The sequence below is a fragment of the Talpa europaea genome (assembly GCF_964194135.1).
Source record: "Talpa europaea genome assembly, chromosome: 12".
In the NCBI taxonomy this organism is placed as follows: domain Eukaryota; kingdom Metazoa; phylum Chordata; class Mammalia; order Eulipotyphla; family Talpidae; genus Talpa; species Talpa europaea.
In genome coordinates this window covers 77,740,189-77,810,615 of record NC_140079.1, presented here as the reverse complement: position 1 = coordinate 77,810,615, position 70,427 = coordinate 77,740,189, and the positions used below count along the sequence as shown (strand labels likewise).

At 52.0% G+C, this 70,427-nt stretch overlaps 2 protein-coding genes across 2 annotated transcripts in view; one reads left to right on the top strand and one right to left on the bottom strand.

The window, feature by feature from the left end:
• Positions 1–15,837, top strand: part of RCC1L (RCC1 like) — a gene marked incomplete at both ends in the record, with an annotated part of 20,642 nt that extends 4,805 nt beyond the window's left edge. The window contains 9 exons of the mRNA XM_084248771.1: positions 1,768–1,896; positions 2,728–2,794; positions 3,352–3,403; positions 4,934–5,018; positions 6,025–6,206; positions 8,634–8,721; positions 9,480–9,653; positions 12,595–12,680; positions 15,760–15,837. Of these exons, the coding sequence (XP_084104897.1) occupies positions 1,768–1,896; positions 2,728–2,794; positions 3,352–3,403; positions 4,934–5,018; positions 6,025–6,206; positions 8,634–8,721; positions 9,480–9,653; positions 12,595–12,680; positions 15,760–15,837 (941 nt within the window). The remainder of the gene's footprint in view (positions 1–1,767; positions 1,897–2,727; positions 2,795–3,351; positions 3,404–4,933; positions 5,019–6,024; positions 6,207–8,633; positions 8,722–9,479; positions 9,654–12,594; positions 12,681–15,759) is intronic.
• Positions 15,838–28,135: 12,298 nt separating this feature from the next.
• Positions 28,136–66,965, bottom strand: CASTOR2 (cytosolic arginine sensor for mTORC1 subunit 2; the record flags this gene model as incomplete). Its single annotated transcript, XM_084251033.1, has 9 exons — positions 28,136–28,201; positions 28,285–28,379; positions 30,254–30,336; positions 30,793–30,903; positions 31,629–31,752; positions 32,181–32,313; positions 32,796–32,989; positions 37,726–37,796; positions 66,853–66,965. 9 exons carry the CDS (start codon positions 66,963–66,965, stop codon positions 28,136–28,138), a joined length of 990 nt encoding a protein of 329 aa, XP_084107159.1.
• Between the last annotated feature and the right edge of the window lie 3,462 nt (positions 66,966–70,427).

The following is a 70,427-nucleotide window of genomic DNA, read 5'->3' as shown; positions in this document are numbered from 1 at the left end:
CATATTCCCTTTAAATGTTATGTACTTACTGCTTCCAGGCCTTTGGGAGTCTTTGTAGGTAGTAATGGGGAAAATAATTCACTTTTCAGTATTTTAAGGGGCTTTATATCTTCAGTAGGGCTGTATAAGCTAACAACATTGTCCATTTTCTTTGATTTTGCTAGAATCACATGGTCTCATTGTGATAAACCAGGCATTCCATGCTGATCAACAGGAATATCTGAAAATTATATCAGTCACTCTTGAATATAAATGGACAAATGTATTTTAATAGTAATGATGTGTTTATCTGCTAGACAAAATCTTTTTAGACATGAGGTTCCTAGGAGAAAACAGTGATCATTCAGTGGGGAGTAGGTTGAGGGCGAGTGCATTTTGCAGGTCTCCTTAATTCCAGCTTACATATTGGAGTTAATATTTGTTTTTTTTTTTTAAGATTTATTTATTTATTCATTTATTCATTTATTTATTTATTTATTTATTTATTTTTTTTTTTTTTTTTTTTTTTTTAATAGGGGCATGCTTTATTTATTTGTTTTGCTGGTTTGTTTGTTTGTTTTTGTTTATACATGCACTGGGTACAGTCAGAAGCGCGGGAGGGTGAGAGAATTCACCAGAGCCAGAGCGGGGAGCAGAGCAGGCAGAAGGACCGAAGTACACTGCTGAGGGGAGCAGCGGGCGGCAGGAGAGGTCTGCACGCCATGTGGGACCCTCCTCTGGTGGCCGGGGAGCAGCCGGGGATCGAACCGGCGCCGCAGAGGCCGCGCGCAGTTTCGCAACCCAGCGCTCAACCGCTGCGCCACCGGGGAGGCCCTATTTATTTATTTATGTATACAAGCACTGGATACAGTCAGAAGCGTGGGAGGGTGAGAGAATTCACCAGAGCCAGGGCGGGGAGCAGAGCAGGCAGAAGGACCGAAGTACACTGCTGAGGGGAGCAGCGGGCGGCAGGAGAGGTCTGCGCGCCATGTGGGACCCTCCTCTGATGGCCAGGGAGCCCCTGGGGATCGAACCGGTGCTACAGAGGCTGCAGGCAGCTTCGCAACCCAGTGCTCAACCGCTGCGCCACCGGGGAGGCCCGGAGTTAATATTTGAATACATATTCAAAGTCTTACTGTTTAAAACCTGCAAGAGTAAGTCCCTACATGGACTAATCTGGCTTCTCCAGTAGGATTGTAAAGAACAATAAGGTTCAAGTGACTTCTAAAACATTTCTCCTTTATTTGCTTATTTAAATATTAAAATTTCCTTTTTTGCACAGCTAATATATTTTTGTAGTTCTGGAGTGAGTCTGGTATCCATTTCTGTTCTCCCAGCCTCAGTTTTTCTCCCTGAAGACAACCTGTTAGCAGAGGGAGTTATCATATATGCAGGCAAATATACTTCTATATTCTTTTTGCCTCCTTTTAATAAAAGTGGGATCATACTATATATGTCGTTCTTTGCCTTACTGAGAAATTTAGTATATAATGCAGGAAGAAAATGCTTTCACTTTCCTTAAAGATTCAAGTTATGTAAAATCACATCTGAAGAGATCTAATGAGACTAAGTGTGCTCCTCGAGAATCTAATATATAGTGGTAACAGAGTACAATGGATTGGGAGGGGGACTAGGCCAAGCTGTGCCGCTGATTTATGTGCCTTGAATAAGTGATTCCAGTCCCAGAATGAGTAATGACATGGGGTTGGACAATATGATTTTTCTGTTAGAAATGCTGTGATTCTCAGTCAGGGTGATGTCCTGTGAACCTAGTTGTTTTTGTTTCAGGGAGGGGATATGAGTACGTGTTGGAACCCTCGCCCATCCCACTGCCTCTGGACAGACCTCAGGAGACACGGGTGCTGCAGGTCTCCTGTGGCAGAGCCCACTCTCTCGTCCTGACAGATAGCGAAGGAGGTAGGTGCCTATTCACTGTTGTTGGAGTGGGGGATCTCCTGACATGACTTGCTTGATTGAGCCACATCTAGTTGGTGAAGGTGTTGGCATTTCCCAGGTAAATCAGTAGGATTGCTTAGAGAGCTTTATTTGGTGTACTTTGCTGACTTTTTTATGCCCTCTGTAGTTTTCTGTAAATCTCAGATGTGTATACTGTGACAGGGCACACCAGCCAGCCTTACCAAGTGCCCCGCTCTGCTCCCTTTGCCCTGAAGTCGCTGAGGTGGCCTGTACGTGTAGAAGGCTTTTTTTGTTGTACTGAAGGAAACGTGTTTGCTAACAGTTCTCAAGTGGTGGGGGACTATCAGAATCCAGGGCCCTGGGTAACCCTGACATTTTCCAGAAGAGTGAATTCCAGGAAGGGCCTATTTGACTGACGTTTTCAAATTTAATTTTCTGGCTAAGTGTGCTCTAGAGGAAAAGGCGAAAGTGGGGTTGAGGAACTCTTTCAACAGGGCATTTGGCATCTAGGGCAACATGGTGACAGGGGATGGGGGTGCTGGGTCTTTTACTGGAGGTGCTCACCTCCTACCTTGGAAGTTCTGAGAGTTGGAACTAGGGCTGGAAGGGAAGGCAGAAAGAACAAGAAAGGCAGCCCAGGCTGTCAGGACTGGTCTAAACCCCAGCAGGCCTATGGTTGTGCCACAAAGCCTGGGAATGTTGGAGGAGGAAACCAAGTGGCACGAGGATGAGCCCTTAAACTATGGCCACTTTTGAGAACCCCTCTAGCCCTGACATGCTAAGAGTCTGTGAACCAGTAGCACTGATTTCCTTCATGGTGTTATTCTTTAGTCTTCAGCATGGGAAACAATTCTTATGGACAATGTGGAAGAAAAGTGGTTGAAAATGAGATTTACAGGTGAGTTCCCCAAAGGACTACCCCTTTCCCAAGTTGTATTACATGTTGAACATTTATTGAGCACTTACGCTGTGATAGACCCGGAGCAGTGAAAAGCAAGCTCCTCATCTTGAGTGGGAAATCATCAGAAAGCTATGGCGCTTCCATTGCAGGTTGAGTTCCACACATCAGCTTGGTGGGAGGGGAGGGGAGGTGAGCCCTCATTGATTGTGATGTGTGGCGCTTCCTGGGATTTTTTTATTTTCCCCATCAAATTGATTAACTTAAAAAAATTACTGTTTCAGTCCTATTCCTTTTATCTTTAAAAGAAAAACTCCCACTAGTTCCTCATATCATACTGGTGTGTCTAAGCATCACTCTCAGTACTAGCAGCATTTTAAGGATTTGCTTGGTTTGGTTTATTTTCACACCTGGGCTGAACCCTGTCTTGTATTTGATATTGAGGGTTTTTCTAACATTACTATGTGTGTCTCGGGGCTACCAGTTAGGGGTGACAGACTGTGCAGGGATTACACCACTGTATCTCTTGCTTCTCTCCAAATTGCTTCCTGCTGCAGTGAAAGTCACAAAATCCATAGAATGCAGGACTTCGATGGACAGGTGGTGCAGGTAAGAGACCTGGACGGAGAGCTGCTTGTCCTGTCCTCTGGGCTGACTTTGAAAGGGTGAAAGTTGGGTGGGGTGATAAAATTTGTTAGGGGGAGTTTTCTGAATTCCTAAATTATTTTGGTGAAAATCATAGCTCCCCACCTGTAGACTGAGATTTACACTAGACTGTGGGCGTACAAAAATGAGGTTTGCAGGAATAACACTGAGTGGGAAAGACAGTTTACAAACATGAACAGTGTCAGTGCATCGCAGCATGGTGTTCCGGACTGGGTTTGCTTTCCTTTGCTCACCATTTCATTCCCATTCCTGGTACAGTGATGGCACTTGGTAAGTACTTCTTAATCTTGAAATACGTAAATGAAAGTAGACAGAAAGTGCTATGAGAGCAACAGAAGGAGAATTGTGAAGTCTGCTGGGATGGAATGGAAGGGAGAGAAGGCAGCATGGAGGAGGTGGCAGAGGAATTTACCAGATAGACTGGACTGGGTGCTAGGGAAGGTTTTATGGCTGTCCAATGTTCTAAGCCTGGTGACTGACAGCCAAATTGTGATTTGTTCAAAAAGAGAATTGATCATGGTTTGGAGTAGACTTGGGGGAGGAGGTGATAAAGGATAGTTGGGAAGCCACAGGGAGGAGGAGAATGTAGGGAGGAGACCTGACTGGATTTGGAGCTTGACTGGATGGGCAGGGAGTGAGCTAGAGGGGTCAGGTGTGGCGCCAGCGTCAAATGATTGGAAGCTGATGTCTCTGGCCCAATGAGGAGTCATGAAGAATTGGCAGGCTTTAGGCGGAAGGGATGGAGAGCCAATGTGTGATGGAGAAAGAGTGAATTTGGCTTTGTGGTTGCAGTGGAGTGTAGTATTTCTTACATAAACTTGAAAGTCACAAAGGTGCAAATTCAAGTCCCTGCTTCTCCACATATTAACTAGGTGACCTAGGGCAATTCACCAAATTTCTGAAATTCAGTTTCTTACTAGGTGATTTTGGGTATTTGACTTAGCACAGTGCCTGGCATGCTAAGTGTTCAGTAAAGGGTGCTTTTCATGAGGTAGTTAGAAAAACAGGTCTGGAATTCTGTAGCACTGAGTAGTGGGTCTGAGAAAACAGCATGGAGTGTTGGTGAAAACTTTTGGAAGTGTGAAGAGTGACAGACCTTGGAGAAGGATTCCAGACCTGAAGGGCACAACGCAGATGCTGAGCACAAATGCTGAGCAAGTGACAACGATTGGCTGCTATTAGGGACAGCGGGGAGTGGGGAAGAGAACAGCTTATGGAGGACGGAGTGGGTCCTTGGAAGTGAAGCAGCATGAAGGAGCTCTAGGGTTTGCTCCTTCGGGGCCTGTCACCTAGCAAGAGCAGTTTTTGGGGAGTGGGAGAAAAGCCAGACTGTGGTGAAAGAGCAGAGGGATGCGTGGAGCCAGTGCTCTCAGGGTTTAGCAGTACTAGGGGGTGGCACGAGCTTGGGGTCCATCAACTCAATACTGGGCCTCTAAGCAGCACTTCTCATTGACCTCACCTCTGTGTCCATAGGTTGCCTGTGGGCAGGACCACAGTCTGTTCCTAACGAACAAAGGAGAAGTCTATTCTTGTGGATGGGGCGCAGACGGGCAAACAGGTGGTGTGCTTTTTGCCCTGAGGATATTGCACTATGGGCTGTGAGCTGTAGGGCTTTCTGGGCTAGAACCCACTTTCCTTAAATTGACTCTTAACCTTCCTTATCACTTTCTGGGGAATACTGTTTGTTGTGTCCCCTGCCCCCCAACCCCCTCCCCCCCCACCCCCATTGAAATGAACTGACACTGCATTGGAGGTAACTCCCACCACTCAGCAAAGAAGTTCTGAACCTGAACCTTTCTCAGACAGAGGGAGGAAACTTTGAACCTTTTAAAGAGGAAACATGCTACCCCCAAAGGAACTCCAGAATTAGGGACAAGCTCATATTTTATTGAATTGAAGTTGTGGAAACTCTAAGGGCATGAATTGGAGATGATTTCCACCAGGGAGGATTGGGATTGCTTTTGCCTGTTGCTAGGGGCGCTACCAGTCCCTGCCTTGGACCCTTTGAGAAAGCCTGCTTCAAAATGGAGCCCTGGCCCAGGATTACCCTCCTCATAATGCTAAGAGTAACAACTGTCCGTGCAATACTTTCTAGCTTTCCTCCACTTTCTGTTTATCCCTCTCGTTTTGCCAGTTTTGGTTTACTGTTTTTTGGGGGGGTGTGGAGAGGGATGTTGGGGTGAGATGGGCTTTTAGAGAGCTCCTTTATTTTCTAGCAAACCAAATAGCGCTTTAGAAATTGTTATATTTTATATGTGTATTCTGAAAGGTGTCTAATAGGTTGTGTAGTGATATTTCACCTTTCAAACGTTTCAGGAAATTTCAAAGATTTTAAAAATAATTATTGAAGGAGTGAAAAAAAATTAAGTAAACTGTTACTGTTTTTTTTTTTTTTTTTCATTTAAGAGAACAGGAGAAGGAAATTATGTAGTATGCAAAGGAACAGGGTAGGATTTCTGAATTGACATCTGTGAAATGCTTAAAACTGCATTGGGCACATAGTAGGTGTATGTGAGTTTCTTCAAAAATAAACAATTATAACTAAATATTTTTCATTGTGTTAGGTCTGGGCCACTACAATATCACCAGCGTACCTACCAAGCTGGGCGGGGACCTTGCTGGGGTGAACATCATCCAGGTGGCCACCTATGGTGACTGCTGCCTGGCTGTGTCGGCCGATGGAGGCCTCTTTGGTTGGGGGAACTCTGAGTACCTGCAGCTGGCTTCTGTCACGGACTCCACGCAGGTATGAGGCCACCTAAGTGTGGTGCTGGGAGGTTGGGAATAAGAAGTGTTAAGGACCTTGATTAGAGGTATGTGTGGTGTATTAAGTCCTGCTTAGGTCTTGTAAGACTGCCTTGAGGGTCTCCCCTGGTGGCGCAGAAGCACTGGGCTTCAAAGCTGCCCGCAGCCTCTGCAGCGCCGGTTCGATCCCTGGCCCCCAGCGAGGGTCCCACATGGCGTGCAGACCTCTCCTGCTGTGCCCGCTGCTCCCCTCAGCAGTATATTTCGTTGGTCTGCCTGCTCTGCTCCCCGCTCTGGCTCTGGTGAATTTTCTCACCCTCCCGTGCTTCTGACTGTACCCAGTGCTTGTATGTATAAATAAATAAATCTTTATGGGGGGGGGAAGACTGCCTCGAGGGACCGAGTTCTTGGCCATCTCATTGGAGCCTGGAAAGCAAGCTCAGGTTCAGAAGCCATCATGCTCACTGTTTCTGCGAGGTGGTACTGGTTTAGAGTAGCATTTTGGGTGTGTCTGTGTATCCTGTTTGTTTCAGAAGGGGTATGAAACTGTTGGTGTGAGTTCCCGTGGTGTCACAAAGTGCTTCTTGTAGCAGCGCCACACACATGCCTAGAGAGCACACAGATCATGGTGTTACAGCAGAATTCCATCAGGAAACCAGGCAGCACTCAGAGAGGAGGAGAGAAGTTCTTTATTAATGCCAGCGGGCTCAGAGGAGATCCTTCTCCAAAGTCTGAGCTCCGAACCATGAGGCAACAGGATATTTATTGCCTGTAGCAGGGGTACATTACCACTTTCAAGTCAGCTGGAATATAGAAGCAGGAGACTCCTAAGCGGTTTTCTGGGTGTGTGAGTCAGGTGTGTGGCCTTGAGAGCATTTATCAGTTGTTCCCTGGAACTTTCTAAAGCCTACAGTGAGGCTTTAGCCATTTCCACATTTTTAGACATTTTCTTTTTTTTTTAAAGTACTTTTTTTTTTAAGATTTATTTATTTATTTATACAGGCACTGGGTACAGTCAGAAGCGCGGGAGGGTGAGAGAATTCACCAGAGTCAGAGCGGGGAGCAGAGCAGGCAGAAGGACCGAAGTACACTGCTGAGGGGAGCAGTGGGCGGCAGGAGAGGTCTGCGCACCATGTGGGACCCTCCTCCAGCGGCCGGGGAGCAGCCGGGGATTGAACCGGCGCTGCAGAGGCTGCGGGCAGCTTCTCAACCCAGCGCTCAACCGCTGCGCCACTGGGGAGGCCCTAGACATTTTCCACCTAACCAGGTGGCAGCTCGATGAAGATCTCTGCATCAGCCCACCCAGGCCAAGCAGGAGAACACCTCAGCACTACAGAGCCTTGCCTGTGGCCTTTCCCCATCTCTGCCATTAGCAATACTATATGGCAGATTTTTACATTTTATTAGGGAAAATTTCACACATAAACAAGTAGAGCTCATAGCATAATTAGTTTCTGTGTATCCATCATCCGTGTTCAACAATTACCAACTAATGGCTTGTTTTTAAAGTAGAGCTATAATTCACTGCTTTTAAATACACAATTTAGTGGTTTTTAGTAGAGTCACAAGGTTGTGCAGCTGTCACCACTATCTAATTCTGGAACACTTCGTTACTCTCCCTTCTTCACCCCACCCCACCTCCCCAAAACCTCATGCTTCTAATGGCCGATTGTGTTGCATCTGTAATTCCATCTGCTTCTTTGCCCTGGATTATTTTCAAGCAAACCCTAGATATCATACTTTGTAAGAGTTTCAGTATTATTTCCAGATCAGGACTGTTTAATAACCTGCCACATTCTTTAATATCAGACTTCTGACAACATACAGAAAGTTTTAAATATATATTAATAGATAAATCTGCATAAAGGGAGAGCAGAGGTCAGCTCATTAAATGGATAATGCACAGTGGCTACAAGTGGCTGCGATTGTGTTCTGAGCGCTGGAGTAGCCAAAACAAAGAAGAAAACATGGTCGTTTAAATGATTTATTGAAATGATTCATTGTTTCAATTAGATAAACAGCAAATAAAGTGTTAAAGAAGAGGACTTTTCTTAGTGACAAGGTTGCTGGAAAAAAAACATCTCCCAGTGCCTTCCTGTCTTTCTTTTTTTTTTTTTAAGATTTATTTATTTTATTTATTTATACAAGCACTGGGTACAATCAGAAGCGCAGGAGGGTGAGAGGATTCGCCAGAGCGGGGAGCAGAGCAGGCAGAGGGACCGAAGCACACTGCTGAGGGGAGCAGCGGGCGGCAGGAGAGGTCTGCGCGCCATGTGGGACCCTCCTCCGGTGGCCGGGGAGCAGCCTGGGAACGAACCGGCGCTGCAGAGGCTGCGGGCAGCTTCGCAACCCAGCGCTCAACCGCTGCACCACTGGGGAGGCCCGCCTTCCTGTTTTTCTAACAGTATGAACCCTTCCTTTGACCCAGGTGAATGTCCCCCGGTGCTTACCCTTCTCAGGCGTGGGGAAGGTGGAACAGGCTGCGTGTGGTGGTACAGGCTGTGCTGTGCTAAATGGTGAGACTCTCTTGGAGGCAGTATGTTCCTGGGAGCTGCAGGTGGGTTGGACAGGGAAGGGTCATGTCCATTGGCTCCCCAGGTGGCAACCTCAGCCTGCAGAAGGGAACATGACTGTGGGAAGATATAGTTGGACTGAATTCTGCCATTAACGGGTGAGGGTGGTAATTCCATAGCAGATCTCTGGAGTAGAGAATGAACTGCATTATCCTCCTTGCTCCGCCTGGGCCAAAGACTCCAGCCCTGCCTTCTCTGGGGATGCTGCGCCAAGAAAGCAGAGGCAGATAGGGTTTGGATGCTGAGAGCCATACCCTTGGGATTAAACATCTGGCACCGCCAATGAGCATTAAACTTTCCATAACCTAAGAACTGTTTCTGAAAGTTTTAGGAATCTGGCCAGAGTCGTTTATGAAGTTGGCTTGCTCTTCTGATCAGTGCTAAACTTCAGGCTCTTAGTAGAAAAACTCTCCTTCCAAGGCTCCCCTGTGGCCTGGTCCCATGCAGGGTACCCTCAGTGTGGCAGGTTGGTGTTCTAAGATTGGTTAGCTGGCTAGCCGTGCACATCCTGCATCATAAGCAACGATTTCAAAGAGGAGAGAAGAAACGTTATTTTAAATGTCTGTTAGCATGTATGTTCTTGCCAAGCCAGGAAGAAAACAACCCATCTGGATGAGACACATTTTGGTGGCCAGCTAGAATTTAGTAAGGGAGGGCTGCAGTTGGTCCGACTTACTGACCGTGTTCTCACTGTAACATAGGAGAAGGCCGTGTTTTTGTCTGGGGTTATGGAATTCTTGGAAAAGGACCAAACCTCGTGGAAACGGCTCTTCCAGAAATGATTCCACCCACTCTCTTCGGCTTGACGGAGTTCAACCCTGAAGTCCAGGTGTCCCGCATTCGATGTGGACTCAGCCACTTTGCTGCCCTGACTGGTAAGTGACCAAGCCTGAATGCCCCAGCAACTGGCACAGCTCAGGTTAGGTTCAACCCCGAACTGTGGGCAGCTCTTAAATACCCACATCCAGCAGAGTGGTGTCCTGCTTCAGATAATTAAAGAGCGCCTGTTCCAGAAATTGTTTGGCTTGAGGTTGGATAATGTGTATCTCTTTTTCATCCTGGAGTTTTGCTTTGGCTCATTTGGTTTGTGGTTAGGCTAACTTTCAGTGATCTTCTCAAGAGGATATGGGTTGGTCGGAGGAGGAGGGGACCCTTGAGTGTGTCAGGGTACTAGAGGAAAACAGCAGAGCTTTGGCAAATGCACTGGGTAATTAGGAAATGAAAGTGTGGGGTTTAATCCCAGCCTCTGGCCAAGCAAACCCCCAGACCGACCAGGAGGTGGGGTGTGGCAGGAGGCACATTTGTTAGATTGTCCTGTGGTTGTATGGAGGTAAGTCTCTGATTTCTCCAAAGTGCAGGGGAGAGGATGATCAACGGGAAGGTTGAAGTGGAGGTTTTCTCATAGGTCTGCCAAATTGCAGAGCCCTAACATAGCCAGTGACTCCAGGCCTCTTGCCTGTGCACTTCTCCTGCCGGCCACTCAGCCTTCACATGGTGCCTCTCGGCTCAGGGTGCTGCTCTTTAGTGGACGTGAACAGTAAGGCAGTACTAAATTAATTTCATTTTGTGATTCCAAGTATATTTGCTTTTTCCTTGCAATTAAAAAATCTTTTTTAATCTCATACTAAGTAATTGTTTTCTTTTTAAACATCTCAGCCAACAGTCAGTTTGGTCCTCGTGTGTGTTCTCCAACCCCATCCTCAAGTGAGGACTTTTCTAGGGACTTCCTCCCCCATCCCCCGGCCAGTTTTATTGTGTATATCTCCAATTCGGGGGCCTCCAAATATCCACATAGAGGGTGTTTATGAGGGCCGGGTGGCAGCAATGTTGGAGGTGGGGAAGAGCCACTCCCCACCACACAGGCCTTCCAAAGCATCTAGGTCACATGTGTTTTTTTATTTTTTTATTTTTTTTTTATCACATGTGTTTTTAAAGCTATTTTGATTTGGCAAATAAGAGTCATTATGGGCTAATTCTGGAGGTAACAATAATCTGTTTTCCCAGATTGTTGTAAGATTTAAACTATGTGCAAAGACATACTTGGGAACACATATGAAGTGTTCCACTGGAGTACTAGACTATTTTCTTTTTTTTTTTTTAAAGATTTATTTATTTATGCATACAAGAACTGGGGTATAGGGCCTCCCCAGTGGCGCAGCGGTTGAGCGCTGGGTTGCGAAGCTGCCCGCGGCCTCTGCGGCGCCGGTTCGATCCCCGGCTGCTCCCCGGCCACCGGAGGAGGGTCCCACATGGCGCGCAGACTTCTCCTGCCGCCCACTGCTCCCCTCAGCAGTGTACTTCGGTCCTTCTGCCTGCTCTGTTCTCCGCTCTGGCTCTGGTGAATTCTCTCACCCTCCCACGCTTCTGACTGTACCCAGTGCTTGTATAAACAAAAACAAACAAATAAAGAAAGAAAGAAAGAAAACATGCCTCTATATATAAAAAAAAAAAAACAAACAAAAAACCTGGGGTATAGGCGAGAGGTGTGGGGGGTGAGAGGATTCACTAGAGACAGAGCGGGGAACAGAACAGGTAGCTTGACCGAAGCACACTGCTGAGGGGAGCAATGGGGCGAGTCAGGAGAGGTCTGTTGTGCAATGTGGGTTGCTCCCTGGCTGGCTCGGGGTGCTGCAGTGGCTGCGGAGAGCTTCATAGGTTGCATCTTAACCCCTTGCGCCACCAGGGAGGCCCCTAGACTATTTTCTGTTCGCTGTTATTGCCATGTCTATTTTGGATTACCCTGAAATGAAATCCTTATCTACATTTATCCCAAGTACCAACAGCCACCCTCCAGGTGCCAGTGAGTAGAGGGACATTACCGCTTGGCTTTCTCCCTCACCTTAGGGCCTGGCCCACTGGGAGGTGCCCCTGAGGTCTGCTGATGTTTCAGAGGGCTAGACTCAACTGCTCCGTTAAACATACACAATCTAAGTGTGGAAGACCAAGGAAGATGGTCAGACCAGAGGGGCCTGACAGCCTAACAAAAGGTTTCCTATTAATTAGCCGGGATTTGCTTAGTCCTGGCTTTTCTTCCACTTCTTGGGACCAAAGCGTTTTGCCAGATGGTGGATGGCAAAGCTGGGCTTCCATGCCAAGGAGTGTCTGAAGTGGATATGGATGAAGCCTGAGCTGAAAGCTGCCCCACCAGGCCTGGGGGGGGTCTATCCTGGAGGGAGGATTCACCAAGCCCCAGTGCAGATTCCCTCTCAGGGATGCTCCTAGTACCCTGTTCTTGTCCTTCCTGGCACTTTTCACATGCTTCTGTGTGGGTTTGGTCATTTGTTTGTTTCTCACTCTTTAGCTCCGGCCCCATGCAGACAGCAACCACACATGTGTACTCACTGTCCTATCCCAGCTCCTAGCACACAGACCTACACTTGGCCCACACAGGGGCCTGATCATCATGTGTCTGTCACTTGACTAAATGCTCCTGAGACTTGGAAAGCAGACAAGGAGCGACAGATCATCCTACTTCTCACACTGCAAGGATGTGGCAGGATTTGGGGATGCTCAGATTTCAGGATTTTCGGTTTGGTCAGACGTAACTGTCGGTGAGGGGCTGCGCCTTAGGTCAGCAGAGTGAGCTGTTGGTGCCCACCTGTGTGTCTGCTCTGCTCCTGTGATAATCAGTGTGAGTCTGGGCTGGACATGTTTTGGTATGGGGACAGTGCACTTCCTTCCAAAGAAAGTATTAACGCCTCGTGAAATCGAAGTTTAACATTAGGCTTTGTTCTACAAAGCCTCTTCTCATGACCCTTCTTGGAGACTTGCCCTTGGTCTTGCCCCACTCAAGCCACCATTTTCCTTTCTTTGCAGACAAAGGAGAGCTGTTTGTGTGGGGCAAGAACATCCGGGGCTGCCTGGGCATCGGTCGCCTGGAAGACCAGTATTTCCCATGGAGGGTAAGGCTGGGCTTGGTGGGCTTGAGGGCATTACCTGGTGTGTCAGCACCACCCAGCTGGGCCAACCCCAAGGAATGCTCCCTTTCCTGGTATAGTTGCTTCCTCCTCCCTGGCTACAGGTGAGGCAGTGGTGGTGAGGAGCCAAGCAAACGTGGGCTTGGCCTTTCAGCCTGCTCCTTCCTGGGGCGGGTGAGTGAGCGGAGGGAATGAATAGCCTCCCCGAGGTTTCTGGCCCCACATGCCCTGTAAGGAGCCTCATGGGTGGTGGTCCTTGGGGTGCAGAGCAGGCAAACAGGCACACGGTTCCTCAGAGGGGAGCCAAACTGCTGCCCTCGCTCTCGCACAATTGTGGGCACTAAAGGTGCATTTAGTTAACTTGGTCCTGGACACCTTTTGATTGGGGTTAGAGGATTGGGCAAAGGCCCGAGAGGATGGTGTTGATGTTTGCTTCCCGGCCCTGTCCTGCTCTGTGCAAGCTCAGAGATGTGGTGCAGCTCTGGAAGAGTGGAGGTGGCAGGAAGTAGGCTTTTTGATCAACTAGGTTGGATTCCTCAAAGATTAGATTAGTCTCCAGTCTGTTCTGTGGTACTTAGTTTAAAAAGAAATTACAGGTGATGTTTATTCTTTAAAAAAATGTATTTTCTAATTAATCTTCAATGGGGGATAGGTTACATCATTTAGGAAGTATTCCAGGAAAGAAACAAAAAAGAATAAAGCGTTCTTTGTTGCTCTGGGAATGTTCCTGACTAGTTTTATAGACTCACAGAACCTGGGCTTTTCTGATGGGCTGTGGTCCCAGGAAGTATCCCCTAAGCCACCCAAGCTTCTCCTTCTGGGGCATTCCAGGATGTCTTCCTGCTATGCAGTGACACTCAGAGCTTAGTTAGAGAGGGTCTGTGATTTCTTCAAGGTCACATGTCTAGTAAGCGGCAGAGGCAGAGAGTCAAGCTTAGGTCTGACTTTGAGACACTGCTCTCTTTGCCATTCCTACTGGCGACTCAGGGTCCATCGGTGGAGAGAAGGAAGCGTGCAGAGGCGGGTGGCCACTGACCCGGTATCATCTGGCCTTTGCAGGCCCCCTTGCCAAAACGGCAGCCCTGTGCTGGGAGCAGACTGCTGCTGGAAGTCCTTGAATGGCCTCACCCTTTCCACCCCTGGGAAGCACACTCGCTTTCAACAAACACGCAGCCTTTCCCAGAGGCAGCAGGGCTGTCTAGCACGCTGGGTGCTTTCTGTTCCTTCGCTCTCATTCTCAGAACCCCCTGTGAGGGGGGCGCTCCTCCGCAGACTGCACCTGCAGACGCCGACTGCAGGAGCCCTAGGGGCTGGCCAGCTGTCGGGCCCCTCGGCGAGTCGAGCTGTGATGTGGGCCTGGGACTGCTGCGGACGGAGCTGCCCTCCCCGCCTGCCTTCGGGTCAGGGCCAGGTTGAGTGTGGGAACACAAGCTGGGGAAACCTATGCCTTCAAGCCTGTCCTTCCGACCTCCTCAGTAACCACAGGCCCTGGGTGGTGCGGATGCCCCAGGAGAGAAGCAAGAAGGCACTTGTGGCAGAACTTTCTGCAGGCTGAGCTGTCTCTCTTTTCTCAGCCGGTGCCATGAAGGAAGTTTCAGGAGCAGCCAAGGGGGGGACGCAGGAGGTCCGGGCTCAGCCCCTGTCAGTGCTACCGCTCAGCCTCCCTGTCTGTCACCGGGTGGGCGTTGTAGGCACTAGTAATTGTGGAGAGAGGTTCCCAAGCTGATTCTGTTCGAACTCAGACTAAATATGCTTCTGGCTTTTAGAACTGTTTCCTTTGCAATAATGCTGTGAGTGTAAATTGGTTTAGAATAGAAACTCCTTTTAACCTTGATGAGGATAAAAATAAAACCTGGCCGAGGGCAGTCTTCTCTTGGACTCAGCTCAGAGGTGGTGAGAGGCTGAGGGACTGCTTCCTCAGGCGAGCTGCCTGCTGTGCCCCAGAGAGGGCGCCAGTGGCCTGGCCCGCACGTCTGCGGCCAGCCTCAACCAACACTGCTGTCTTGGCCAGTAATCCAAGACCAAGTGGTTTGCTCTACTTTGGGCTCTAATGGCCAGAGCACTCGGGGAGCAAGGCCGTAGGTGCTTAAGTGCAGCAGCTTAGCTACCGATAGATAAGGGAGGAGAGTGGCGTTTTCCCGGGGAAGGTCAATAAAAGGCACTCTAATGGCCAGGGGAGGTTGCTAAGAGTTCATCTGGGCCTGGTCACCACAGGGGCGTTGTGTTTTCTGCTTCCATGGTCAGCCTGGAACGCTTTCTGCATCTACGTGCCTTTTCCATGAACTGAGGCACTGCTTCTTGTTGGTTTAGTGATTTCTCTAACAGGGTTTTGCTAAAGACATTTGTTTAGGGAGGGAGAGGTAGGTAGGAAGCGTGACATGGTTACTAGCATCCATTTGCCTTATGACCAGGATCCTTAATGGACCTGTCCCCTCATGCCAAAGGCACCCAGCTTTGGCATTAGCGCTGCTGCCTCTTGGCTTTTGGGCCAGGTCATCTGGATTAGGCCTCCCCCCCACTTAAGCTCAGTAATTTTCGAAGGCAGTTACAGACCCCTCTGCAGCTACCATGCACCTGGCTGGGTGCTGCCCCTCCCAGCCCCCCAGGCAGGATGTTAGGACTCAGATTGGTCAGAACAGCAGGAGCCATGCGGGTCTGAGGAGGAGGTGCAGGTGCATGTCTTAAACATTCCACCCGAAAGCACATGGTACTTAACATTTGCTTCTCTATGTAGCAAGCACCTCTAGAAAGACTGAGTAACCCATTAAATGTGGTTTCTAGTTCAGAGGGATGGTGGGGAGTGGGGCAGGTGATGACAGGGGTGGGATTGAAAGGTGTTCCAGCTGTGTGAATGTGCTACCTACTCGGAATAATAGTCATAACAATTACTAGTAATGATCACGAAAGAGAAGAAAAAGTGTCCCTTTTTTGGAAAACGGGCATGGCCCTGGCTGTGGAAATCCTTGAGTCGTGGGTGAGCAGAGCAAGGTCAGGTCCAGGTTGGGCTGCTGCCACGCCTGTCTGCCAGCCATTTATCCTCGGTGTACTGGGTCTTGTTTTTCAGGTGACGATGCCAGGAGAGCCCGTAGATGTGGCGTGTGGCGTGGATCACATGGTTACTCTGGCCAGGTCATTCATCTGAATCTCCTTTGTGACCCTCTGGGCCGCTTGGACTCTTGGCAGAGGCACCAGCTGGGGCTCTTGAGAGGGGTGAGAGAGGATCAGGGCTCATGGTGACGTGTGATGCTCCCTTCTCAAGCCCTTTGCGGGTACACGTTGGAAGTCCTGGGGATGTGGCCCTTCTCCACCTAAGGATGAGGCCTGTTGGACTCAGCACAGGAGACTGCTGTTATCGGGCCAGTTCCAGCCCGCTGGTGTGCCGGGGCTGTTGTGGTCCAGCATGTGAGAACCATTAATTTGCACGTTTTGACTTTCTGGGTAATACATGAAGGTTTCTGGTGTCATGTCTGACCTGAGAAACTGGTCTTAGGAACGTTTGGCTTTCACACATGCCATTTAGTTTGATCTTAAGGTGCCTTGACAGAATACAGTGCTCCTAGGGGCTTCTGAACCCTTCTGATCTCAGTGGAGCTCTGGGCTGGTGTCTGGGCATCATGGTGAGTCCCAGCCTAGCTGAGGGAGCCTGGTTGGCTTCAGCCTGGGGTTTTCATCAGGTCCCTGCTGCCTACCCACCATTACCGGTCAGCTGCCTCATAGCCCAGCTGGGTGCTGGGACATAAGCTAAAATTCCTCAGAACAGGCCTGGAATCCTGTGGGCCTATGGCTGTCACCAGCCTTGTAACCATTCTCACTGCTTTGCTTGGAAAAGTGGAGGAAGAGGAAGTTGGAGGCCAAATTCTGGTGGGCCTAGGACTCAGAACAGTGCCCTGATGCCAGCCTTGGAGAAAAAAAGAGTCAGAAATTGTGAAAAACATTTAAGTTTGTAATGTAACTTATCTTTTTCTCCAAAAAAATCTCTTGAAAAATCTTTTGAAATAAAATCTGTTTTCTGCCTTTTACTTTTAAGAGCCAAAGAAGTTTTTTTTTTTTTTTTTTTTTTTTTTTTTTTTTACCTGATCATTGGAAGACAGGCTTTCAAAAACAAGGCTTTTCATAGAGGCAACCAGAATATAGTGAAAAAAAACTTTGGAGGCCGGTCTTACTTGAAAGATATTTTCTTTTTTTTTTTTTTTTGAAAGATATTTTCTGATCAGAGTCTACTCTCACAGTTCAATTGGGAGAAAATGACAAAGTTAAAAAATAACTGGTAATCAGATCACAGACTGGGGTCTCATTGCCAACAGCCCTTTTTTATTCATTCTTTCAGCAAACAGCTCTGTATGCCCCATAGTGCCAGGCACTGTTCATCATGCTGGGGTGATGAAAATCCCCATTGGTGCCTGGCGAAGCTTCAGTTCTGGGGGTGGCGGGCAGGGGTATCAGCAAACAAGCCACTAGAAAATATGTCAGATGGTGAAGTGGACTGTGGAGAAAATAAAGCGGGGGTGGGGGGTGGAGTGTGCTGTCAACTGGGCTGAGTGGAATGATTGCAGAGCAAGTGACCTACTGGGACCTGGGCAGTGGACGCAGCCAGTGGTGTCGAGGGCACCAGCCGGGACCTTTCATCTGGGCTTATGCTACCTCCGTTCCTATGTGGGGACACTTCTTATGTTTACTGTAGCAAAGCTTTTCCATAAACTTGCACTAGAAGCAGAACACCATCATCTTCCCGAAACTTCTGCTTGGACCACACAGCATGTCGCCCAGGGGTGAGCAGAAAACAACTATCTGCTCGCTTATACTGATTTCCAGCAGAACCCCCAGCAAGCAGGGACAGAGGGTGGTGGAGGTGGAGGGCCTCTAGCAGCTAAGAATGAATTTACCCCTCACCCAAGTGCTGGCAGCCAGGATTCAACCTGAGAACCAGGGTGGAATAGGGACGTCCTTGGATTTGCCCTACAGCCCAGTGTCTTCCAGCCGGCTTCATGGGCACTGCCACGTGGCGTGGCGCCACCGTCCCGTGTAGCAGGGCTTGTGTGAGTGCATGTGCCACCACCAGGCGCTACCCAGCCATCCTCCATGCTTGTGGCCCTTCCCAGCTTCTCAGAGCCTCCGAGCATTTAACACACAGACATGCAAACCTTTCTATACTATTAGCTTGCTTACTGTGGTTCATCATTTTGTTCCTGTGAGAAATTGGTGTTTGCAGACTGTTCTCTCACTTTGGCGAGTACATGTGTGCACCCTGAATGATGTGACGTGGCCAACTCCGGTATTGCTTTCTACACTGACTGTCCATTTGTGTGCATTGGGATCAGCCCCTGAGGCTGGTGCAGAGCCTGAGTAGAAGGCGTGACCCAGGGAGGGACAGGTGGCCACCCACCACCACTTAATGGACCGTCATTTTTTTTTTTTAAAGATTTGTTTATTTATGCATATAAGAACCGGGGTACAGGCCAGAGATGCGGGGTTGGGGGGTGGTAAGAGGATTCACCAGAGACAGAGTGGGGAACAGAACAGGCAAACTGACTGAAACACTGCTGAGGGGAGCAGTGGGTGAGTCAGGAGAGGTCTGCCACATCATGTGGATCCCCCTCCCCAGCTGGGATCGAACTTGTGCCTCAGTGGCTGCTGACAGCCTCATAGGTTGTGTCTTAACCCCTTGTGCCACCAGGGAGGCCCTGGACCGTCATTCTTGAGGTGTCTGGGTTGTTGCCTTGGGTTCCCTAAGGCACTTCAGACGTACAGGCCATCATTCCACAATGATTTTAGGGGCCTGGAGTGTGCAAAATCTTTAGTCAACTATGAAAGGCTGCCATTATTACTGGGTCAACCTCAGCCACTCTCAGTAGACTCTCTCATAACCATTCTTATTCTTGAATGTGGTTGGCTCTTGTTTTCATGATTTCAGGAAGCACTTCCCTATGCACTTCCATTGTGATGACAATTGTGAAAATTCCGCACCACTCTGTGTTACACCCAGGTCCAGCACCTGAAGGGGTCTGCCCACCTGACCAGCAATGTGAGTTCCTTGAACTGTTCCAAGGGCCTTCCCTCTGCAATTGTTGCATCAGAACTGATGGAGTGCCATGGCCTGTGTACCTGATCTGCCTCAAGCCCTTCAGACGGCCTTGGGATGGCACACAGCACTGGCAAGACTCAGCTAGAGAGGCAAACAAATGCCCCCGGCCTGGCCTGCCCGGCCTTTGTGCACCGGGAACCTCCTCCTTCCCTGAGGGCACCAACTTGCCTCTCCCCTCACAGCACATCACCCAGTTGAGATTTTTGATTAAGGAACCCCACTCCCTTTCTTTCACACACACGGTGACTATTGACTTGGGGCAGCAGCAGCCTGGGGCAAGCTTGATTTGGAGACTAGTGAGCTTTTCTCAGATCTGGGGCCACAGCGATGCAAATGCAGTCAAGTTTAACAGGATAAATCGACACTGGGGGCATCTTCAACCACGTGTCATGGCAAGCAGATGCGCTATAGCTGCAATGGGGTTGGCTGTGGAGGAGCAGGGAAAATTTTTTTTGAGTTCATCTGCTCCTTGTTTGCTAAACTGTTTTCCAGTTCTCATTAACAAGCCCACCTGCTCCTTGTTGGCTAACCTGCTCTTCCGGTTCTTGTTATCGAGCCCACCCGCGCCTTGTTGCTCAGGGAAACATTTTTGCTTTCACTGTGGTGGTAGCCGAAATATCAGGAGACCAGAGGGCAAGGCCTACAAAGCCATGACTTTCAGAAGATTGTCTTGCCTGAGTCCAGCCCTGAAGCTGGAAGACTGAACAGGCTCAGGTTCCTGGCCATGAGCTGTTCCTCAGTGGCAAGTGGTGACTGCAGTCCCCAGGTAGAGTGAAGATGAAGCCAAGGTTCCAGGGATGCTTCCTGACGCCAGACCTCTGGCTGCCTGCCGGGACCTGCCAGAGATGGAGGTGCAGTGGTGAGGACGTTCATGCCCACCTGTGCATCTCTGGGCACTCTGACCTCGCAATGGAGGAAGCCAAGGTGCGGCCACCTGCCCCAGAGCAGCTGAGGGAGACGGCAGACTCTACCCCTTAACCCTGGCCTTCTCAACCCTGGCTGGTTGACGGAATCCTCCAGGTAGGTGTTTTTATTAAGACATACCACAATTTTTTGTGGTCAGTTGCGGGACATCTGGGCTGGTTCCACTTTTTGGCTATTAGGAATAATGCCAAAATATTCATGTTCAAATTATACATGGGCCTAGCATTTTATTTCTGGAACATTCCATTATAGTTCTTGTGTAGACATGTTTTCTTGGGTATATACCTAGATGTAGGCTTGATTGCTGAGTCATGTGTTTAATATTTTAAGTCTGGACCCTGTCTCATGCATTCCACAGCACTCTGCCATCCCGAGTTCCAAGATACTGAGTATTTCTTTCCCTCAGTACAGCTTGGGCTGTTCCAGGCTGGTGAGAGGCTCTCGCCTGCTCTCCCTGGCTCCCTGCTTCCCTCCCCTGATAGGACCCTGTACATGTTCATCAGGGACAAGGCCGTGTGTGGCTAGCTGGGCCGTGGCTGTCGCTGGTGTAGCTTGGGCTCTGGGAAGAGTATCTCAATCAGGATGCCCCATTACTGACCTTGGCAAGGTGAAGCCCCCAGTCCCCCCTTTGTCTTACTCTTCCTGCTCCAGGCTCCCCTCCGCTCCATCCTTGGGAATTTTCCTCAGCCGCCAAGAGCTGTCAGAATAACTCACATCATTTCCTTCTTGGCTGTCCCTCATGCTGTGCATCCAGATCTGGGGCTTTTTCTACCATGAACCTTTTTTTTTTTTTTGACTTGAGACGTAAATCATGTAACACAAGACCACTTTAAAGCGTATAGTTCGGTGGCGGCAGCAAGCAGTCTCGGGTGCAGCCGTCAGCAAGGTCGCAGTGCCCATCCCTTTGGAGTGCTTCCTTTTCTTTTTTAAAAGATTTATGTATTTATGCATATAAGAACTAGGGTGTAGGCCAGAGGTGCCGGGGGTGAGAGGATTCACCAGAGACAGCGGGGAGCAGAACAGGCAGATTGACTGAAATCCACTGCTGAGGGGTGCAGTGGGTGAGGCAGGAGAGGTCTGTTGTGCCATGTGGGTCAGCAACCTGGCAGGTTGGGGATAGAACTCATGCTGCAGTGGCTGGTGATAACTTGATAGTGTTGTCTTTTTAAACCCTGCACCACCAGAGAGGCTGAGGGCTTCCTTTTCTCTAGCTTGCTTTACCATCATCAGACTCCCACCCCACCCTTGCCCCCTGGCTGAATTTCACATGAAAAAACCAGGGGAAGCAAAGTGACCCTGGATGATGCTCTTTCTCCTGCAGCCTTGTGTGGTTTTCATTACTTTTTGAGAGCAGGAGCAGGGGTAGGGGCTTTTCAACCTGTAATGAAGCCAAGATCCACTCTTTGGGGTGAAGTCCTGGAATGGACACCCCATCTCCAGAATCAAACGTGGGGTGAGACTGCCAAGAGGCAGCCAGCGCTGCTTTCCCTGCTTGGGAAGGGGCGCATTCATGGATCTGAGGGCCAGGGGACAGCAGCCAGCGTGCAATATTCACCACCACCCCCAACACCCAGACCCTGCTCTGAGCTAGCCAGGGTTGTCTCTCCTGAGAACTGAGGCCCTGGCCGCCTCTATGCTCCTCCAGTCAGCCATGTTCAAAAACCCAGGCCCTTTCAGAGGCCAGATGATTCACCACAGAAGTCCTAGCGGTTCCCCTGGCCTGCAGGAGAACAAGGCCCCTGGTGGTCTTGCATTTCAGCCTCATCCTGCATCAGTCCATTTCCTCCTATCCCCTTTCTGCGTTCTTCCAGCTGGTTACCTACAGGCCCCCTGAGCCCTTGATCTGCCCTCTGCTTGGATGTCCAAGCTCAACCCTAATGACTGCCTTCTTGCTCTTCCCCGGCGTGTGCAAATCCCCTAGCCCCTGGCACAGCACCCTCTTGTGGCCCAGCTGGGCACTGCGCTACCAGAATAGCTGTTTCTTTGTACACCCAGATCAGCTCTGGTGCAGGGGCCTTTGGAGACATCTGGGTCCTCAGCACCCGGTGCTGCCTGAGTAACAGTGAACATCAGAGTTGTGGGTGTGGAGGTCTTTCCCACTGTTTTGAGAGTACTGGAGCAATTGAGGTTATGGATGCCCCGGCACCATCTGAAGGATGCTTAGTCTGCTAAGTTGAAAAGCCTCACAACAGTCACAACTTTCTTGGGTTCAGGGAAGAGAGAGGGTACTTAAGTCCCCAATTTCACTCCCACCTCTAGGGTTGCTTTTCTGCAGGCAGGGAAGTGATGGGGCAGGGATGGAGACGGCCAGGGCTTGCTCTGCTCATATCTGCCCTTCATGGAACATTCGGAGAAGGGCAGGAGGCAGGGTGTCCAAGAGCCAGGACTTCTGGTCTCAGGCCCACTTCTTATCTGGGAAGCCACATGTCCACCTGCCAAGGAGCAGGAGCCAAATGCCAGAGCGCTTGTGGGAGGGATGCTGGGCATGGGGCCTTCCCTCCAGCTACTGGGGATTTGGAGGTTTTAGCTCCTGAGCTTCTAGCATCAAGGAACCCTTCCTGGGGCTGTGATGCCCACAGCAGGGTTTCAGACTCAGGGAATAGGCCCTGTGGCCAGGCCCAGTCCATGATCTCCCGCCACCAGCAAGGGCCTGTCCTGCTCTGGGAGCCCTGACTCCGGAGGGTTGGGGAGGTAAAGTGCAGAAGTAGCCAGCTTCCAAGAGGCCCCTTGTGACCTTGGCCTCTTGATTTTCACACCCTTGTGGTCAAATCAGAGCTGGGCTGCTGAGGACAGGAGGGTGGAGGTGATGGTGTGGGAGTTTGGAAGCTAGGCTTCTACCTTGGCCTTGAATCACTGCTTGGGGGGAGGGGGCTAGCCAGGCACCAAACTGTGAGGACACGCCAGCTGCCACATGGGGGAGGGAACTCTTGTGGAGAAAAATGGAGACTTCCCGCCAAGAGCCAGGCTCAACTCGCCAGCTGCAAATAGAAACCCCCTTGAAAGGAGAGCCTCCAGCCCGGCCAAGACCCAGCGCAGCCGCCCGAGGGCCTGAGCCAGGCTGTGCACACCACTCCCAGCTCCGAGCCCACAGAAACCGGGCACAGAATCGGTTAGTCCAGGCCACTGTGGGCTGGGGCAACTTGTTAGGCAGCGACAGGTAACAGCCCTTCTTGCTCTGGGGGCCGCTGCCTCTCTGTGTCTGGGTGTCGATGGGACAGCGTGTTCTGGGGCTCCCCGACCACCACCTGGGTCAGCAGAAATCAGCCAGCCACCCGCGACATCAGTTTTTCCTCCATTTTAATTAACACTTTACAAAGTACAAAATATACTGTCTTTTGGGGGGAACATTAGGTACTTTTCTCTCCGTCATACAGTACATGAATCTCGAGGGTTTTGTGTTTCAACAAAGAAAGTTAAGCGTGCGGGCCCTGGGTGCAGGGCTGCCCTGTTCTCCCTTCACCCAGGGTTGGGACAGATGTAAGTGCCGCTGCTACCGCTGGTGACTCTGGGGCATGCCCAGACCCCCAAGCCGAGGCCCTGGGCAGGGCAGCAGCCCCTTGGGGCCCTGCTGTGCATCCAACATCCATGAACCCCCATCTCAGGATAACGGAAATGATTTTGGCATAGAGCGAGAGGAGGGCTTGGGGTTTTGTCAGTCCCCCCATGTTTTGGAGCCAACCCTGCTCAGTTCTTCCTGGACCATTTTCTGAAAAGATAAACTGAGGCAGTGGACAGGAAAACGCACTGAGCTTGGCCTGTCTTGGGACCTGAATTTGGCCTGTTTTTCAATTTTTTTCCACCCCTGGGTCTCCGGCATTGCTGGACACTCTTCTGGATGAGCCCCGGCAGGCAGGCAAGGGGGCGCCGCAGCCACCACTCTCCCTGTGAATACTGTCTTCGGGACTGGCTGTTTCTGAGGAGTCGGCTTAGCAGTTCTGGCCTATGTGGGTGGACAGGCCTCTTGGGCTGGGGAACGTTTAACGAAGTCGCATGGGCTGGGGCCCTACGGGGAGGCTCGGCTCGCCACCCCACGACCCACAGGGAAGAACACTGCTGAGGACTCACAATACTGAATGAAGCGAGTCGGCTCCTGAGCTCAGACCTGGTCTCTGCACACGCGTGCGTGCCCACACACTGCTGTGTAACAGCACATGCCCACACGTGTGTAGACCCACACGGGCCCACGCAGGTACAGAACAGGGTCCTGACTCGGCACAGGGGCTGCCCACCCCATATTAAACCAAGACTAAGAACTTTCTCACCAGGTGGTGCCCGCAGTCTGTCCTGGTCCCGCGCTCCCAGCCCCGCAGGCCCGGCTGCGGCCTCAGCACACAGTCTGGGACAACTCCTGCCTCTGCCTTCCCACAGAGCAGGCTTCTGAGCTGAAGGCCACAGCCCACCCCAAGGGCAAAAGAGACAATTACCCTTGTCCTTTTGTTGCCTCTTATTTGAAAATGAGAGAAAACAAGCCTGAATGAGTTTTGAGGTGTGGGCAAAGGTATCTTTTCTAGTATCCATGGCTCACTCCCTCAGGACACCCCTCTTCCCAAGCCTGTCCCCTGACGGGCTGATGGCCCAGTCGGCAGACATACTGGGGGTGCTTCTTAACCCACCCTGAGCTCAAAGCGGCATCAGAAATCCCTTAGCTACTTAGTCAGCTGGGAAACCTCAAGCCCCTTTCTAGCTGGGGCAGGGAAGAGCTCTAGTTGTGCCCATTTCCAGATGCAGACAACAGCAAGGTGGCCCAGGGTGGCGGTGGCGGCGAGACTCCCCAGGATTGGTCTGGGCAACGCGGTCAGGGGAGCTGTGGTGGGCACGCAGGTTCATCTCAGATATCAGGCAGATGGTGCCTCTGACTTGGGATAGGGGGTCTGACCTTTCCCGTCTCTCAGAGCCTGCTCTCCACAGTATCCTGTCACCTCAGTGGCACCTCACTACCATCTCTGGTACACCCGACTGGTCACAGTGGCCACACTGCTTCATGGGGTGGTGGCAGGGGGCAGGTCTGGGCCCCACCCAGCTCCCTCCCTTCCTATCAGGGTTCTGTGGCCTGGAGGTGGCGGGAGGGGGAGAATGCTGGTGGTTTTGGGGGTTCTGGACCCCTTGAATTTTGGGGGAGGTCAGCAAGTCTCTCTGGCTTCAATGTGTGCCTTAGGCTGAAGGCAGTGGTGTGGCCAGCCTCTCCTGCGCCACAGGGGGCTCTGAAGACCCCTGTGTGTGGAGGGAGGAGGGGCAGAGCTGGCACTGCCCACCTCTTTGCCAGATCAGGACTGGGGACCAGGTGGGGGGGTAAGTCGAAGAGGCAGATTTTTTATAATGGTGGGGTGGTGGGCACAGCTCCGACTTCCCTGTGCTCACTCTGGTATGCAGCGCGGGCGCGGCTGTGACTATAGCATTTAGGTGCTTAGTTTTTCTTACTGGACAACCGCAGAGGCAAAGACATACTCTTCAGAGCTCAGGGGGCAGCTCCAGGCCTGCCTGCTCAGGCCACTTTCCTCCTCCTCCTACGTGCCCCACCAGGCACGGCTGCGAGACCCTCAGCCACACCAGGCACCTTCCTCGCGCTGCTTCTGGTGGGTCCAGCCGCATCAGCTGCATTAAACAGCACACCCCCCCCCCCCCAGTGGACCCTTTGGCTAACAGATCTCCATCCAGCGAAACAGGAGATGGCTGGGGTAACCCCTCAACCTTCCCCAAAGAGCTGTGGTGATCAAACCACTAACTTTGCTACTCATAGGCACACAGACACCAGGATGCGTCGGCCTCGGCGCACACAGCACAGGGACTAGAAAACTAAATGGGTGGCCGTGGGTGGCAACTCCTCCCTGGACACAAAGTCAAGGCAAACATCCCTTTTCCAGTTAGAGGGGCCAGTCACCAGGCCTGGGGAGAGAGCCTGAGGCTTCTAAGCTTGCCAGTGAAAAGAATCAGCATGAAAACAGCCACAGGAGGGGAGAGGCCCCAGGGTGGACAGCCGGGCCGACCGAGCCGGCCTGGGTTGCAGGCTGAGACCACTGAGAAGGGGGCGCGGTTCTGTTAAAAAGCAAGAAGTTCCAAGTACTCCTCCCTCTCTGTACTACGGCCCCCAATAAAACAAGGGTGCGGGGGAGGGGCAAATCTAGATTTCAAGGGAGACTACAGGAGGGGGAGAGGGCAGGGACCCACACCCACCCAGGGCTCGGCTCCTGGGCTGCTGGTTTTGTTTTTCTCTCAAGTCTGAGCTGAGGGAGCCAGCGGCTTGTCCAGTCAGCATATTGCCTATATACTTGAATTAAAAATCTTATGGTGGCTCAAAACGTGTGTGCACGGCAGACACAGCAGGGTGGAGGCCCTCAGCCCACACGCGCATACACACAGCGGGGTCTGTGCCCACGCCCTGCGCACACGCGCGGCGTGCTCACACAGTATATATTAACATATATATTGCTCAAGTATATATGCTATTTACAGTATATATCTATATCGACATAAAACACAGGTATTTATAGGTGTGTACAATAGATACGTCCTAGGGGTCTAGGGAGCACACATTTCTGGGGTCACGGGGCCGACACTTGCACGGCGGGGTAGGGGCAGGTGACGCGATAGGGACGCTGACAGGAGGGGGTGGGTGTGGAGAGGCGCCCCACGGGAAATCAAGGCTTTCCGAGGACAAAAAAAGGACCCAGGGCGTCAAGCACTGCCTGCCCGCTCGGCCACCCAAGTTTTGGAACCAGCAAACAACAAACACGTTTTGGTTATTTTGGAGTTTTGTGCAAAATGAATTAACTTAATAAAGAAGAAAGTGGGTTCCTGATCAGTGCCTGGGCCCTGGGCGTCTGCAAGGATGCAAACTCAAGGCTCCTCCACAGGGGCTTCCAGGGCCCGGGGTCCCTCACAGCGGGGTGCACAGACTTCACCAGACCAGGCTCCTCGGACCTTCTCTTAGGAACAGGTCAAGTCAGAGGCTGCCAGAGAAACAACATGAGGGCCTGAGCCACAGTGGGTTCTGTTTGCTCTGAAAACACCCCCATTGACGAGGCCTGGAGGCTGACCCCATTCTCTCTGTCAGAACAGACCATCTCAGCTGGTCTGCCCTCTGGCTGTCCACCTCCTGCGGCCCTTGGGTTCCGATGTTCGGTAGAAGCAGAATGCCTAGGCACCTGTCAGGAGAGTATGGGTGGCCGGTATGGGGCGCCTGGGGCCTGTCTTGTGACAGGACTCTGCTTCCTGCTTGAGAGGGCCACGGTACCTGGACAGTTCCCGATTCTCATGCTTGTGCCTGGAGTCAGGGTGCCAGCCAAGTGATGCTGGGCCTCCGGACCCCCTGAGTTCTATAGGCCCCATCCCCGAAACTGCCGTCAACCACAGCCTGGGCGCAAATACATTAAATAAGAAACTAAAACAAGGTACGATTTTCTCTATTAAGGCTCAGTTAAGCTGCCTCCCAGGTCAAGTACTCGTGAGTGCCACGGTCCCCATACTGGGTGGCGGGCAGGTGAGTTGGGGGCAGAGGCCTTCCATGTCCCCCCAAACTGGGGCGGGGGTAGGATGATAGGGGAGGCCTATGCTGGTCTAGTCAATTGTTGGGGAGATGGGGTGACCTAAGAAACCCCAGGTCCAGAATGCTGGGAATGCCCCCACTTGGAGGAAACTGAGGCTTTGCCGGCCCGAGTAGGGTCCAGGGAAAGCAGAGGGGACAGGGGCTCATGTCCCAGGCTGGGGGGCCCCTGAGAACCATCCCCAGGAGTGAGGGCTTGTGGTGGGGGAGGGTCTGGACAGGGCCCCTCTTGGCAGTCTTGCTGGGAGTTGGGGCACAGGCCCTGTGGTTAGCAGGTGAGGTTCTGGGTGGCTCAGGTCCTGGGTCTGATCCTCTGGCTCCTGGGGGAGCCTCACCAGCTAGGTGACCCGAGGGCTCCCCACTGGCCTCCACTCTGCGGGAACCAGCCCCGAGCTGATGGGAACAGAGACCAGCAACCACGGCATCCAGCTCCCACCCTCACGGGGGTCTTCTCAGTCTCCACAAACTCAGTCCCACTTGGCCAGCCCCCCAAGACAACATGAAAATCAGTACCCCAGTGTCTTGTGGGAAGTGCCAGCTTTCTTCGGCATCTGCCTCTAGCTGTGGGTGAGGCCAGAAGAGAAGGCGGTGCAGCTCACCAGCTCCCTGGGCCTCAGACACCATCTTCTGGGGTGGGGATAGGAGGAGGAGGAGGAGGCAGGCGGCTCTCTGGAGTGTCTGGGGGCTCCAGGAAGGCAGGAAGGTATGGGGAGGCCTCGGCTTAAGTCCCAGGCCTGGTGGGGTCAGCGATCAGGGATGTCTCCCAGAGGCCTCCTCTTTGGGGACCCTGGGGCTGATTTTCCAGTCCGTCGAGAAATACTGCAAGAAGAATCTTCAGGGTGGGGGCTGGGCCCAGGCCTGGAGGGCAGACAGGGAGGAGCAGAAGAGGCCCTTCTAATGCTTCTCTGCTTGGCTGACCTTCAGGGCGCTAATAACACCGTTGATGTTTTCTTCTGGTACCTGCAAGGGGAGGAAGCAAACATCTGTGAGCTGCTGGACACAGCTGTCCTGGGAAGGGAAGGGGCGTGGCACCGGGCACTCACCAGTGCATGGTCGAACTTGAAAGTACTGATGTAGTAGGCGGGGATGTCCGCAGCAGCCAAGGGCTCAGAGATCTGGGCCACGATGCCACACTCATCTAGGGGGAGAGGCAGGGACCATGCTCAGCCTGCTCTTGGCCTCGTTACCAAGGACCTGGCCAGTGCACCCTCTGTCCTCTTTGCTGCTCAGCCTCCCTCTATAATCTTGCTAGAGAATCTCTCCCCTCCTGTGAAAGCTCAGTGCAAATGCCCCTCTACCCAGGAGCTTGCTCTGATCTTCCTAGCTAGCAATGAGCTCTCCATCTACAGAACCCCAAGGACCTGGGTCTGTCCCACTCTGGTCTTCTGTCCGTTTCCATGCTTCTCATTTCAGATTGTCTTCCTGCCATCTTGCCAGTTCTCTGACAGAGCTGGGGGTAGGGTGGGCAAGTCAGGCCTTCCTTTCTTTCTCCCTGTCATTTTCTAGTCAGATGACTATGGCCAAGTCACTCTGTGAACCTCAGTGTCCTCATTGGACCCTGCCTGCCCTCAGAGCATTGTCAGGCATGCAATTGGGGCTGGAATGTGACTTCTCCCTCTGAAGCAGGGAGGCCTCCCCTAAACTTCAGCCAGTTTGGTGGACTGGGAGCTGGTGCTCCCTTTGTGCCTAACTTCACCCTGATTTGAAGACAAAGCCCAGGCTTCCTCTTACAGGAAGACCTCCAGAATCTGAGGACCACTCTTCTCCAACACAATCCCCTGGGTTATTTCTCTTATAGCTTGTGCTCTGATTTTGGCTATAATACATTTCCCCAACAGTGCCTCTGACCAGGTGAGAGAGTTCAGAACTAGTCACCAGTTCTCCAAGTGATTCTGAAGCCGGAGTCTGCGAATTAACCTGGGTGCCAGTCTCCCTTCAACCCCAGCATCTTCCCCGCCCCTGGTCCTGCTCTTGTCAGTCCACCTTGGACTTGGTAGCCTCCCTCACTGGCGAGTTCCTCCAGGTTACTAGCTGCCACACCCTGCCACCTGCTTGGGCCTGGAGAAGGCGGTCCCACGGTTGGGCCAGGAGCTGGCAGGGTGTACCTCCCAGTGCTCCAGAGTAGCCCCTGTCCTCCCGGGGTGGCTTGGCCTTGCTGTGAACAGAGTGTGCAAGTGCTGTCTGGCCTGCTAGCTAAAGTCCACCTTCTAGCTTGTTTGGGGAAAGGTAGAGACAGATGGCCATGATCTGGCCTGCTCTCTGATCCCTCACCCCCAGGTCAAGATGTCCTGCCACTTCTGTGTCCAGGAGCCACTGTGGCTGACCTGATGGCCCCTGGGCCAGTCTGTGCTTCATCTAGAACAGTCTGTACTATCATAGAAAATCAGGGTTCACTGGTTCTGACCAAGGCCTGAAGCCTATGGCTCCCCCAAAAATGCTCATGAAAAAACTACCAAAGATACTTTAAGGATAACTGTGGAAACTAAGGCTAGACTGGGTCCTAGGTAATAACTGCCCATTTCTTCCCCGTGGGGGCATGTGATCGAGGTTCTGTAGAGAAAGTGCTTCTTCCTGGGACAGAAAGAGGAATTAGGGGCAAAGGGTTGGGGTGCCTGGGACTAGCTGCTAGGTGTGCAGTATTACACTATTTATGTGAATGAAACTCATTAAATTTGAGAACAATCATTGCCTTTGAGCAGTGGGACTAAGGAGCAATTGTTTCCCTTTGTAATTCTTATCATGTCCCCAGCTTTCTAATCAGAAGCAGGCATTAACTTTCTACTGGGGAAAACTAAGAGTGCTTGGGTGAAGCCTGCTCTCCCTGACCCTGGAGGCCGGTGTACCCCCATCACACTGGGCCTGCAGGCAGTGGGGACCTGAGGCTCCATAAGCATCAGTCTCCCCTCCTAACCTTGGGGTCCAGACATACGGGCTTTGTATTCAGAGGCACTTGGTCATGCTAGAGAACCCCCTTTGCCTTGCCCTCCCCCCACTGAACACCACGGGGCTCACCAAAACCCAGGGGCTGTCCTCCGATCCGCACCATCTTCCAGAGCTCTCCAGATGCGCTCGTGAACAACAAATTGCTAGGAAACCTTAAAGGAGAGCAAGAGGAAAAACCCCAGGTTCATGTTAAGTGTACGCCCCTGGCCAGCCCTCCATGGAACCTTCCCTGCCCTTGCACTGGTGAGGGCCAGAGGTACACCTGTACCCTTTTGGGGGAGGGGGTGGAGCAGAGACAGGAAAGCAAGGGTAAGGTGGGCTTTGAAACAAACCCCTCACCACCCAGCCTACCCCTGCAAGCCCCCAGCTCCAGAGAGGGGCTGGGGGACAGAACTCAGATGCCCCAGGGGCTTGGTTCAAATCTCTGCTTTGCCACCAACTATGGCCCTGAGATACCCCTCCACCTCCCTGAGCTGCCTGTCATTTATAAGATGGGTACCCCAAGATGCAGGGTGTGCAAAGGGCTTATTAGGGACAGAGTGGGGTGACATGCCCATCACGAAACCTGGTCCACCCTGGGTAGACCCTCACCCTGGCCCCCGGCTCACCTCTGCTGGGTCTGCACGTCCATCACCAGGGAGATGTAGCCCTCGATGAGGGAGAAGGAGAAGAAGCGGATGTGGCCACAGTCGTCGCCAGTAGCCATGGGGTCCTTCACTCTGGGGGCGGGTGAACTGGTGAGAGGCAGGACCCCCACTGCACCCTGACCCCCACTAGGCTCTCCTGCCTGCCCACTGGCCTTCAGCATGAGGTGTTGGGAGGAACAATAGCCTGGGGAAGCTGGGGCTGGCTGAGTCCTGCTGTGATCTTGACCTTACTGGATGGCCCTAAGCCAGTGTCAGCCTCTCGGCCTCCTCATCTGTGAAATGCGGGTGATTGCGTGGCATTCACACAGGCGAGCACTGCACTTCACAGTGCTGGGAGCCCTGCTGGCTTCAGCACGGGCCCTATTCCTGGGCAGGGTCTCTGTCCTGTTTTGGCCCACATCAAGGGTACAGCTTGTGGCTGCTGCCAGCTCACTGGACAACGGCCCTCTTGCACCTGTTTTTGGCCTAAACTTAAAATCTGCCCTGAGGAGAAACACAAAGGCTGTTTTCCGCTATGTGAAAAAAACCTGAGTTCCTGGCTCCTCAACTGACTGTGTTTGCCCTTCAAGCTCAAGGGACAGCTGGGTGTTCGTTACCCCCACAAAGGCACCTGGGTTTTCACCAAGTTTGGGGTTCCCAAGGAAGGGTGGGGTTCCCCCCTCTCAGAACAGGCTTTTATAGAGCCATGTCTTCCCTTCTCAGGCCAGCTCCAGGGCAGGTCTGGGTCCTTCCGGGGCCTCTCTGCAAAGCCACGTCTCCTCTGGGCCCTGCAGCCCCCATACTCAAGGGGGTCCTACCCGTTGGAGTAGAACATGACGTCCATGAGGAGTGTGGCAACAGCAGGCAGCGTGTCGGGGTCCAGACTGGTGACACAGAACCTGTTGCTCGGGCTGGACAGCGGGTGGATGACGGGCCTCTGGACTGTGAGTGCAAAGAGAACAGAGCTGAGGCTGGGTAGAGAGAAGCAGTGAGGCAGGCTCAGGTGGCAGCTGCTCTGGGGAGGCCCCATAAGACCCTGTCTCTTCTTCAGCCTCTATCACCAGCTCTCCTCATTCTCCAGGTTCACATGCCAAGCTGTCTGCCTGGCATGCCCTTTCCAAGTGCTACCACCTGCCTTAACTACTACTTGTGCTGCAAGCTCAGGTCAGGTCACTGCCTCTGGGACATCTGCTCTGATCCCCTGGATGGCAATGGCCTTTGGCCATCACTTGCTATACCTTGGGAGCAGTGACTGACCAGGACTGCTGTACCAGGTTACACCTGGCACTCAATGCTCGGAGAATGGCGCTGCTTTGGGGCAGGACCTAGTAAGTTCTTGAGGGCTCCCCAGCATGGGCCCCCAAACGTACCCATCTTGGGCTTCACAAAGCCGTTGGTGATGCCGAGGTTCTCAGCGGCCACTGTCTCACCATTGACGACCCTCAGGATGGTGAACTCTGAGGACAAGGTATGGGTGACGAAGGGCAGATCACGCTCACGAACCTGGGGATGGAATGAAGCATGTGAGTGTCCCATGTTCCCGGAAGTCTGGGACCAGGAGTGGCAGGTCCGTGACCCCACTCCACCCGGGGAGTGCTCTGTCCAGGCCCATCCTTGACCTGACCCAGGTTCATGCTCTCCAGGTGGCCTGGCCCCACAAATGAGTGACATGGTGGCCAGGAAGCACTGCTGGTCCCCAGGACCAGACATGTTGCCACCCCAGGAGAAGTAGGGAGGTAGGGAGCCTGGTGTCCACCTGGGAAAGGACCCTGTCCCCTTGCCCTCACTTCTTGGCCTCCAGGTCAAAACAAGCCGAGTCCACTAAGGACAGGTGGGCTTGGGACAGAGACCTGGTGCCCAGCCTGGGAGCCCAGTGATGACACTGAGGTCCATCTGACCTCTCCCTGGTCAGAAGGCCACAGAGTGGGCAGACCTAAAAGGGTGTCCATGCCACTGGAGACCCCGGGGCACAGGGCTGGACTCACCAGGATGAAGTCCGTCTGGTAGGTGGAGAGCATGAACACGGAGATGTTCTGGTCGGCCAGTGGGGCGATGACCGACTTGGCAATCTTGGTCACGCCAATGGGCTGGGAGCTGGAGAAACTGCCGCCACCAGATACCACGTTGAGGGCCAGCCAGGTGGCGTCTGCCACACTCAGGTGCTCAGAGGAGGGTAGCTCTGGAGGGGGACACAAAAGGGAGCCCCGTGATTGATGGGCTCCAGGGACAGATGCAGTGTGTGATCTTGGCCAGCCCCGCCTGCAGGCCAGAGTGCCCTCCTCTGTCAAAGGCTGTTATCTGCCTCCGTGGTCTCCTGGGAGCACTGAGCAGGCCAGGAACTGTTGGGCCTGTTTCCTCAGCCATGAAATGACGGGGAGGTCAGTCATGATTTTGTTATTTCTGGTTCTCCCTGTCCTTCTGGGTGTCAGGTCCTGCCATCACCAACTACCTCATACCAACCAGTGAAACAGGCCCCTGTGATTTTCTTTTTTACTTTTTTTTTTTAAAGATTTATTTATTTATGCATACAAGAGCTGGGGTGCAGGCCAGAGAGGCAGTGGGTGAGAGGATTCACCAGAGATGGAGTGGGGAACAGAACAGGCAGACTGACTGAAATACACTGCTGAGGGGAGCGCGGGTGAGACAGGAGAGGTCTGCTGTGCCATGTGGGTAGCTCCCGGGTCAGGGATCGAACTTGTGCTGCAGATAGCTTCATAGTGCTGTGTCTTAACCCTTTGCGCCATCAGGGAGGTCCCCAGGCCCCTGTGGTTTTCAAACTGGGTTCCTGGGTGCCTCCCAAGCATCTGGAGGAGCCCAGGCGATGACAGTGGAGCCCAGGCAATGACAGGGTGGGCGGGACTGGGATTCTCTTGTGCTTCAATCAGACACACATGCTCTAGGAGTGCTGTTGAAGATGCCACATTCTGGGGGTCAGTGATTGCCACCTCACCATTCCTAAGAACTTGCGCATTGACACTGGTGTGGGGCAGGTGAGGGAGGTACAGAGTCTCCTTGACTAGCTTGTGAAGATGTGGAATCCAAATGTGGTAACCACTCCTCCCATGCCGTCTTGCAGAGAGAGCACCCAGGCTGGGCACAGGGTGGGGGTTAAGGCACAGGGAGAATGGGTCACCCCCAAAGGACCTGGACAAGGAGGCAGGACTGTTAGTTCCACTGTACTCTTGACAAACCAGAGTTCTGGAAGGGCTGGCGATTTGTCCAAGATAATGAGGATTCAACTCCTGGTTTGGTTATCAACAAACCCTATGCTCTGTCCTTGGTCTCCAAGGGAGGAGGCCAAGATGAAGGATCCAGACGCTATGAGTTAAAGGGGCTGTGATGGTGACGACAATGATGATGCAGTTGGTTAAATGCTGGCCTCAGGCGAGATGGCTTTGAGGCCCCACAGATCTACCTGCCCAGCTCTGGTCGCCATGGCAACCACAGTCCTACAAGCCCATTGGTCTTGCAGGCTGAGAAGGGCAGTCCTGGACCAGGCTGGCTAGAGAGGCAGGCAGCTGTGCAGAAAAGGGAGGGAGCGCAGGAGGAAAGGGTTGAAAAGCCCCTAGCTTCTAGGCTTCCATGTCTAGTGTCTCCTGCTATCCAGAGTATCAGAAAAGCGTTTTCTCAGCCCCTAGACTAGTAGAGGGAGGGCGTCCCAGAGCCCTGAAGGGACTTCCCTGGGACTGCTGGAGGGCCCTACCCTGCCATCTAAAGCAGAGAAATCCCCTGCAGCCACTGAGCGCCAGGCTGCCCTGAGGTCCCAGCCTCACGATGGTGAGGCCTGCACTTCCCTTGGGCCTGTGTGTGGGCATGAGCCACGCAACTTGGACATCAGCGAGTCATCTCAGGCACCATTTTTATATATATATATATATATTTTTTTTTTAATAAGTTCTGTGTTTATTTATTATTTATTTATTTATACATGCACTGGGTACAGTCAGAAGCGCAGGAGGGTGAGAGAATTCACCAGCGCCAGAGCGGGGAGCAGAGCAGGTAGAAGGACCGAAGTACACTGCTGAGGGGAGCAGCGGGTGGCAGGAGAGGTCTGCGCGCCATGTGGGACCCTCCTCTGGTGGCCGGGGAGCAGCCGGGGATCGAACCGGTGCTGCAGAGGCTGCAGGCAGCTTCGCAACCCAACGCTCAACCGCTGCACCACTGGGGAGGCCCACCATTTATATTTAATGATGAAGTAAAAAAAAATGCTCTTCATAATGACATGACTCCCTAAAGGGGTGGGGTGGGGGGAGTAACACTGGGCCCCTGTAGCTGTAAACCAAAGATTCATTCCACACTGCCTAGAGGTCAGGGCAGGGGCTGCTCATTATGCTGGGTCCCTGGGAACACCTCGCTCTGTGCACTAAACGTGTAAAAGAGCAATACGCACTACACCTTTCACAGGCATGCAATGTCCATTTGAGCCAAGAACCTCTTAACTTCCACATTTACAAGGCCCGATCTGGTTACTGTTTCCGACAATCACCCTGTCTTCCCGGCAAAGGCCCAGCAGCTTCTAGACAGGTGAACTGTGACCAAGACATGGGTGATGTGAACAGCAGCCCTCGTAGGAGCACTATCTGCAGGGCTGGTAGGCCTTACCCAGCATGCACAGCAGCACTCACTGGGACAGCCACAGGTCAAAGCCCCGTCTGAAGTGCAGCTTCCTGTGAGAACCCCTCCAAGGCTGAGGCAAGAGCTGCCTCTAGCTGCTGTTCCCCCACCCCCACCCAAATCCTGCCCCCCAAGAGCCCAACCCTTCCAGATGCTCCTGACATTGGTGGACCAGGCTAGGAATCCGACAGCATTTGTCAGGACTTTTTCCTGAGGGCTTTTCTTGCTTGTCTCACAGTGACTCCAGGCTGTTAACTTGAGTTTTCTCACTTGCAAATGTGCTTCAGGCTGCTGGCTGGAGCCTGGAGGGGCTCTAGCATGGGGGCAGCGGAGCCTTGTGTACTCCCTTGTATATGTAATTTTTTTTCTTGGGCAGTCATGGACATCCAAGCAGACCAGGGGATGCAGTGTGGGAGGCAGACCCTTACCCAGAAGTCGTAGTTGAGGACAGTCAGAGACTGGTCCCTCTTTGCAGTTCCCGCTGGGCTAATAATTTAAACCTGGAAGCTGGCTTATTCCCCCCCAGGAGGTTTCGGCCTCTCTCCTCCCCACCACCGTTCCTGCACACTTAGCCCAGCAAGATGCCGGCACACAGGTGTAACTCAATAAATACTGCCTGCTGCACCCCCCGGGGCTGGGTTAGAATAAGCAGCAGGCCGTCTCTCTGGTTATTGATAACTCCTTCCAACACGGCCCACGGCCCACAGCCCCCTGCCTCTTGCTCATGGCAATTTCTCATTCAGGCCTCCAGAGAGAGAATCTCATCTTGGGAGGTAGATAGACACAATATTGTCTCTTCCTACACACTAGACATGTGTGCCGGCAGGGAGGGGGTTCCCTTTGTCTGAGGTGCCACGATTCTCAGCAGTCCTATGTATAGGCATGAATGCCCATTAGAAAATGAAAATGTGTCTGGGTTGCCCAAGCATGGAATCTTTGCGTGACTTGTGCTTCATGGTAAGGCAGAAGGGCCCATCTGTAGCGCCTGTGCTAGACGGCAAGTGCCGTAAGTGGGTGCCTTCAAGGATGGTGCTCCCTCTGGGAGTCCTCACACTCTCCTACTTTGCTGTGGAGCAGGAAGCGCAGTAGCTCTCGGGAGGCCTGCCCTGTCCCTGCTCTGGCCAGGCAGCCTTCCTCTCCAAGGCAGAGAAGGACCATGTGCCCCTCAAGATGTGGGGGGCAGGACCCAGCCCCTGTATAGGGACCTAGGTCATGTGCATGTGAGTACAGCTAGGAAGGTGGCTTCCTCTGGGCCTTTGCTTCCTCACCAGGAAAGAGGGTCTCATGCTCATTAGACCCAACAGCATGAATCAAGAAGCATAAAATTTCTAGCCTCATTAATCTCATTTCTCAAACCTCATTTTAGGCATCAACCTCAAGTCAGAATAAATGTTATAACATTTGAGGAGATTATACACTTCATAATGGAGAACAATTACGACAACTTCAATTCTAACTGTAGGGCCACTGAGCAAAGAAGCCTGGCAGACTTGCCAGGGTCTGACTTGAAAGAAGATAATGTATATACTGTATATACACCATTTAATGTATAATAGAAAGTATATAATGTGACCGTAAGTGAATTCAAAACCACTTGTTCATGGGAAAAACGGGAAAGACACTAAGTCATTTTGACTTGTCTCCGAGGTAGGACTGAAAAATGTTGACTTTCGTGCACACTTTGCACCTTTTGAAGGATGTAACTTAGCTGCACGCCAGTTCCCGGGCCCTGCGGGAGCATGTGGCTGTGTCCCCAGCACCTCTTAAGTGAACTGGCTGCGCAGCAAGCACATGTTCGCCGTTACTTTAGAGGAGGATGAACGTGATCAACTTTAACAATAAACAAGAGATGCAGGGACAGTGACTGGGAGCCAAGGAGAATGGTGATGAGAATGTTCTGGAGTCGACAGCGGTGGTGGCGCCGCGACCTTGTGGATGTCAAAACCATGGACCTGCAGACTTTCAAACGGTGAACTTCCTCAGTTCACAAAAGTGGAAAAAAGTAAAGGAAAGTCACAAAAGGATGGTGACCCTTGGGGCTGGCTCCAAAGGGACTGAGCACATTATAAAGTGTCCCCCTCACTGGATCTTACCTTCTACTCCTCGTTGGTTCCCAGCGGGTGTCTTACTGACCCATTGCTCTGGGGCCTTTCCCAAGGCAGAGAGGGAGAGGACTGGCCAGGGCACAGGGAGAGAAGGAAACAGACTACCAACTTTCTCCAGCCGCTGAGGGCAGAAATAGGAGGTGGGCAGCCAGCACTGACATCAGGCCTCGGTCCAGCAGGTGAGAGCAGCACTTACCCAGGAAGCCTTCCTCATCGACTATGATGGTGTAATCCTCTGGCGTCTCTGTCAGACTGAAGAACTTGCACCTGGGTAGGAGGACAGACAGACACAGAATAACGAGTCAGTCTTGCACAGGTCCCAGGGGCACACTGGGGGCCATCCCACCCATGACCCAGTCAGGGAGGACTCGGTTTCCCCAGAGATATTGCCCCAGGCTGCCAGGTGACTAGGGCAAGTTGCTTGTCTCTCCCTCTGCTCTGGCCCCCAACCCCATGTTCTGACTCAGGAGGTCTCTGAGAGGCCCCAATCTTTGGGATCTTTAAGCCTCTAGGATTCTGTACAGGCTCAAAGTCTTAGATCCCACTTTTCTTGGAAGTGAAGGGAGTCACGCAGGGAACTGTGTTTGCTATGGATCACCACATCTGATGTCTAGGCCTCACTGCTGCTCCCCCTCCCTACTTCCTCCCCAACTCGCAAATGCTCCCACTGTCTCTTAAGGCCTAATTCACAACTTGGATGAGAGGGGTGTGGCCATCTGTGATGTTCTGGGGGGCAAGCTGCCTTTGGCACTACTGCTGAGCCTGCGGTTTATTAGCTCAATTTCCCCCAAAGGAGACCAGGGTCTGGCAATCTCTCTGGACTAGAGCCAGATGGGGCTCCCAAGGGCTGGGGGGGTCGTCAATCCACCATGTCTGCCTGTCTGTCCCCCAGGTGCCGCTGCCCACACAGGGCACAGGAATCTGCTCACGATCACTTATAGAACCTCGCTGCTCTCACCTGTGAGGCCCAGGACAGGCTCTGTGCTGGCCTGTGAACCCCATCTATCACGGGAAGCCACACAGAAAGAGCCCAATGAGAAAGCCTACAAAGGTAAGTGCTTCTACAAAGATAAAAATGGAAAAGGTTTCTTGAAGTACATGCAGCACAGCAAGGGGTGGCCACAGCGCCTAAAATGTCTCCCCTGCTTTCCCGTCCCTGCAATGCAGAGGCCTCATCAGGGGAACCTGCGCAGCACCCTTTATACTTTATCCTTCCTAATTTTCACAAGGAATGGGGACCAAGGGCAACTGGAACTAGTGTGGAGGCAAAATGATAAAGCCAACTGGAAACCAATGGTCGTTTTCTATAAAGTGAAACGCCCCTGGGCACTAACTGGAGGGAGGGAAACCAACACACAAAGCTCTGCATGCAAATGTGCAGTCTGTATGGGAATCTCCCCAAACTGGAAATCATGCAAATGTCTCTTCTTCAGCTGGAGAAGGGAGAAACTGGCACAGCCACACCCTGGAATACCGGTCAGCAATAAAGGGGAAAGAATGACTGATTCATATGATAACATGGATCAGTCTCAAATGCATTGTGTTAATAAGTTAAAGAAGCCAGACTCAAAAGGTTACATACTCTGAGTCCATTTATGGATGTCCTGGAAGAGGCATGATCATGAGGACAGAGTGCAGATTAGTGGTTCCTCGGGGGTACTGGGGAGCTTTTTGGGGTGATGGGAATTTTGGGTATCTTGACTGTGGTGGTAGTTACAGGAGCTTGCTTGTCAAAACTCAAAGAGCTGCCCCTGACAAAGGGTGAATCTTAGTATAAGTAAATCCCACTCCAGGCCTGCCTGTAGAGAGCTCCGGGCCAGGCTCGTAAAGGAGGCAGCATGCTCTCCCCCTGACAGTCGGGAACAGCACACACTCTTCAATTTCCCTCCAGCTCTTCGGTTTTCAAATTACATCTCTGCCCCTGCCTGTCCCACATCCAATTTGCAACTATTGCCTGGACAAATGAAATCTGTAATTGCTTGGGGACAACAGCAAATTATCACCTTAGTAAGTGGCAATCACTGGTCTGGCCCAGCCTCTTCTCTGGGACCCTCACGCACTCAGAAAGCCTTGAAAGCCACCCTTCACCAGACTGCCCTGAGCCACGCTCTCCCCAGGTGGGGGAGTGGCTGCCAGCCACAGGGGAGCCCCGTGTAGTCAGACAGATGTGGTGCCTGCTCCCTGTGCCCTTCTGGCTGTGAGGGATGCTCCAGAAATAGACATAAATTATCCTGGAGGGACATAAACACCGGCAGAAGGCAACATCGGCCTATGTGTAAATGGGGTATAAATATGTCTTTGACGCGACCTGCCTCCTGGAGTCGAGTGCTTCTGAGGTCCTGCCAGCTGCTGCATATCCATCTCAGAATGTCTACCCTGGGTGGCCTCAGGAGGGCGAGGCGGTCAGAGGGCCCTGTCACTACAGCTCTTCTGGTCACCAAGTCCAAGAGCCACCCCTTACTTGTCATTAAGCCCCGCCCTATCCTACCTCTGAGATGTTTCCCTCTCTCTATCCCCCTTCACATGAATTCTGGCCTACAAGACCTTACTAGGCTCTGACCTCACCTCATTCCTCTGCTCTTCCCTGTGATCCTCCCCCTGGCCCCATGACTCTTAAGGTTGACAAATACTCTTTCCACTGCCCAGCACACCCTTCCCTCTTCTTTGTTCAGAGACACATCCTTTGCTCATCCTTCAAGACTCAGTTTAGGCATCTTATTTGGGGCAAACCATTTCTGATCAACACCAACCTCCTCCTCTCCTTCATCTCCTAACTCAGGGTGTGGGTCCTTCCGTGACAGCCTGCACTCTCTGCTGTGTCTATGAAAGGGTATTCAGGAAACCCTGGCAGTTAGGCTGATGGTACACCACAGCTCTAGAGAAGAGTTCATTCACCTCACGGTGTATGTGAAATAAGTCCTTAGAGTTGGGCAGTGCACTGGCTGGGCACAGAATCAACATTCATTGCCTATTGGGTAAAGTAGTAGACTGTGGCCACATACTACCTCCAAAGCCAGAGAAGCCAGGGTCATAATAAACCTTGCCTGTTCCTATAAGGCAATGCCTTAACTTACCCCTCTGCTGGGAGACACTTAAAGCCTCTAGCCCCAACCCCACACTGTCTGATGAGTCACAGCTAGATCCATACCCAATGCTGGGTCCTGGTGCTGCTCTTCTACACCAGGAAGTCCCTGTGTGTTCACCAGGAGCTGGACAGAGGCCCACACCCAGCCTGCTGCTAAGTCCTAATGGGAAGCCTGAGGGAGAGCAGGCCAGTCCGCCCTCTAGATGCCCTCGTATTACTTAGGAAGAGGATGAAGCAACAGGGGACAAGTGTGCAGCCCAGAAGTGACTGCAGTTCTATAAAGGAAGACCTGGGCCTCTTCATTCCATGGCACGAGGGGCAGGTCCAAGGTAGACTCGTTCCCATCCAGTTTCAGTGTGGGCAGTGGGTGGCCACATGGAACTGGCTAGCCCTGCTGTAGGGTGGAAGGGGTGTGGCCAAGAAGGCACAGAGAGATGATCCAGAGTCATTGAGTATGCTGGGAAAACACCTCCTGACCTCCCATGCTGAGACCTGGGGAGCCTGCCCAGATGCCTGGTGTGTCTGAGCACAGGGACAGTCAGCATCCATCTGGCCTCCATTCACCCGCTAGCGCAAGATGCCCTGCTAGGTTGCAGTGCGCCCCCTGGGGCTGGGATTGTGTTCCCTTCCTCTCCTTAGAGGTCACAAAGACTCCCTTACTAGCTAAGTAAAGTCTACCCCAATCTGGAATTCCCCATAGAGAACCTGGGCCAGGAGCAGTATGATCCAGGCCCTGGCTGGGCCTTAGGCCTGTTCCTGCAGGTCACAATGTCCTGTGTCCAGCAGACCCTGCCAGGGTCACTTGCTGGCTCACCACAGAACAAGTCCAGACCTTTGCAATTAGAGCCTGGCTGGCTGGGCTGTGAAAAAAGCTCCGAGAACTCTCATACGCTGGACAGAAATGGTATGGAACAGGATTCTGGTATGTTCTCAGTACCTGTTAACACACCATTCTCACACCATTCTCTGGAGTCCATTTGGACTCCAGTACCAGCCTGGAAGGCCATGTGTATTTCTGGCTCATTCTATCTGGCAGGCAAGATTTTTACATCTTCCTCCTCAACACAGCAAAAAGCAAAGAGGTCACAGCAAAGACGAGGGGCAAGGGTCTGACCCCTTCTTGAGACCACTCTCATCTGCCTCTGGCTGGGCCCTGAAAACCTGTTAAAATCCATAGTGAGGAACAGAAACACTTTGGGACCACTCAGGGCACGGGGTTCACGCTGTTCTGGGGGCTTTTCTTTTTGAAGGAAAACTGGGTACTGGTGTGTGCCATGTTCTGTTGTCTTAACTAGCTGGGGGCTTTTCATCGGCTTCTCTTGGGTCTTCAATAGGCATCTCAAGTTATTTACATTTCACATCTAGTCTTCAACTCTAGAGATTGCTGTTTCAAGTTTTAGTTAGAAAAAAAAAAAAGCCCCCCATCACTCTGTGACTTGAAGGATAATCCTGAAGAGGAGTTTCCTTTTTTTAAGACTTGAAAAAATCTGCTGGTGTCACGTAACCAGGAAAATCAAGTCAGTATGGACAATGTAATTGAAAAATCTAGGGTGATATGCAGAGACAGGGCTGTGAAAGGGGGTGGGCAGGGTAGAAAGAATCAGAGGGGTCTGGATAAAGTCCCTGGGAATTGGACAACAGCCTATTTCAGTGGCCAAATCATTTTTCATTCAACAAACAACTAAGTGCCTTTATGTATTAGGCACTATTTCAGGTGCTGTGGACATACCTTAAAAAAGACAACTAGAATTTACATGGTGAGGGTATGGGGTAGGATAAATAGTGCATCAGATGGTGGTATATATATACTCAAGAGCAAATAAAAAGTGGAACAGGAACAGGGCCTGGTGGAGTAAGGGTTTGCAATATAAAACAGAACAGGGAGTGGGTGCCAGGGGCCAGGGAGGGGAAACTGGCTGCAGGGTTTCAGTTTGAGAGGATGGAAAAGTCCTGGAGATGGAGGGTGGTGACATGCTGTGAATATACTTAATGTCCCTGAGGTCTACACTTAAAAAAAGAGTCAAATAGTAGATTTATATTACACATTATCTGGCCACAGTGAAAAATAATTGAGCAGGGAAGGTTTCTAGGAGACCTGCAGGAGGCAGAAGAACAGGTACACATCTCTCCCAGGGAGGCCAGAGGGAGGGATGGTGCGAAGACTGACACTGGGTACCAGCCAAAGTGACACATGGGCACCAGCCACAGTGGTGGAGGAGAGGGGTGGGGGCAAAGACGCAATGGGGGAGGCACGGTGTCCTCAGCCATGGTGATGACTCGGTGGGGACTGGAAGGCCAGGTAGGAGGCTATTCTTTAAGGAGGCTGGCGGGAGCTGCTGGTGGCTTGGGCTAGGCGGTGTCAGTGGCTAGGAAATAATATCCAACAAATTAGGAAGGTGAGGTTGGCGAGAAACATGAGGCCAAGATAGGGAACAGCTGTTTTCCACGGCCAGCTTCTGGATGGAGGCAGCAGGAGGGAGGGCAGAGGCAGAGGGGGGCACCTAACTGGCAGAATTCACTGACTCCCCTTATCCTTCTCCATGAGACCTAGGGATGGTGAGGCACCTGGGGAGGAGGCTGCCCTCCCTCCCCGGAAGCTCGAAGCATAAGTCAGGGAGGGCTGACCTGCCCTCCTTGTGTGGGTCCCAGCGGCCTGGTCCCAGCAGAAGGATCAGGTCAGGGTAGGAGAAGGCGAGCCTCTTGCTTCTTCAACATATACCCAAGTACAGGGCACAGACTGGGCACTGACCTGTGGTTCCCTTCCTCCTCTGGGGACAGTGAAATGGCAAAGACTCAAGCAGAGCACCTGGCTTCATCACCTGCCTGTGATGAGACTGGAACGACTTATAGATCCTCAGTTCACTCCAGGGTCCTCTGTGAAAGAGGCTTGGAAATACCCCAGGGCAGGCAGTCAGGATTAAAGGAAGCACTCCGGACCCTGCCTCGGCATGCGTGGTCACACGCCAAGAGTCCAGGGGCTGGTCCAGGAACTGAGGCGGAACGGACATCCTGGCAGCATCCCCGCCCTCGCAGACAGGAGCACGCCTCTGCTTGCCGGCCGGTGGCTTCTCTGGTGTTAGATGATCCCTGTCTGATTGTGGGTCTCCCCATTCCCTGGGGCCCCCACACTAAGCCTTACCAAAAGTACAGTGAGTTTATCAGGCCAAGGAACACAGAGCAGCTCCTCCCAGCAGGCCAAAGTCCCCCCACGTCCCTGTGCTCTCACACCCACTAGCGCGTCACTGCTCCATCAATGATAATGTCTGCTGTGCTCCTGAGATCATCAGTCTCCAGGTCTGTCTGCCAGCACACCTGCTCCTGGGGAGTGGTGCCTCATCTTCCCGCCCCACCCCACCTCCCCAGGTCCTCTGGGCCTTGCATGGGGCTTCCACACAATCAGTGCCAACTGAATGAACGTGCTGTGTAATTAATCATTCCCATTTCACAGACAGGACAACTGACTCAATTGGGCGAGGGCGGTGACTGCCTCCGGCTGGCTACTGAGCTCTAAGGTGGGGCAGTTGGGACGCAGGTGTGGCCCACAGCACATCCCCTGGGTGTCAGCTCTTTCTCAGGAGGTGTCTGCCCTCCTCCATGAATGCAGCAGCCACAGGCAAAAGACCTCACAGCAGCCTGTTCTCAGTAACAAAAAGCATGTATAGCAAAAAGAAATACACCTGAAAGACTATATGATATAAAAAGGAAATGAGGCAATGAAGAACAGAGTTTAGCTTGAGTCGGGGAAGGAGGGGAGATCTTTTGGTTAAATGGAGGTTCTTGTCTCCTGTGCGCTCTGGCTTGGCATATGCTGATTACATTGTTAACGTTAGGGAGACAAACGAGTAAAGGTGGGGGAGCAAGGTCACAGGATGGATGAGGGTGATGAGCCTGAGCTGAGGTCCAGTGGAGCAAAGAGGGAGGGCTGCAGGCACATCCCACAGGCAGACAATGGGACAGGATCTGGTAAAAGGGTGGAGAGGAACCAGTCCCAAAGTGGAGCCAGGGCAGGCCTCCCCACTGCAAAAAGGGATAGGAAATGCAGCTAAAGAGCCATCCAGAGGTGGCCAGGGAAGGAGCCACAGGAGTCGTCCCAAGATGAACAGGCAGGACTAGGGACAGGTTATGACCCTCCCTCAGCCAATCTGGTCCTGGATGGTTGGTGATTTCTGGGTTTACTTTTGGTTCTACAGATGTATTTTTACTCCCCAGCTGTGTTCCAGGACCACATTTGACCCTCTGATGGTGCTATGGGTAGTGGGCTAATGTTCTGGAAAGAGCACTGCTTTGGATCAGGGGTCCGGCACACAGCTACTGAGCCTGTTTCTCTTCTCATAAAGAGGGGTACAACCCCATCGAACTCACCCCTGGGCAAGAGGCCAGCATCATTTTGTAGATAAAAACGACGTTGTACACAACGGTTGCTCAAACTGCACCAGTTTCCTTCCCTTCTTTTAGTTTGGATAATGGCACTGATGTTCCTGGTTTTTTCCTGACATAACTGGGAGCTCATTCAACCTGCTGATGAGCGTGCACACGCGCACACACACACACACACACACACACACACACACACCCCTCTTCCTACCTTTCCAAAGATGCAAACAGCATTCTGTCAGCATGCTGAAAATAATAATCAAAACACACAATGCTAAAGCAATCAGTAATCCTTGGCCCCTGTCCCCCCTCTTTCCCCCAAGTCCCTGACACTATTAATTGGGAACCAGCAGTCTCCAGAGGGCTTGCTATTACCAGCCTCTTAAGTGAGCTGGGGAACTGTCTGGAGTTGTTGTTCTGTTGCCTGGCAACGTCTGAGTGCTCCTGGCTCTGCGGTCACCAGTGCCTCTCTTACTTGTGGCCACTCTGAGTCTATGCTGTCTGCTGCTGGCTCTAGGGTAGGGTGTCCTGGTCCCCCTTGGCTGATCCCAACCTTACATGACCTCTTTCCAGCACTGTGCCCCTCAACAATGACCTCCAGCTTGGAAATCCTTCAGGACCTGGTTCCTGCCCATCCTCCCCTCTCTGGATCATGTCTTCTTCCTCTATGTCTCCTGGTGGCGTTCTCTGCACCCCAAACACACTTCTAGTTCACTAAGGTTTAAGGCCAAATGGTCAAGGATCCCTCTCAAAATGTCTCTGTTGTTTGTTCCATCTTATCCTTATTCTCTGGCCTTGGAAAAAAGCATACCGAGGCCGCCTCCTTTCTCTGTTCACACTAGCGCCCTCTCTTAGAAGTCTGTCTCATACTTGGCTTCCTCATCTTAGAGACAAACAGGCTCAGGTTTCTCTCCAGTCTAAGAAAAGTCTCCCTCATCCTGTGTCTCCCTCAGGTCACCGCCAAACAGGCCGCCAACCTCTTCCTCATGCTCTCCTGTCCTTTACCTGGGGGATGACCCACATGCCTGCCACAGGGTTTCTTCTACCTTGACACTGGCACTGCTCTTTTGTTTCCTGGAGTGACTCTTCTTTCCCTCCCCAGTGGAGGAGGCGCTCAAGAGGCCATCCCCAGTCTATTCTAGACTGGTATTACATACTCCACACAGCCCCTGCCCACAATTCTCACTCCCAGGGTATCAGTTACTATGGCTTAGGCTTGTCCCCCAAGCTTCAGAATTGTACCTTCTTTGCCTACTCTTTTTAAAAAAATATTTATTTAGTAAAAGAACTGGAGGTGGGAGGGTGAGAGGACTCACCAGAGACAGAGTGGGGAGCAGAGCAGGCAAATCTACTGAAATACCCTGCTGAGGGGAGCAGCAGGCGAGACGGGAGAGGTCTGCTGTGTCACATGTGGGTGAGCTCCCTGGCCAGGGATCGAACTCAGGCTGCAGTGGTGACAGCACTGAGACTTAACCCCTAGGCCACCCGGGAGGCCTTCCCTGCCTACTCCCTTGGACTCATTTCCAATATCTACCCTTTGAGAGAGGAATTGTCCATTCCCATTATACAGATTAGGTCACTGAGGGCAGACACTTGTCAGATAACCCACACTGCAGCACATGTCCGCAACCCCAGGGGTTGAATGTCTTTGCACACCAGTCACTTGACTGTAAAAACCCACCACTGGTTCCCCTTGGGCTTGGCCAACAGCCAACCATGGGACAGAGCCAAGGCCTGGGGCTGCCCCTACCCCCAGGGAGAATCTGAGTCATCTTAGAGAACATTCTCATCTTCAATCGCAGCCGCCTGTTATGCCCTACCGGCCACACTGGAAACTCGATCTGTTTACTCTTGGATTCCTAACCCAGCAGAGTGAGGCCTCACGTGGGCCTCTCTGGGCATCCTGGGCAACAAGCCCCGGCCCAGTCAGAGCCCTATTCCCTCAATAGGCCTTAAACGGGGAAAGGTGGGGAGCGTGTGGTCAGGGAGGCCATTTCCAGGTAAACTCGTCTAGCAAACCCATTCTGATATTTCTGATTTATGAACCAGATAAATTAGCTGAGGGAAGAGAATGGCAAGGATTTATTTTGTGGAACAGTTTACTCATTAAAATCACAGAGTGGGGGACATTTGTGGAATTGCCCAGACAGGGAGGTGGGGCACTGGGAGGAGAGCCTGGAATCAAGCTGGGAAGGCCACTGGGTGCTGCCTGGTTTGGTAACGGGATTCTGTACAGATGGTGACCCAGCCTCCGTTTGCATACCTGTAGGGAGGGGGAGCTCACTCCTTGCAATGCAATTAATTTCATTTATTCATTCCTTATTTCCTGAAAGCTCTAATAATGCGGTCTCCTTTGAACTAACCCCCAGATATTCACTCCAGCTAGGAAATGACAGGGAAGGAGCCCAGTAAGACCATGCCCTCTTCCCACAGTAGAAAGAGGGCTTATGGCAAAAATGCTGCATGAACCCAAGTCTTTCTGGCTTAAAGCACTGGTTCTTGACTTTACCTGCCACTGAACTCACCCAGCTCTAAACACCAACCCTGTGGGCCTGTTGAGGGTACAGCTGAAGTTGGAAAGCCAGAGAGATAGGATGCTCAGCTGCTTGCTGGATGGCTGGACCTGGCCAGGAAGAGCCCACCAGCATGTTGCCTAACCAGGGGCCTCAAGTGCAGTGAATCCACGGCCATTATCCAGGGGTCCAGTTTGGGAGAGGCCCTGCTGCAGGGCATTGTTCATGTAGAGAGTGTACACCCCTCCTGGGGCTGGCCCATACTCCTCTCTGCCTCCTTTGTCTGCACATGGCCCGAGGCAGATGTGGGATGGCATTTGGGCGCCCTGTGTGCAGAGAGAAGCCCCTCCCCACACTGTCCATCTACTCTACTTCTGTAACCACGAGATCAGGCCTGGGCGTTCACAGAGATGACTACCTTGCTGGCAGCAGGAAGGAGGAAGACAACTGGGAATGCTGTGAAATTTCTTGTATCTTAAGTGGGAGGCCCTATCCACCCCAGGAACCTCAGCGCCCAGGCCCACGTGCTCACACAGGGCATCAACAATGCCTTTTCACTGTGATGTGAAGGGAGAAGACCAGGGAGGCCGACTGTCTTAGTTTCTCTGGGGCTGTCCCCATTTTGGCACCAAATGTCCTGCATCCCAGGAAACTCCTTACCCCAGAGAGACAGTCCGGAAAGGCCTGCAGTCCAGATGCACAAAGCCTCTTGATTAGCATCCGAAGAAGAAAAGAACCTTAGTGCTGGACAGACCTTCTTTAGATCAAGGCTCACAGAAGGGTCGGTCTGCCCGAGGTTGCACAGAGAACTTTTCCCCGTTGGGACCAAAACCCAGGAGACTGCCCCTTGCAGCATGGTGACCCTGAGTCATCCTGCTCACAACATGCTGCGGACCACAGCCTGGCCTCTGAGTGGTTGCAAAACCTGGCAAACCTGGCAGTCCCTGAAGGCCCAGGCAGAGCACCACCCTTCCTGGTGGTGCCAAACCTGGCCCACATCATGGAGGCTGGGGTGACACAATGTCAGTCCTTCTGTCTCCTCACACATGCTGGTGCTGACCTGGGATTCAAATCCTGCCTCTGCCACTTATCTGCTCTGTGACCCTGGGCAAGTTACTTTACTTCTCTCAGACTCTCAGTTATCAGTAAAAAGGGGTTAGCCAGGATGACTGTGGGAAGGGAAACAGGCTGCATGTGTCATAAATGTGGGCTTGCACAGAAAGATGGGCTGCAGAACCAGAGATGGGGAGAGGTTTGGAAACAAGTTCAACATTTTATTGGCACCAATCCTCCTCATGGGCTTCTCCGTGATGCTAATCAGCCCCGGCTGGGCACCGTCCTGGACCCTGCACTTCACACTCATTCCCCAAAGCCTGTCCTACACGCAGCACATCACCAGGCCACCCAACCACACAGAGCTGATGCTCTCACCCGTCAGGCCGGTCCCTTTGCCTGGCTCCTACTATCATCAGGATAAAGCCAAATGCCTTGCGTGGCTTCAGCATCCGGGGACTGAGTCTCATCTCCCCAGCCCCATGCTTAGCCCTTGCTGAGAACACACCACCTGCAGGGACCTTACCAGTGCTTCTAGCTGGGACTCTCTAATGTGGTCCCCAACCTGTGGCCTCAGAGTAGATATCCTGGACCGCCCTCCACTGGGCACCCTGCTGGCCAGCTCAATCTGGGGAATTACTGAAGAGTTTACACCTCCTCCGTCCCATCTTGAGCTGCACCTGAGTGGGTGGGGACCCAGGCTGATCTGCCTCTGTGACCCCAGCTCCCAGTCCCTGGCTCACTGACTTTGCCATGTGCCTTGGGCAGCTCCTGGCCTGGAGGCTGATTGGGGGTGGAAGGCAGAGGGTGCACAGGTGGCTCAGATGCCTGGCCCAGCCCTTTCTTGGCCTCGGTTTCTTCAGCTGCACAGATGACTGCCTTGGGCACTCTTTGGGCTCCCTCCAGGATCACAGTCCTGTATGGAATCAGATTACAAAGAATCTGATAAATGGCAGCCATCTCCCAGCACAAGGTGGGGAGGGCATTTTCATAGGCTGATGCATTGATGGGCCTGGGGAGCCTTACCCCTTCTACATCCACCCTTAGGGAAGACTCTACAGGTGCTCAGGTGCATTCTTTATGTGCCATGAAGTTGAGAGTGTTGAAGCAGCATACAACATGTGGCAGGTGAGCCATGGTGAAGAAGGACCTGAAATAGGGGCTTCCCTGGTAGTGCAGGGGTTAAGTCTCAGCACTATCACATTATGCCCTGAGTTTAATCCCTGGCCAGGGAGCTGACCCAAATGGTGCAGCACTCTCCTGTCTCGCCCACTACTCCCCTCAGCAGTGGATTTCAGTAGATCCGCCTGTTCTGCTCCCCATTCTGGTGAATTCTCTCACCCCCTGCACCTCTGGCCTAGACCCCAGTTCTTGTATGCCTAAATAAAAAAAATATAAATCTTTTTTTAAAAAAAGGACCTAAAGAACAACAACAAAAAGGACCTGAAATAAATGAGTAATGCTTCAAAAATAGGTAGAATCACATATAGACAAAGGAGTAGACCAGTAGCAGGAGAGGAGTGTTGACTTAGAATGGGGAGTGGGGGAACTTCTGGACCCTGGAACTTGAGTCTAGCCTGGGTGCTGGCCCTGGCATGTGGTCAGTCATGGGAGTTCACCGAACATGCCCTGTGCTTGGTGCTGTCCCAGGCTGCGCAGTGACGAAGGTGCATCTTGCTTTTCTCCTGGTCTTCCCTGGGCCTCGTCACAGCACACTTGCCTTAGTCACTATGTGATCGGCTTGGAGGTGGCCACGTAACTCACAGTGGGCAGCCAGGGTCCCCGGGAGAAAGATTTGAGGGGGCAGAGGTGTTGAGGACGCCATCTGAAGACGAATGAGAAGGAAGGTGTCTCAAGGACCCCTTGATTCAGTGCCCAGTGGTTGTCCTGAGCACTTAGGGTTGAGGCAAGAAATGCTTTCAAAGAGATAAAATCTATGCTGGGATCACTGTTCTTGAAGATATTTTTTTTAAATGCAAAACTTTGTTTTTAAACAGTACTATGTACAGGTTCTGGGTACACAATTTGGCTAGTTCTGATAAACATGCAAGCACCACCCCAGGCAGGACACCACAGTCCCATCACCACAGAAGTTCCTGTCCCTTTCTGCCCACCCTGCTCTGCTTTCTGTCATCACAGAGCCAGGCTGCCTTGAATGCCTTGCTTCTTCAGCTCACTGTGCTGTTTTTGAGGTCCACTTGTTTTATGTAAAGGGTAGGGTTTTTAAATGCTGACTATATACATTTATACAAAGTATCTTAAAATATACCACAATATTTATTTGTTCTTTCTCCTGCTGATGACATTTAGTTGTTTCCAGTTTGGGGCTATTATGAATAAAGCGTCTATGAACATCCTTAGTTAAAAAAAAAAAATCCTCCTGGCCAGCTTCCTATGCCCCAAATTCCCGTAATTCCACAAAGGCAGCTCAGGCTTGCCCCGCAGGACGCCTTTGCTCACCTGCACACGCCTGAGCCAGGCTGAGCCTCGCCCTCTCCGTGGGGTGGTCCTGTGGTCACAGGCTGGGGCACCCCCTGCTGAGGATAAATTCCCCCTGAGATGGGGAAGGGGCCCTGCTGGTGTGGGGCCCAGCAAACAAGCACGCGGAGCATTCAGTTTGCCTATCAGGGAAACCAGGGAGGTTTGGGTGGAGAGCAGTGGGACACCCTTGGATGGGGCACCCAGAAGGGGCTAAGGGAGGGGCTCAGAAGCTGAGGCAGCGCCCCGGCTGGGAAAGCTCGAGGGAGCCCAAAAGGAAGACCCCCCCAACTCGTAGTTGAATTGTCTAGAGTCATGGGAATGTCAAATATGTTCTACACTTTGTAATACGATGTTGAGTGGAAAAAGCAAGCCCCAGAGGACACACGGCCAGATGTCCTTGTCACAGATACACATGGACATGCCATTTATAAAAGTCAAGGGAAAGTCAGACATGGGTAGGTGGCAGTTACCAGCCATGCCACGGTTGCTGATAGGGGATGGCGATCCAAACTGATAGCAAAGTAAGTGAGAGCAGTAAGTTTATCACCAACCAAGGATTGTAATGAATCGAACCTGTGCACATGAGGTCCACTGAAAAAAAGGCTTCGAAATGACTGGGTGGAGGTGACAACAGATGGGGTTTGTGTTTGGCAGCTCACTTGGCTGCTGGGAGGACAGACATTCCTGCCTCTCGCCGATGATGGTGCCGCTTGCTATCTGTACCGCCCGCTGCTCCTGTGCCATCACTGTGCCCAAAGAGGGGGCACCCGTGGATGCTGGGGTGGGCAGGACTTAGAAAGGGATGCCTGTGAATCTGGCCATGTCAGAGGGGCCTTGTGCCCCTCCACTTGGAGGCCTGGAAGGATGAGGAGTGCCAAGAGGAGTCATGTCCAGCTCTACTGCCCCCCAAGACAGGGAGTTAGACAGACAACGCTTGTGTTTCTGAAGGGTCCCAGGGGCAGGAAACAAGGGGGTGGGAGGGAAGATGGGGGCAGGACTTCAATAAGAAAGAGCTAGGACTATCTGAGCAGGGGTTACAGCTCAAAAGCCTGCCAGGGGCAGGCAGCTGAGACAGACGGGCAAGAAGCAGGAATAGAACACACTTTGCATATTAAACACACAGGAACATTCTTCACTTGCACCAAGAAACATGTGGTTCTCTGAGTCAATTTGTCTTTCTTGCAAACTTCTGGGAAGGCATAGTAAAGATATTTTTTCCTGTACTCAAGAATAGGCCAATAAAAGCAGGGTGACGAAAGGGTGCAGCACCTGACCTCAAATGTGAGGGGATGTCCAGGAGGGGGAGAGGAGGCTCCCTCCCTGCTGAAACAGGGGCAGCTGCCTCTCAGCACTGATAATCGGTTGCCATGTGGGCCCTGGGTTGCAAGATCTTCCAAATTTTCAAGAAAAGATGGAAATCCAGATTTTTGTCTTTCCCTCAATGTTTAAATGTTGGTGTAATTTTTAAAAAACACACTGGGCGGGCCAAAGAAAACATGTCTGGTCTACAAATACCTCATTTTCCCTTCCTAGACACCTAAAAGATCTCAAAAATCTGGGGTTTAGGGGTAGTCAATCTGTGGGATGGTGAGGGGTGTCTGTGTGTGACCACTGTAGGTTCAGAGCCTGGACTCGGAGGTGCACAAATCAAAAAGGGGCTGCAGGACTCCTCAGAGGCCCGGGCTACCTCCGGGTGCCTCCAGGAACAGGGGAAGCAAAACATAAATCAGAAAAAGTGGAAGTGGCCGGCGACCATTTGCCAGCTCTGGACACTTCTGGGAGTCTCAGTGGTTTGCGCTTCCTACTGGCCTGAACCCTAACTCTTTGTGGCCTGGTACTGGGGCAGCAGCACCTCCAAGTTCAGGCTGTCCAGCCCTGCCCACACAGAACAACTTTCAGCTGGGAGTTAGGAAGGAAGGAGCACAGCCGCCACTCCTTGCCCCTCGCCCTGCAGGTTGGGTGACCCTGGGCAGCTCCTGGGCTTCCCTGTGCCCCGCCCCACATCACAACACACGGCTGCTGTGGCCGTTTTAAGGGGCTGCTGTCTGTGCATCACGATTCCAGGGACCCAGCACCGGGTTTGCTGGGGGTGCAGATGGACAGTGTTGGAGGGTTTGGGGCTCAGAAAGGCAGGTTATTGAGAAGCAGCTTGAGGAAGAGATAAATGTGAGTGCTTGGGATTTCAATATGAAGTCCCCAATGCCAGAATGCAGCCAATTCTTGCCAGTTCAGCCAGCCTGAGTGCATCCACACCCCACCCCACCCCACCGCTTCGTCTGTAGGCCACAGAACAGACCCCTAGACTCTTTCAAGGGATGGCAAGTATGACCAGGGGTGACCCTAGTCCTCCCATCCCTGCATTAGGAGAGCCACTGCCAACATGAACCTGGTGTTCTCTCACTGAGCCCAAATAAACCATCTAGAACTATCCTGGGGAACTTCCTGGAGTGATAGAAATGGTCTACACCCGTTTTGTCCAGTGGGGTAGTCCCTACCACCTGTGGCTATGAAACACTTTGAAATGTAGCCAGTGTGGCTGAGGAGCTGAATTTTTCATTTGATTTGACTTTAATTAATGTAAATTTAAATAATCACATGTGGTGAGAGGCAGCAGATTTGCAGAGCATGGTTCTAGAACTTTACAAGACTCCACTCACTTGAACGCAAATAGCCTCCCCTGAAACAAAGCCCGTGTACCCACCCTGTCCTGCAGCTCCAGGTCTCGGGGGCCATCAGCACTGGACCACTCCAGGCTTGGATTCCAGGCTCCACAATGTGGGAACCTCACTGAGGTCCTCAGTAGATGTGAGCTGCTAACATGAGGCAGGGTCCCCAGCTGGGTGCTCACATTACCACTACTTTCCCAGGAAAGTCCCCTTGGAGCTTGTTTGGCAAACGGGGTAAGATGCTTAGCATCACCGACAGGAGCACTTTAACGGGTCAAGCTCATGCCTGGAAGAAAGGGCAGGAAAACCGCTACGGTGCCTGCTGACAGCCTGACCCACTCACCTTTCTCTTCACCCTCCATTAGCAAGATGGGCACACTGAGCGGGGACAGTCTTGTCAGTGAGGGCTGGGGTGGTGTGGGGGACACAAAGGGTTCTTTACCCTTTGCTTAGCCAGGGCTGCCTGAGCTAAGAATCAAAGACTGCTCCCCAGGTTGGGAGTCTAGCTACAGTGGAAACACCCCTGCACACCCCAGCTCTAGCTGTTACGTTACCCCATACATGGGATAAAGGTGGCCTCCAGTCCCTGGTGTCAAGACTGGGGCCTAAAAACCACAGACACCCTGGCCTGGTCAGCTCCGCACAAGCCAAGCTTCCTACTGGAAGCACCTTGGGGACGGTTCAGCAGTTGACTGGCCCTGCCCTGCAGTAAGGAGGTCTAGGCCCTGAGGGCCTTGCATGGGCTCTGGGCCAAATATTTCACTTATATTAAAATTCTCCCTTGGCTGTGGCCAATATCCCCAGGGCCACATGTGATTTGCCAAATCAGTGAGATGGATAAAGTGAGAGAGACAGGAGCAATAGGAAACAAGAAAGTAATCAGAACATAACCTAAAAATGCAGCTCTCATAGCTGGCCAAGTCAGTAGCTTCACCCCACCTTGCAGATGAAGACACTGAGGCTTGCAAGGGCCAACATCCTGCCAAAAGCTGACATGTGGAGACTGTGTGGTGTGTGGCGGGTGAGGGAGGAAGGTCAGTAGACTGTCTGGGCCTCTGGGCTGCCAAGGTCCTCTCTGCCCACGCAGAATGTGGGTGACCTCAGGGGTAAACATCGTTGGCAGTTGCCAGGAGCCTCTCAAGAACCTTCTGAGGGTCAAAGGGGCCAGCAGCTGCCCACTCACCGCCCTAGGCAAGAAAGTGTTTTTATGGGGTCTAGGACAGTTGTAAAGTCCATGCTCCAGCTGGCCTGCAGGCCCTGAGAGGGTGCTGCTCGGGCCCAGCAGGTCCCAGAGCCTGGAGCCTCCCAATCAGTTAAGCTCAGCAGGAGGTGGGGATGTCTGGGGTGTGGGAATCGAAATAATTCCCAGCATACCTGGGCCTGGGAGTGGGGCTGAGCGTGCTCTGAGAGGCCCTGAAGCGCCAGTCCATCTGAGAGGGAAAACCAAGCCCCAAGTCTAGCCCTGGCACCAGCACGGGCCACTGCCATTTGGGCCAAACCTTCCAGGCTACATCTAACATGACTGCCTTGTCTTATATCACTGACCTCCTCTTACAGATGTAGACCACAGAGCGCAGAGCTGGGCACCACACTAGGGTGGTGGGAGTATCTGGGCAAAGCCATGTCCTAGAAAGGGACACTACAGGGGTAGGGGCAGCAAAAACAAAGAGTGAGAAAAGGCAGGGAGGGGCTTGGAGCTGAGGGTGCACTCACCTGGATTCCATCCCCATACTGTGCACACAGGTGCAGGGCAGAATGTGATTTCTGCACAAATCAAAGCTGCCCTCCTGCCGACAAAGAGGGACTGGAGAGGACAAGACTCTCTTCCTGAGGGTCCTGGGGTCAGGTGAGGGGGCAATGAACAGCTTGCTCACATGGCTAGTAAGTGGTAGAATTTGGATTAAAAACACATTTTTTTTTGACTATTACACACATATCCCCTGAGAAATGGTTTTCAGCATAAGCTCTTCTAGTTGGAGTTAATAGCAGGAATGAGCAGTCAGGCAAGGTGAGAGGACCGAGAGTAGGGGAGATGGCCTGAACCTCATCACTTTGCTCCATGTCCTCCATGTGACCTGTGGCAGGTCTGAGCAGTGGCTTCCCATCAGCAACCTCTCCTTTGTATAAAGCACATGCTGAGAGCCCCAGAGCAGCTGGCACATAGTAGGCCCACAGGGAAGGTCAACCCAGATTAAGCTTTGTTTGTTCTCAGTCCCTCCTATCAGTCCCTGCATCAGTGACTTTTGAGCTCTGAAGGAAAAAGGGTGAACTTTGAGAACAAATCCTAGCCACTGCCTTTCCTACTGAAGGAGGTAAAGAACTGTGGGGTGGGGAGGCGATATAAAGGCCTGAGGCCTTGAGGTAGAGAGGAAAGTCCAGGTGAGTGGCCAGGAGGCCCAGCCTGGTTTCAGTGTAGAGCCTGACTAGAAGGAATATTAACCCACCTTGAAAATAAGCTTGGGGTGTGGAGCCTCCACAGGAGAGGGAGGACAGGTCTTGCCCTCCCTCCCTGCCAACATCTCATCAGGGTCTGCGGGTGTGGTCACCCATGCCTACTTTTCCTCCCAGAACCCACCAGTCCAGCAATGACCAAGCAGGACGGGTGAGAAACAGGAGGTACACGCAGCAGTCCCTGAAGGCCCCAAGGGCCACCAGATGCCTCACAGCCTTACCTCTACCCCAGGGGTGCCAGGTCAGGTCACACCCAGTTCCCACAAGCTGGGCACCTGGACTATGGCGGGGGCCTACGATGGGCCAGATGCTTGATCCAAGCTATCATTTCCTCATAGGCCTGTTTGCCCATAGGGAAATAAGTCTCCCAGAGTGGCCCTAACTCTGCTCACCCAGAGGTAAGGTTGATGAGCTAAGCAAGTCTGGTGGCTTAAGAACATGGACCCTGCAACCAGAGGTCTTGGGTTCAGCTACCTACTCCTCATGTATGGCAGATGGTGCAGCTACCATGAAAATAAGCCCAGGAGGTTCCTCACAGTGTTAAACATGGCGTTAGGTGACCCAGCAATTCCACTGCTAGGTACATGCCCTTGAGAAATGAAGACACACATTCACGCAACACTTACACAGCTGTTCACACCAGTATTACTCATAACCAAAATATGGAAACAATCCACATGTCCACCAGTGAGTGAATAAAATGTGGTCTGTCCAAACAAGGAATATTAATCAGCCATAAAAAGGAATGGAGTACAGATATACAGAATACAAGGTGAACCTTGAAAACATTATGCTCGGTGGAAAGTCACAAAGACCACATATCATATGGCTCCATTTACATGAAATGTTGAGAAGAGGCAAGTCCATAGGGACAGGAAGTAGGTTAGGGTTGCCAGGGGCTGAGGGAGGGGTGGGGAACATGGAATGCATGCTGATAGGTATGGTTTCTTTTTGGGAAAATGTTTTGGAATTAGTGGCAGTGGTTGCGCAACTCTGTGAATATGCTGGAACTACTGAATTGTACATCTTAAAGGGGTGAATTATATGGCATGTGATTTATATCTTGATGAAACTCTTACATTCCCTACTCTTGATTTCATGGTGTTTTTTTTTTTTGTGCAAGGTAATGAACCATTTAGTGCCTCAGTTTCCTTATCTGTAAAGGGGGGCCAGTATTTGTTCTACATGATAAGGATTATGAGCATTAAGCGAGTTAATATACCAAATGCTCAGAGCAGCTGTCTCGTGGGGTACTGGGCTGACTGCCACCATGATGCCCCGGCTCACTACCCTCCAATTGGCCAGGCTCTTACTCTTACTAGGATTTTTGTAAAATATGCAAAATATAAAATTTACCACCATAAGCATTTCTAAGTGTACAATTCCGTGGTGTTAAGCAGTCACGCTGTTGCACCCTCCATCTCGAGGACCCCTCCTACCTTGCAAAACCGAAACTATACTGAACCCACAACCTCCCACTGGTGCGTGCCCCCCACTCCCATGAACCCACAACCTCCCATTGGTGCGTGCCCTCCACTCTGTTTTCTCTGTGAATATGACGACTCTAGGTACCTCAGTTAAGTGGAATCATATGGTGACTGGCTTATTTCATAGAAGCATAATGTCCTCAAGGTTCATCCATGTTGTGTCATGAATGACTTTCCTTTTTATCCTGATCATATTCTGGCTGCATGCACCCCATTTTGCTGTCCAATCTGGCAAAACACAAGAGTTGCTTCCACCTTTTTAACTGTTATAACACTGCTATGAATAGGGGTGGACAGGCAAGACCCCAAGTTTTTAAGCACAGAACTTGGAGGTCAGAAAAAGTCCAGCATGTGCCACAGCCACGTGCTGCACAGCCACGTTCTGGCCAACGACAGATGATGGCGGCCCCTCAGTGTAGCTTAGGTGGGTGGTAGCTATACCACCCAGGTTTGTGGAATTGCACCCCATGATGTTTGCATGATGACAAAATCACCTAATGATGCGTTTCTCATAAGATATCCCAGCATTGCATGCCTGCCTGTATTCATGGCAAGACAAGTGTGAGGCATCTGGAGCTGAGTTTCCTTTCAGAAGTTTTATTTAATATACTTGCAATAAATCAAGTGGCTAAAGGTTTGAATGAACCATCAGCTGCTGGAGATCTCAGTGGGCCTGTCAGCCTGTGCCAGGAGTAGCACCAGGCCACTGTGGAGGACCCACCCACTGGCCTTGGTAGAACTCCAGCACATTGGGACTCGGCAATTTTACTTAGGGTGGTTCCTCATACCAGAGGTCTGTTATGAGCAAAGAAAAGAAAACAAAAAACTTGCCAGGCCTGTACAGACCCAGAAGAAAGCAATTCAGTACTCTACAGCTATCACTCTTGATCTGGTTCTGAGGTCTGGACATGCACTTGGGGTAAGGATGAACCCTCCCAACCTATACCCGGAAGCATAGGTAATCTCAGGAAATCACCCACCAAAACCCAGGGTGGCTTCCTGGAGGAGGTGATGCTCTAGGCTTAAGGACTTTCAAAAGCTGCCGTTGGACTAAAGCTAAGGAGCTCACATATTCTGGTTTTCCGTTATTTGGGGTTATTACTTCTTGTGCTATCTCTTATTCTCAAGTATCCCCATCTGGATGATAAATGACATAGTCACTGACTGTATTAGTTATCCATTGCATAAGACCTTACCCCAAAACTTAGTAGTTTGTATTTCTTAGTTCCTATGGGTTAAGCATTTGGGCACAGCTGAATTGGGCATTTCTGGCTCAGGATCTCTTATGAGGTCATAGTCAAGATGCATGGGGTGGGGCTGCCTGGGGTAGGGAGATCTGGTTTCAAGGTGGCTCATTCACTGGGCTGGCTGTTGGCAGGAGGCCTCACTCAGTCCCTTTCCATTGTGGGTATCTCCACAGGGCTGCTTGACAGCCTCACAACATGGCAGCTGGCTTCCCAGAGTAAGGAAGGTGTGTGTGTGTGTGTGTGTGTGTGTGTGTGTGTGTGTGTGTGTGTGTGTGTGAGAGAGAGAGAGAGAGAGAGAGAGAGAGAGAGAGAGAACACAGGCAGAAGCAGTGCCTTAGCCTTGAAGAGAGAGAGAAAGCACACAGGCAGAAGCTATGTCTTAGCCTTCAACACTCAAGGCATTGCATCTGTCATATTTTACTCCCTAGAAGAAAGGAGTAAAATGAAGACCCCCTCCCAAGTTCCCATTTAAAGGAGGGGGAAGCTCTAGCTTTTAAAGGGACGCATCAAAGAAAGAATTTGGGATATTTAAAAACTACCAGTTACTCTAAAAATAGGGCAAGTGTGGTGTAGAGATGGATGAGCCCTGAGAGAACAGAAGTCAGATCAAGGAACAGTCTGAGCAGGGGGCAGTCTGAGCAGGAGGGCAGTCTGAGCAGGGTGCTGCGCGAGGCAGGAATGTGGTGAGGGATGCAGAGAGAACCATGCCACCGCCCCCTGCACCAGTCTCTAGTCTCTAATGTGGCCATGTGGCCCCCACTCAGCCCTTGTACTACCAGTTGTCCCCTCCCTCTGGGCCTTGGGGCTTCTCACTCTGGTGGGAACACACCTTTCCTTCCTTCTGGACACAAGCGTCTTTTGTGTTTCCCATGCCCCCTCTCACTCCCCATAGCTGGTGCATGCTGCTGGGCTTCTGCACAAATAAACACACCAGTGTGCATCAAACCCAGGCTGTGGTCACACCAGCCTCAGGTCACATCTGGCACTCTGCACACCCTTCTCTTTCCAGCCTCCAGGCTTTAGCTATTTCTCCTGCCCAGTGGGCTTGGGCTGTGCTAACCCCAGGAGGCACTGCCTTGGAGGCAGACGGAAGGTAGGGAACCTGCATGGATAACTGAAGGAAGAGATGAGGGGGACTGGGAATGTAGCAGGGGCAGTGGGCACAGGCAAGGAGGGGTGGGCCATGCTGAGCAGTTGGATGTGGGGCAGGCCAAGAACAGCCCTGGGCTTCCATACTTGGTGCTTAGGAGCTGGCGTAGAGCCAGGCCCTTCCTTGGGGGCAGCAGCAGGTCACGGTTACCCTGGGGGAGGGGTGAGATGAGAAATTATTCTGGGGCTCATCCTGTACCCTTTTTACCTGTACACCTCCCCATTTGTGCCCACCCTCTCCTGCTCTCTGCCCACTTTGGCACCGCCACCTCCAGACTCAGTTCAAATGCTGCCACCTCCTCCAGGAAGCCTTACTCACTTGCATCTCTGGGGTCCTAGGCTGCCCCTTTCAGAGGTCCTTAAATGACCAGAGTCCTGAGCTGGGTTTCCAGAATCTTTACTTCCTAAAATCAGAGTAACTGTATATGTGTGTAAGGAGCCTTAAAACCATGGGCTTTTCAAACTCTGCTCCCACAGACTGGCTTTACCAACTCAACCAGGGCATTTTCTCTCTCAGTGAACACTTAACTGGAGCTCACAGAGGACCAGGAGAATGCAAAGCGTCTCCTGTATTCCTCACAATAGCCCAGGCAGTAGGCATGAGCACGGTCCCTGCTTTAGTGGTAAGAAACTTACAATACAGAGGTCAAGTAACTTGCCCAAGGTCACACGGCCAGGATGTAGCCATGTTGGTGTTCATGGATGGTGCTGTCCCACGGTCTAACTCCCTGCCAGTCTGTCTTTCCCTGGATTGCAATCGAATGGAGGCCCCAGACCAATGCACTTTGGAGAACTATGAAGACTTTGGATTTTTGCAATTTTAAGCTTTTCTCCTGCAAATGCCTCTTCAGTCTTCAGCGCTCATTCTGGCTTGCTGGTAAGAGTTTCCACAGGCAGCAGCACCAATGAATGAGTGCAGGAATGAGAAGACCTGCAGACAGCAGATGAATGAGAAGACCTGCAGACAGCAGATCCGGTGTAGGTGGGTATGGGGTTTCTGTGGGCAAACGCTCCCTGCTTACTCACCTGTGTGTTTTCTGGCCAATCACATGAGATGTGAGCATTTCGTGGCCAGAGTGTTGCAACTTCCTGCCCCATGAACACAGTTCAAGCTAAGGACCTTGCCCAGGTGCCACTGCTGTGGCCTTTCTGCTAAGTGATAGGAAATCCAAACCAGTGTGCTTTTAGGCTTGGCTGATGGTCATGCGGACAAGCCAGGGTTCTATGGCCAGGGTTCAAATCCTGCCACTTGGGTGCTTAAGTTCTTCACTTTCCTTATCTGTAAAGCGGGGGCAACACACCCTCAACTTTAGAGGGTTTCTGTGAGGATTAAATGAGCTAATAGAAGCACAGTGCTTGGAACAATGCCCGGAGTGTAGTAAACGCTTTAGAAGTGTAGGCTAGTGTGGCTGTCATCATTGATTTTTACTGTATACTTAGTAATTGTTCCCAGCTTTGCCTTATAGGGTCACGGAGAACAAATCCAAGCCCCAGAAAAGTTGCACTAGAATACGTGAGCAGACCCTTTGCCCAGCTGGGCTGAACATCCTCAGTCCCCCAACTAGTTTCCAGGGCGCTGAGACCCTCTCAGCCTTGCCTGACTGTACAGGGGTGGTCCAGGCCACTATAAGGTCTGAGGATGTCCTGGTAGTACAGAGCACAGGTTTCAGCAGGGTCAGGGCCAGCTAGCCAGATCCCATGTAGATCTGGGAGCTACACAGCCCAGCCACTCTGTGGGCTCTTAGTGGTGGTGTGGGGGAAGAAACCTTTGTGCTTCTCACACCCCAGTCAGCTTCCAGGCAGGTCAATCATGGGACTGAGAACTTCCATCACACCAGGCACACACTGCCAGGCCCTCAACCCGCAGCCACGAGCCTTGCAGCTCCCAGTGGCCACAGACCTGAGGGGGCAGGCCCCAGCCGTAGCTGTGAATCCTGACTGGTTCATGATGATCCAGGCTGCAGTGGTGAGCCTTGACTGGTCTGTGATGGTCTCATTCCCTGTGCCAGTGATTGGTGGAGGCATGCTCAGTTCTGCTCAATCAGATGAGGAGGTCCATATAGGAGGGGGTGTGTTCCTGGGAAGGTTTCTCAGAGACAACCTGGTGGCAAGTCTTTTCCCTTCACTGGGTTTCCTCCTGATTAGAAGGCACCACCCAACCCCCATTACACAGTGAGCCCCACCGTCAAGCCAAAGGTGGCCACATAAAAAGACCCGAAGACCAGGCTCCTCGATGGCATCATCAAGCCTTAACCAAGCCTGAAGCAGGTAGGCACAAAGTCTTACCACCCAAAGTTCAAACTTCTCCTGCGCAGGCTAGCTAAGTGATGGCTTTGGTTATTTGGCCAAAGCAGCTGCTATTCGCAGGTCACACTTCATCTTCTTGAGATTAAGTCCAACGTAGCAGAAGGATGGGTCTGAGCTCAGCTGTGCATTCAGGGAAGACTTCCTGGAGATGGGGTTAAAATGGAATCTAAAAGAACAAGCAGGAGGATAAAGGGGTAGGGCAAGGGGTAACATTCCAGGCAGACAAAACAAAGGACTGAGGTTGGAGACACCCTAGGGTGTGGGGGGAAGAGGCATGCAAGCATGAGAGTGCTAGAATTAATCTTTGTAGCTGGGGGCCATGAAAGATAAGGCTGGAGAGAGGTGGGTGGGCCACAGATGGCCCTAAGGCAGGTCACAGAACTTCAGGTTTAGCACAGGATGGACAGAAAACACTGTGGCTAACTTTGATTTGCTCTCCCAGGGTCTAGCCCTTCGGCTGTGCCTGGAATAAGTGCACTGAGTCTTCAGGCCCCCCTATTCCAGCCAAGCCCTGAAGAACAAGAAAGACAAAGGGCAGAGGTGCTGGGCCTTGCTGCTCAAGGTGTGATTCTGCCTGTCTCTTCCAGCCCTCAGGGCACTCATAAGAGACTATCTGAAATCTGGGTCACTCTGTGCATGAGTTGGACATCCATCAAACAGGCAGTTACTAAGTCACTACACTCTGCCTACAAAGCAGAGTGCTAAGCACTGTGGAGAAGGGATCTGGTTCAAATCCCAATTCTGTTTCCTCCCAGCTGTGCGACCTTGAATAAGCCATTTTACGTCTCCAAACCTATTTAGTATCTTCACCTCTTTATAATAGATGGTGAAATAAATGGCAGCACTTATTATCTCTGGTACCATAGGGGTGGTGGGGAGTAAGAAGATGCAAAAAAGCTTCCTGAGAGTAGTTAGTAACGTAGGTGGGAGAACAAGACAAGCAAACAATATGCTGTAATAGACAGAAGTTGGGATGTGATGAAAGGTTCAGGGGAGGGAGCCTCTGTGCTGGGCTGTGAGAAGTCGAAAGTCTAGAGAGGTGATGAGGGACAAGCATTCCTGGTGGAAGCAAAGGTGGGTAGAAGAAAAACAGAACACTTAGAGTTTCCATGCTGTGCTCCTAAAGTTTTCAGAACACAGAATGTTGCAACCAGAAAGATTCTGGACATAACTGTTGGATGCAGGCATCATTCGCAACCTGTAATAGCAAAGTTCTGTGCTTAAAACAGAAAGATGCAGATTATCTATCACTTACTGTGTGACCTTGAGCAAGTCACCTAGCCTTTGGGCCTCTGATTTCTCTGTAAAGCAGGAATAATACCTAATTTGCAGAGTTGTACCAGCCTATGTACAGGATCTGGGGAGGAGAATCCCCTTTACCACTGAGCTAATTCCTATTTTATTTTATTATTTTTTTAAGATTCATTTATCTATGCATATTCATTAATCTATGCGGTGCAGGCCAGAGGTGTGGAGGGTCGGGTGGGGGTGGGAGGATTCACCAGAGACAAGAGTGGGGAGCAGAACAGGTGAATCTACTGAAATACACTGCTGAGGGGAGCAGCGGGTGAGACAGGAGAGGTCTGCTGCACCATGTGGGTCACCTCCCTGGCAGGAATTGAAATTGTGCTGCAGTGGCTGCGGATTGCTTCATAGTGCTGAGACTTAACCCCTTGCAGGGGGCCCCCCTAATTCCTATTTTAAGACCCTAAGATCCAGTGCCACCTCCTGCAGGAAGCTTCCTAGGCTTCCCCAGAAGTCCCCCGTTCCTGACTGCACCCTGTTGTATTGTGATAACCTCTTTTCTTCTCTCTCACCAGATTCTGGACTTCAAAGAGGGAGGTTATGTTAGCATCTCGTAGAGCCAGCTGCACCATCACAGAGTGGAGACTCATGCTACCCCCTCCCCAAGCCTCTAACCCCAGGTAGACAGGAGAGGGAGGATATGACTAAGTCTGCTGGGGGTGGAGAGAAGAGGGTGTTCAGAAAACTTGGTGGAGGGTCCAGGCAGAGATGGAAGATGTGCAAGAACCAAGCACAGAGGTGTGGAAGGAGGGATGAAGTGATTGGGGGACCCTAGAGTATTAGCCAGAAAGTAGCAGGGATCTGAGGATTCTGAGTGCAGATCCCAAAAGGCCTCCAAATGCCATGCTAAGGATCTGACCCTATAGGGGGTGACTAAAAAACTGTCCACAAGAGCACAGATCCTTGGGGGTTGAGACACTAGTTGAGGCTCTGCTGAAGTTGGAGGGGGTGGAGTGGAGAAAACAGGAGGCTATGGGCCACCACTTGGGGGCAGGTATACTGGAAGAATCAAAAAGGACCAAAAGTTCTACCTGGATAAGGGAGTATTGCAAATAGCTTCAAGAGAGCCACACCCCGGGCTGGGACCCTTTCCACTTGCTAAAAAGCCATTTTCCACAATCATCCCATGTGAGACACACAGAGCAGTTTCATGAAAACCAGCGGGCCGAGAGTTGCTGTCTTCATTTTACAGCCAGACATAGTGACAGCCGGAGAAAGAAAGGGACCTGCATGGCCACTGAGGCAACAGGAGGCCATAACCACCCAAAGCTGGTATCTTGGCCCCTGAGTGAGCACCGGGAGGCAGCCATATGACAAATGTGCTCAGCACCTTCTGCAGTCAGACCTAGGAGACACGGAGATAACCTTTGACCTCTGAGTCATCTTGAGACTGGACTGGTCACCTGGATCTCAGACCAGCTACCTCCTGCAGGAGGGAAAAGAGGACCCATTGAGGGGCAGGTATTCCCTGTCACAAGGCAGGCCCCAATGCCTATCTTAAGTCCTCCAAATTGGACTCTAAGGTGGGGGGTCCGTCCCTACACAAAAGGGATAGGGGCAGAGGGAGTCCACCCTTTGCTGCCTTTCAAAGAAGCCCCCAGTGTCCCCTCCTCTTAACACCCAGGCCCAGCACAGCCGCAGCCTGAGTCATCATCCCCTTTGAATGGTGGCCAGCTAGGGGGGCTGCCTGGGAACCAGGGCCAAGGGTTGGAAAAACAAGGGGGTTTTCTCTTAACTTCCAGTCCTGGAACCTCAAGACTGGCAAGGGGGTGGGGGGCAGAGGGCAGGCAGATTGAGGAATGGGAGGGGGTCAACAGTCAGAGGGGGCTTTGTGGTGGGTAGGGGTAGGTGGGGAATCTGAACTGGTGGCTTTTGTTTTCAAATGATCTGTTTAATAATTGCCTTAGCAATCAAAGAGGCAAGGCTGGGGCGCCAGGGGAGGACTTCAACTCTCCATACCCCACCGATCAGCAGCCGGAGAAGAAAGTAAACAAGATGCCACCGGCAGATTTCGCTCCATCTCGCAAACAATGGCGGGACTGAGCTCCCGGCTCAGACACACACATCAAAGTGAGATTTCCAGGCAAGAACTTTAACAGGCAGATAAGCGGCTAGGATTGAATGATTTCCCTGCATCCCTGGAGCTCTCTGGGGTTCAGCGCCTAAGGGGGGCAGCTGGGGGGAGGGGGCGTTGGACATTAACCTTGACCTGTAATTTATTCATTCATTTTGCAGCCACGGATAATCTCCCCGCGAAGAACCCAACCAGCAACAACTTCATCATCCCTTCCCACAGTCACAATGGTGGACAAACAAGGGATTTAAGTTACAGCGGCCAGCTCCTACTCACACTCCACTGGGCTAGGGCTGCTAAGACAAAAAAACACCCTAATCCATGCACCCACCGGGGCTCACAAAGTCAGATCCTGACCTGGCAGTGGAAAATCCAACTTGGTTTTTCTTTCTTTCTTTCTTTCTTTTTTAACCTCCCAAGGCCTTCAACTATTTTTCCCCCTGCAGCATCCAAGCCCAGCCTCAAGGCAGAGCCATAAACATGCCTGCTCCTCCCCCTTCCACGGTTCGGCAAAACACCGCCCCCCCCACCTTCCCAGACCCTGGGAGAAAGAACCACCTAGCGCCTCACCCGCAGCCCCCTCCTGCCCTCCCCCAGCTCCCCCCGCCGCCGTTCGCAGTCCTCGCAGGCACCTTGAGATAAACATCCACTAATGATTTTATGATTTTCGGCTCTGGGGAGCCGCGCTCAGCAGAATCCCTCCCCCCGCCCCGGCGACGGGGGCCGGCCCAACCGAGGGGATGGGGGATGGGGGGGTGCTAGTTTGTTTTTTCCACTGCCGCGTCCCCACACCTGTTTTTCATTCATTCATTCGTTCGTTCATTCATTCACAGGCTCATCACCGCAGCCTCTCTGGTCCTCGGGGTTTCGGGGACGAGATGGGAGGGAGGCGGCTGACATGGGGGAGACAGCGGCGGGGGGTGCCTCGGGGGGTCGCGATGGAAGAACCCCGCTCGCTCGGAGGCAGGCTGGCTGGCTTTGTCATAAACAAGGCGAGCGGCGGCGCTGGCCGGTGGGGCGGGGGCGCTCCCGGGAGCTCGAAGTTGTTTTCCGAGCCGCGGCGGCGGGGACGGCCGCCCGGGTGCGCCTCTTTGTCTCTCCCCGGCCGGCGTCGCGTCCCCGCGCGCTCACCTGGTCTTGGAGGACAGGAAGGCAAGTTTGATGAGGCCGTAGGTGAAGAGCGGGATACTCTCCTTGGCGACGCTGGCAACTTGCAGCCGGTGCTCCAGGATGTGGAGTTCCATCGTCCGCCCGCGCGCCGCGGCGGCTCATCGGCGGGGGGCGAGCCGCGGCCCCCGCCCCCTGCGCGCCCAGCCGGCACCGAGCGCCGCGGGCGGCCGGCCGGGGGACCGGGAGCTCGGCGCCGGGCGGGCCGGGGCTGACAAAGGGGAGGCCCGCCAAGTCGCGAGGGGCCGCGGGCGGCGGGCTGGCGGCGGGCGAGGGCGGCAGCGCTGGCGGAGCAGCGGCGCGCGGCGCCCGGCGCGGAGAGCAGCTGGTGTTCGCTTGTAACAAACAACTTGCCACTCAAACCTCGGCCCGCTGAGCATGCGCGGCCGCCGCGGGGCGTGCCGGGAGTTGTAGTCGCGCTGCGCCGGGCGCCGCCGGCTGCTGATGTCAGGGGCTGCGCCCGGGGCCGGCTCGGTGCTCGGGAAACGCCGGGACGCGGGTGCCGTAGGGACACCGGGGGGCCACAGGGTAGAAGCGGGGGCCGTTTCAAGCCAGCCCGAGCCGAGGTGCAGGGTCGGGCCCGCAGGACTCGGGACTAGGCACTTTGGGGGGTAAAGCGAGTCAGTAATACCGGTCCTGGAGGAGGCCCCAGTCCGGGATGGGGGAGACTTGGAGATACTGGTAATTGTAGTGGCGAGAGGCCAAACAGAGGGGGGTGCGGGGGACAGAGATGATGAGGCCCAGGGGTCTAGAGGTTTTCTAGAGGGGGGACATCCCGACTGGGTTCTGAAGGAGGAATGGGAGGTCGCCTGATGAAGGGGGGCGGGGGGCGCGCGAGGTGGGAGACTAGGGGCCTTCCAGGCAGAAGGAACAGAGGAACAGCATGTCCAAAGGCACAGAAGCGTGAAAGCCCCCACGGTGCTGTGTTTGGCTTTGTTGGAGCGGAAAATGTGAGGGAGGAGAGGCAAGAGATAAGGCAGGCGCAGTAACCAGGAGTCGGGTCAAGAAGGGTCATGTGTGCAGAGCTAATGAGGTGGCCGGTTATCCCTCGGGAGAGGGGGTGATGGGGACCGAATGAATTAGGGAGAAGCCTTCCATACATCAGGGCTTCTCACTCTCGGACCCATGTGCCAGTGACCTTGTCCCATAACGTTCAGGTTCCTTCTTAATGGCTGATTGCCTTTGAAAATTTCTAGGTTATTGGTGCTTTGCCCTTTGACAGAGTAATTTGGGGACGAGATGGGTCAGACCTACCTGCTGGGACAGGCGTTTTTGAGGAAATTTTGGCTGTGCTCTCCCACATTCTTTTTCAGCCCTGTTAGGTAGGGATATCTTAGGTTCTCTTATTTCCAGAAAGGGGTGTGAAGCATACACTCCGGTATCTCTTAGAGCATGCCTGTTCCCATCTTACTTTCTCCAAAGAATTCATCACCCTCTGATAACGATTTTTTTTTTCTATTTTTTACCCTGTTTCTTAGAGAAACTCAACTCGGTGAAGGCAGTTATTTTGTGCTGTTTCCTGCTATGATCCCTGTGAGACACAATATATGGAAAGCATACTTGCATAGATCTATTCCTTTAGAATCTAGAAATCTAGATGGCCCAAACAGAAATGCATCCAGGAGCCAGGCAAGTAACATAGATGTGTGAAGCAGCTGGGTATCAGATAGCCAGAAACGGTATTGGAGAAGGGAGGCATGCCTGCAGGCATAAAACTCAATTTATAAAAAACAACCAACAGGTGAAATCAAACAAGGCTAATGACAAGTTTCAGCCAGTTTTCTGACTTCTGCTCTAGATGACCTAAGTCAGTATTTTTCAGTCTGCTGGCCATGGTCCATGAAACTAATTTAGCGGGACATGACTAGCTTTAACATTTTTTTTAAAAATAAAAACTGGCACAGAGTTTGCCCATAGTAAGGGCAGCTTACTGTTATCTTTTCCGTGTCTCAGGAAACGTTAATCTTGGGTCATGTGTGTACTCATGTGCATGCATGCATGTATGTGTCTGCATGCATGTACTGGATCTTGATATGAAAGTCTTCCGGTGGGTTTTGGTTAAAAACATTTGAAAACACTGTGAGCTTTCTATTTAATGAAGCCAGACCCTTATAAAGTGTCCAGTTTGACTTGCAGAATTGTGTTCGTTATGTTGTATTTGGTGCGTTGAGATTTTAATGAAACTGACTACTGAACTCACTGTTGGGATTTTAGAGAAAGTGACTTCTGGGTTGCTAAATCCAGAGCCTGGGTTCAGACTGGGACTAGAATGAGGCAAAAGAGACCCTTCAGCTGCCACATTTAAAGAGGCTTTCACTGTCAAGGTCCTGCAAGTGCTAGTTGACACTTTCCCAGTGGCATTCCCTCCCCTCTTGATTCCTTAGCACTGCCCTCTCTGGTCCTCTGGGCTTCGTCTATGGTTTCTTCTCTGCTCATACCTGAAAGGAGTGAAGCCTATGTGCTGTTCCCTCCTCTAGTTACTATTACTACAGTGAATGGCTGCTAGTGAATGTCTCCTAGGATGACCTTTCATGTTGACTTTGGGCTTGGTCATGAAACTTTCTTTGACCAATGAAGTTATATCAAGTGTACTTGCCAAGTCCTGTGCTTGGGACTTGCTCTCTTGGAATGCTGCCCTGAGACCATCAGGCTGTAAAGAAGCCCATGTAAAAGACTACCTGGACAGAGAGGTGCAAATGTTCCAACTGTGCCAGCTGAGCTCAGTCCCCTGACAACAGCTGGCACCAACCCCCAGATATGTGAATGAACCCATTTTGGATCTTCCAGCTCACTGTCCAGCTGAATGCAGCCACATGAGCAAGCCAGGTGAACGCAGAGAAGGAACTACCCAACCTATACAAACATGGAAAATTATAAATCATTGTTTTTAGCCACTAAAATTTGGAGTGGTGTGTTATACAGCAATTCACGAAGCAGACGCGTTCCTCAGACTTCCTCTTCTCTCACTCTATGGGTGTTTCTAGTTGCTGGCTTCCATATGGGTAGTTCCAGCTCAGAACATGTTCTGATTCACACCTATAACTCATATTGGTTGGCTTGGCTGATCCAACCTGTTCAAACCTTACTTCATCATCTAAGCCACCTCAGACCTCCTCTTCTCTGCAATCCAACTCATGGTTAATGACACCATTCCCAAACTCTCAAGTTACCAGCTCGGGGGGTATGACATGTATTTTCCAAATGGCCACAGCAAGATCTTCCATTCCATTCTGTATGCTCATCTCACAACATGACATTGACAATTATCCTGTTAGGAGGTAGGTCCATGTTCCCTCACTTGAGCAGACTGTGACTAAAGCAAAAAAAAAAAAGAAGATATATGACTTCTGAAGCCAGCTCATAACAGGTGATACCGCTTCCTCCTGGTTCTTCTGTGATACTCTTGACCCCATCAGCAGTGCTGTGAGGGGGCACGGGCCACGTGGACAGACCACAGTTAGACTCTCGCATTGGTTTGCTTGGACTGTGTTACAAAGTACTGCAAACTGGGGGGCTTAACAGAAATTCATTGTCTTGCA